Consider the following 72,089-nt stretch of genomic DNA (forward strand, 5'->3'; position numbering starts at 1 on the left):
AGGATACGCTTTATTATTTTCTGTCAACCCGTACACGTTGATGGAAAGCCTATTCAGCTTCTCGAATTTAGGCACAGCTTTTAATTTCACTATTCCTGTGAAGTTCAGATTAGAGATATAAGGCTCATATTTCTGACATCGCAAAGCATGCAGAAAACGATCTAGTACTAAGTGGAGAGCAGAGAGTACTGCCCACATAAAGCATCGGTTGTCGGTGTTATGCACGTTGATGATAGCGTGCTTTTGCTTTATTACTTACTGGTGGTAAATCAATGTAAGAAGAACCGCGAAAGGGATTGTACTTATTTAACCATACCTCTAAATTGATGATTTCCTCAAGGACCCATCCGGATTCTTTCCCTTGAAAATCATCAGCATCTGCCAGAATTTTATCCACCTTTGCTCCATAGACTTCATTTAGATCGGCGGAAGATGTAATGACTGCATTTCTGGTTTTAAAGTTCTCGACCTCGCTGACTATACCGTTAGGAGTCACTTTTTGGTAACGACACAAAAATTTCACTTTCAGTTTATAGTTCACCAGGTGAGAAGATACTATTCTTACAAAGTCTTCTCGTTTGAGTTCTAGAAATATCCGCCAGTCGTTGATGTGGTCATCATTAAGGAGACGAATATTTTTCACCCTCCCTTCGAAAGCTGAGAGGATCGGAGACCGAAGTGGCAGCAGCGTAAGAGGTAGATGAACCAGCATAGGGCCGGTATTCAAGCGAGAAGTAGATGCAGCAGCAAGGATGTCAAGCCGAGGTTGCTTGGAAGTAGGCCGTGAAGTAGCAGCAGCAGCTCGACGCTTATGGGCATTCATATGGCTTTTCCGGTGATCGGCTCTGGAAAAAGTTTTTGAAATCTGGGCGTTGGAGGTGTTTATCACCGTGCATGGAGCGTTGATGTCGTAGCATGCTAGGTCGGGTTGTAAAGCTCTTCATACAATTAGGACATGGAAACTTTCCTTGATCGACTTGATCTTCCTTCAGCATTGCAGCCAAATTTTTACCGGTAAGGAGTTTACATTTATTTAAACATTGAAGACAATTGATTTCAATAACAAACTTTTATTTCGATAAAACTTAACCACAACAACAACGACGACGCTCTAAAACACAAAACGAAACTTATAGGAACAAAAACAGCAGAATATACAAGAAAGAAAGTTGTAGTTTATAATTTCAACATACCTAACAAGATAGGTGGCGCTGCATTCAAATTGAAAATTCAGTTGGTACATAGAGGTCGCTACACCTTATAAAAGGCGGTGGAAAGTATATTTCCTACTAACAGCATTAATTTGTAAATATTGTCGCTAAGCTACTTCTTCTATTATTTCTGCTGCCATCTTCTAAAAATTTCAGAAATTAAAAAAAATACCAAGGAAGGGATTTTTTTTCATAAATGCTGGAAATAGTTAAGGGTAGTGGGGGTCAAGAAGGGAGGCCAGAACTCGAGAAATATTTTCTCCTGCAATAAATACACCTTCAATTCAGCACTTTTTATTGAGTTTATTTCTAGTTACAAAAATAATTTTTAAATTTGGTTATTTATAAGCACAAAATGATTAATTTTTTACTGTAAATGTGATTTTACAACCCATCAAAGGTCTTAATCAAATTAGTTTAAAGCAAACTATAAAAAATAAAAGGCTCCATGAACTTTTTTTAACAAAAAAAATCTCAATTTTAAGTATGGTTTAACATAAAGTTACTAAAAAATGGTCCTTTAAAGAGTTAATCATGCAAAAAGTTTTGCGAAACTAATTTTTTTACTATGCATAAAAAAACCGGATATAAAACCAAAATTAGATGCGGATTACAACTTCTGTATAATAAGATATACTCAATACCAGACTAATTTCTCTGATGGATTTTCCATCTTCATAAAGTGCCACATTTTTCCTTTTAGAATGTCGGAGCAGTGAGATATAATCTAACAATTAAAATTAATAGTATTAATTACTATTATATATAATAGTAATAACTAATCAGAGTTAATATTAAAATTAATATTAACTCTGATTAAATTCTGCTTATCTCAAAAATTCTATAACTTCAAATTTCAACGAAAAACTCAAAGTAAAATTTACTCTGCAAATTTACTTATGTTGTAATTAATAGCAAAATAAAGGCTATTGTTAAAACACGAAACTAGAACTGTAACACAACTCTATTATTGGAAAAAAAAACAGCGTTAAAAAACTTAACCATTTTTTTATTTTTAAACGTGACAAAGCAAAACAAAAAAGAACATTATACCAAAGAACAAAAAAACAGAAACATCAGTGGCGTAACTAGATCACCCATCGTAACTTACACACTTGCCAACTTTTGCGGATTATCCGTAAAATGTACGGATTTACGTCTAATTTTACGGGCCTACGGATTAACCTGAAATTTGTACGGATCCCCCGTTTTTAACGTTGCACGATTAGCGCATCGGCAGAATTCCGCGATTATCAGCTGCTACGGAGCTAAAGTAAAACCATTTGTTGTTGTTGCTAATTCCCACAATAAATCCGTTGGCATTAAGAAAATCCGAAACCAGAATGGGAGAGGAATGGATGTCGTTCCAGTCCAGCCCTAAACAGTTCAAGATGTGCTCAGGTGATGCCTGTTTTTGTTGGCATTTAGGGCAAAGAGGAAAAATCTTTTGATTAGCAGAAAATGTGAGACTTTTCAGGTGTCCACTGGCCTGTCGGGATAAGCAAGTGTTGGTTTGCCTGTCACCAGGAAGAGATAGAGAGAGTCCTGGTCTTTTAAAACCATTTGTAAAGGGGAAAACAGAAAAAATGACATGAGTTTTCCGGTCTATTCCTAAGCAACACGGCAACCACACACGCCGTATAAGTGGCTTATCCTCGTAACCATAGTAACGGCACGTTCACGTGTAAACCAATTGATTGGTTTTTCTTCCTTACCTTTCTCCCTCCTAACTGCTTCCAGTCTCCGCTAGTGAATGCGCTGTTTCCGTCATTATTGCCACTCCCCGTTTCAACTACGTCACTGAACTAGCCGATCGAAACGTCGTTCTTCTTCCCTCGGTACTGAACTGTCGACTACTACGTAGCTTGTAATCCCGTGGTGTGCGTTAATCCACATTATGGCATCAAGAACGTTTATGCATGAAGCAATTTCGTTTGCTGATTTGCATTCTTCAGCTCTGGCAATTACAGCTTGGAGGAGGAACTTTCTATAGTGTAACTTGAAAGCTTGAATTATTCCTTGATCAAGCGGCTGTAAATATGATGTGGTATTGGCAGGTAGAAACTGTACCTTCACATTTGAAAAGGTCAAATCACTTGTATGGGCTGGGCAGTTATTAATAAATAACAGAATCTTTTTCTTTGCTTCATCTGCTTGTTTAATTGCATATAAAATGGTCCTTTAAACAGTTAATCATGCAAAAAGTTTTGAGAAACTAATTTTATTACTATGCATAGAAAAACCGGTTATAAAACCAAAATTGGATGCGGATTACAACTTCTGTATAATAAGATATACTTAATACCAGACTAATTTCTCTGATGGATTTTCCCTCTTCATAAAGTGCCATATTTTTCCTTTTAGAATGTCGGAGCATTGAGACATAATCTAACAATTAAAATTAATAGTATTAACTCTGAATGTTATTAGTATTAATTACTATTATATATAATAGTAATAACTAATCAGAGTTAATATTAAAATTATTAATATTAACTCTGATTAAATTCTGCTTATCTCAAAAATTCTATAACTTCAAATTTCAACGAAAAACTCAAAGTAAAATTTACTCTGCAATTTACTAATGTTGTAATTAATAGCAAAATAAAGGCTATTGTTAAAACACGAAACTAGAACTGTAACACAACTCTATTATTAGAAAAGAAAAAAAAACTTAACAATTTTTTTTTTACTTTTAAACATGACAAAGCAAGACAACAAAGAACATTATACCAAAGAAAAGATTAGTGCCTGGCGCAGCATAGCCATTTCTGGCTCTTGTGCCAATAAAACCCAACCAACCAACCAACCAAAGAAAAGATAAAACGAAACATCAGTGGCGTAACTAGATCACCCATCGTATATCGTATGTGACTATATTTGAACTCTTTATGGATAGACTGTGTTTTCCTTCCGGCTCCCTTCTTTAATTATAGTACTTGTTGTTACACTAAAAGGGCTGATTTACTTTAACCCACTACCACCGGACACACTTTCATTAATAGGATAACAATAACTATTTAATGCCTCTAGTGGGTATCAGTAATGAAATTACGCTATCCTATAAGTCGTAAAATTATTAAAATAGTAACAGAGGGTGGTAATTTGCTTATTCAACTGGCCTTTAGCCAGAGTGATCGAGTTTTTTCTTGGAAGAGATGGCCGAGTAAGACTGGTTAAGTTGAAAACGTGCAAAGGGACTTTACTCAGACCTATTCAAAGACTGTAACCCTTAAGAGGTCACCGAAAATGCCAGTGCTGTGAACATTAAATGGACATTTTTTAATGAAGGCACCGTGTCCGGTGTAATTGATGTTCGTGAGGTTCAATTAGAAATATTTGTAGTACACTGCTATGAAAAACGAACACAATCTGAGTATTTTAAGCAGCCGAATCCCATTAATTGTGTTTTACAAGTAAACTTTAGCGAGAACTTAATCGTTCTAACTCAAAATGAGGTACAGTCAGCCCATTGGACCCACGGGCATAGCTCTTCATACACTGTTGTTGCTTGGCATCCTCAAATAGATTGTGTGGAAGAAAAAAAGAGAAATTGTCACAGCTAGTGACTATATGTAACATTACAAATATGCAATCCATACTTTCAGTGAAAGTCTATTTGATAAACTTAAATGGTCTTGGAAGAAATTCACATTTTTAGTGATGGGTAATCATCCCAATTCAAACAGAAATATACACCTTGCAACATTATTTTTTCATCCATTAAAATCAATTGGCCTTTTTTCTGCCAAAAGTCTCTGAAAAGTATCTAAAATAAATAAGATTTTCTACTTAATTATTTTTTAAAAAATACTCGTTATTATTGTGCCGACATAATCGTTTGACTCTTAACTATATTGTGATTGTATTCGTATTTTTAAAAGGTCGTAATAAAACTAAGATAAAAATTATATTTTATTACCTCCATAACCACTACAATATTTTTACAACTTTCTTTAAATGTAGTGAATTTTTAGCAATTAGATGACACCATAATAATGTAAATAACTTCATAAAAATAACTCCGTTTATTTTCTTCATAAACAAATAAAATTCTAAAAGTATTAACAAAGTAAAATCAACCATCTAAGTAAGTAGAAACGGCATCAATACTTCCGGACTCGGCTGGTTAGGTCAGACACACATCTCCAGATGAGGACTGAAATCGAAGTGGAATGCCGACCAACGGCGAGCTGCTTTTATACTCGTTGAGGAGTGTAGGCGCGCCGTTCCGGAGAACTGATTTGCATTTAGCCGATAGGCTTCTTCCAGCCGCGTTGCATTTTAATGAAGGGAATGACACTACAGGACACCCCCACCAGTCCAGAACATTAAGGCACGGGAATCCGGAAACGGACATGTCAACCGGACCGAGTTGTTGTGGACGTCTTAAGTGCAGACTTCACGGGATGTATCGGCGGCGGGATGACTGGAGCCACTTGAATCTGTGAAAAAAATGGGCAGGCTTAAGTCTATCAATGGAGATCCATCTCTTTTGAGTTCCGATCTGGACTTGAAAAAACTTCGGCTTGCGTTCGATCACCGGATAAGGACCAGAGTAAGGAGACTACTACGGACGACGGACAGCATCAAGGATGAAGACATGCGAAGAGTCTTTCAGGGAAGCATGGACAAACATCTTCGTTGATAGATGACGTGAGGTAGGTATTAGTCGAATCTGCAGAAAGTGCTCCCTCAAAGATGGTAGCAGTTGCTTCGTACCTGAAATAGAAGGGAAAAAAATTGGCCAGGGAGGCGAAGATTACAGCCGTATACCAGCTCTGCTGTTCAGGTGATAAAATCTTCCGATTCCCTGGCAGTTCGGATTCCCAGAAGGACGATCGGAAATTTCTCTATCCATCTTTCAGAGTCGGCGAGACTACACCTGAGAGCTCCCTTCAATTGCCGGTGAAAACGCTCGATCAAGCCATTTGCGGAAGGGTGGTAGGCTGTGGTTCTATTACGTTTGGTACCCAGAGACTTCGAAAGCGCTGAAAATAAATAACTTTCAAAGTTACGACCCTGGTCAGTCGAGATAATCTCTGGGACACCGAACCGAGCGACCCATCCTGAAAAGAAAGCGTTAGCAACACTTTCGGCAGACTGATCTTTCAGGGGAATAGCTTCAGGCCATCGAGTGAAGCGATCGGTACATTTAAGGATGTAAGTGTATCCTTGCGACGGGGGAAGGGATCCAACAATGTCCAAGTGAGCGTGTCGAAATCTGTCGACCACAGTTGGAAATTCACCAAGAGGGATTTTGGTGTGCCGTGATATTTTTGATCTCTGGCAGTCCAAACATTTCTTGCACCATTCCGCACAGTCTTTCTTCTGTGACCGCCAAATGTATCGTTGTTTAACGGCATGAGTGGTCGGTCTGGGGCCTGAATGAGACAAGCTATGTATTATCTTGAACACAAGCTCTCCGGAACATACGGGCGTATGTTCCCCGTAGAGGTATCACAAAATAGTGGTAGATAATTTGAGCTAAAAACGATCGGCTTGATCGTAAAGGAAGGGTTAGATTGTAATTCCTTCAGCTCAGTGTCTTTTGATTGCTCCTCCGCCATTGCCGCGTAATCTATCGTACTAGGTAAATCTTATTCCTACTCGCTTGTCTCTTTAAATAATTCAAATAAAATAAATTCCACAATAACTTTTAATTTTTAAGAATTAAGCGATTATTACATTTAAGTTAAAAATTGTTTACTTAACAGATTCAAACATTTTATTATTGTACAGCAGAACTTTGTTTTCAATTCGAATCTGTAAGAACACCATTTGTAATTTTTTTTTAATATTTTATTTATTTTCAGTTATTTCAACAAAGAAGATTTTAGCAAAAATGCGAAAAGTTAATTACTATTAATGTCTAAGAGAATTATTTTTAGCAGCTGTTTTGTACTAATTATTTTAGTTGTATGAATTCATTATACACAGTTTTCTAATGTTCATGAAATTCATTGGCCAATTGAATTGTCCCTTATTTAAATGCAAGTGGGATTTAATAATTATTTCATTTTATAATGGCAAAACGGTAGATAAATAACTTCGCTATAAAGTTTTGCGTGATACAGGCCGGAATATTATGCGACCTGTCATTGGTGTTAGCGATTGGAGAATCGTGTAATTATTAAGTCAATATAAAATAAATAGAAATCTATTTTTCTCCGTAAAAAATGACTTGAATTTTGTCCCAAAGTTTAACAGTTTATTCAAACTTTCTTTCAGTTTGCCAGAAGAATGGAATTATATTCCTGGATCTCTTAATCCAGCTTTTCTTCCCTCACGAGGATACTCTGCAGAGCATTTTAAGCGATCTAAATGGTGGGAGGGCCCAATTTGGTTGAAAGATCCACCACAGCTCTGGCCAAAAGATATTGTCCATCCAGATTTGGACATTATCAACGCCGAAAGAAGAAAAACAGTGACTTCAACAAATCTATTCAGAGGTCAAATTCCGTTGTATGAGACTTTCACATCATGTCAAAAAATGATAAGAGTAATTGCTTGGATTTACAGATTTTATAGAAACATCAAGAAAGAGTGCTACGGATGAACAAAAACAGCTGACTATTGTAGAAGTGAAAGGCGCTGAATTTATGAAATACGCGGCAGAACAGATGCCTAACAGAAGAAACCAAGCCTTGCTATACTTCATTACGAACTATTAGCGAATGATGAAAGCATTATACAGGTCAGAACAAGAATAGCTATGAGGAACATTTAAGTACCCTATTGTTCTACTGTTATATCTTATTTTTGAATAGAGAAAAATATATTTAAGGAATCAAAAATGATTTTCTAAAATATTGCGTTGTGAGAATTTCCAACTTCAACTAACATAATTTACTAGATATAACATGTAGAAGTGACTTAAGTTAATTTTTAAATTACTAGCACGTTTACTATTACTGCAATAATAATCTTGATTAGCTGAAAGATAAAAGTAAATTAAACTTAAAGGATTCACATCCAACAACATAACTAATCTAGACTAAATGTTTCTTTAAGGATCAGGCATATGCGTAAATCCTAGCGGAATTTCGAAGTCTTCGTCAGCGTGATAACGATGCAATACGTGCCCATGATTGTCGAATCGATGCCCCTCGTTTGACCGCTGTCTAGTTGTAACACCATACCCTTGGTCTCCCGTTGTACGTGCAGGGTGATTTTCACTGCATTTTAACGAACAATCACCTTCGCTTATGATACCCGCATCTTGTAACACATTTAACGGCGGAACGAATTCTACAGCATCGACGTTTAAATTCGTTCGATTATAATTTCTTTCTGTCTGCGCTGCACCTGCTTCCTCCTCGACCAATATACCTGCCTCACTCTCTTCGCTACCTAGTGACAACCAAGTCACGTTCTCAGCGCATTCCTCGAAGCTGGATGACTGTCCTTCGTACGTTTGAGCGCTTTCAGAGTATAACACGGTGAACATATAACATGGTGGTTGCTTTATTATGGCATTGCATAATTAAATATTATCTATTTTATTTAACCATTTATATATAATACTTAATGATTAAATTTAAATATTAAAATTTAAGATCAAGACTGACTGGCCGAAAAATTAATCAGTAATCAGCACGTGTATAAAATTGAGAATAAAAGATAAATTTAAAACTCAAGCATAGAAACTGTAAAATGAGAATAAAGCTGCAATCAAAAACTACTCTTAAATTTTATGCTATAAAATCATTTATAGTGATGGTAACACGTGCTGCGAAATAAATTAAGATCATAGGGTTAGTACAAAACATTTGAAACGCTCAATTCTCTAGAATAAAAAAAAGATTTTTAGAATAAGATCAAATCAAATAACTAATCAGAACAGAAACATCAAGGAGAATAGAATCAGAATATACTTACAAAACATTTTTATTTTCTTGGCTATAATAGACAAGTACTTAAAGTACTGAAATTTTACATCAATTTTATGATTTCAAAACACGAAAATAATTTGCCATCGTAAATCCATTCTGGCAATGAAATATTAGATTGCTAAAACAGCAAAGAATTTAGAAAAAAATTTTGAGATGAGAAGAGATTCTTCCCATTCTCTAAAAAAAATTCACTCCCTAATACTGGAGCTGCACACTCTCACACTTTTCTTTTGCTAAGGGGCCGAAGCCCCCTCGCCTCACGAAGACCAACCACCAACTCTTTTTTTGTTTCAAAGCCCGCGGCAAGGATGAAAATCAGACTGATGCCAACATAAACGAAAAGTTTTTATATTTTGTCTTCGGCTTATCAGCCTTACACTTAATCGCCTCATCTTTAGCGGAATTCCAAGAGTCTCATTCCTTCATCTGATTGGCTCCGCTGCCGTTCCATTGCCCAATAAGAGATGAGTGCATCCCGAAAGATTTGCTTTCTTCAGACACTGCTTTCCATGTTGTTTTGTTTACAAACTGAAACTAGAATGTCTTTGAAAATGTGAGAAAAGATTTGTGAGTTCTTGTGCAAAAGTGTGATAATATTATTAGCAAGAGTTATTACACTAAATGTTAAATTCCTATTTAACATTATCTGTGAGAAAAGATTTGTGAGTTCTTGTGCAAAAGTGTGATAATATTATTAGCAAGAGTTATTACACTAAATGTTAAATTCCTATTTAACATTATCTCCTCTTTTTGAGAAAAAAAAATGTAAAAAAAAAATTGTTGTGCCAAGAATGTAATACTACTGGAAATAATTCACTTATAACATATATCATAATCATAACAATATAGTATTTCTGTTTATTTTCCTTGAGAATATTTGCTCACTCTCTCTCTCCCAAGTCATACAAATATTTTAATGATGTGGAGCAAAAAAAAATTATATATACACATTTGATCCACATAGCTCACTCAAAGATTTGATTTGCATAAAAACCATTTCTAATATATTTTGTTACTCGTACTTTCAATTTGTGATAATACCTTCAATATTATGTTTATTTTTAACATTGTTGTTATTTCAAATTATCATACCTTTATATTATCAATTTTCTCATACTTATTACTTTCATTCACATTTATTATTCTTATTACCATATCAAATCTTTCTATTCATTATCACTATCTAAAATAAAAGTGATTGAAATGACAATATAACCAAAATTTGCATCACAAGGATTGTAAAAATTCCTTAGTAGCTAAAAAAAATAAAATGGTTATCAGAAAGAGAAAACCAAGAAAAAAAATCTAGCTTAATTTTTGAATGGGATGTTTCCATATGTAATGATGATTGGGCCAGCCATTTATCATCAAATATAAAATTTTGAGCTCGAAGGAGAAAGATGCAATTCAAAAATCTAACCAAGAAAAAAAAAATATTGCTAACTAAATTTTTACATTAAATAAATTTCAAGCCAACATTGTCAATATCAATACCTTATACAATACGTGATAAATAATTTACACTATCTCAGCTTATTATTCAAAACTCTCATCAAGATCATTTATATTAGACATGTCATTACTCAATTTTTCTTTTAGCAACCTTTTTTTGAAAAGTTTACTTACATGATATTTTTTATAAATATCTCTTTTATCATCTTTAATGTGAATGAGGTAATTATTTCCTCTGAATTTTTTAGTGACCTTAAATGGTCCTTCATATTTAGGTTGAAAGGTATTTACATCAGTGTTAATTTTTAAATATATCAAATCATTATTTTCAAAATTTGGGATTGCTCTCCCTTTTATTTGTTTACTGTGCTGCTCAAAGTATTTACTCTCATTTTTGGAAACTATATCTCTCGTCTCTGCAATATGTTATTTTAAATTCTTGAGAAAATTAGTTGGTGTCTCTCCTTTCCTAGCCGAAGCATGTATATTTAAAGGTATAGTTAAATTTCTGCCAAAAAATAATTCAGCTGGTGTATATCCAGTCACTGCATGAATAGAAGCATTATAATGAAGTTTAAAAAAAAGTAATTTCTTAGTCCAATCCCAGCTGTTGTTACACATAGATGCTAAAGATTCTTTGAGAACTCTATGTGACCTTTCTATTAGTCCATTAGCCATAGGATAGTAAAATGAGGTTTTACGATGTTCAATACTCAGTGCCCTAATAAAATTTTCAAACTCCTCCGAAGTAAAGTTAGTACCATTATCAGAAATAATGGATTGAGGCAAACCAAATTTGGAAAAATATTCATTTAAGTTATTGATAATTGTAGAAGATTTAATGTTAGTTAAGGGTATTGCCTCTAAATAACGTGAGTAGTTGTCAATTATGGTTAAAATAAAGAATTTATTATCAATTGATCTGGGTAATTTCCCTACAATATCTATTGATAGAATTTGTCCTACACTTAAATCACCTTTTTCAATTAATTTTGTCTCAGTTAATTTAGCCTTAGGCTTATTTGCCAAACATGCATCACAAGATTCTACAAAATTTTTAGTATCTGCTAACATTCCATACCAAGCATAATTTTTTTTAATAAATTATAAGTTTTAAATACACCAAAATGTGCTGCATGAGCTGCCTTTAAAATTTCCCCTCTTAATGAGATGGGTATAAAAATTCTATTCAAAGTCTTATAAGGGTGTTTAGGTGGTCTCACCTTCATCATCAAAATACCATCATTATTAAAAAAAAATTTCTTAGAAGTTAGTTTGTCGTTATCATTTAGTTTTTTAAAGATTTCCTGAGTTTGTTTACAATTTTGTTGAGAATTTTTTATATTCTCTATTTTAAGATTATCATTAACTTCAAAAATGTTTGCATTATTTACTACAGCATTATCATTAGTTACTCTAGATAGATAATCAGCAGGATTTTTAAAACCAGGATTATGTTGAATTGTGTAACTGAATTCCTGCATATACATTAACCATCGACTTACTATTTCAGGTTGTTTTTGTAAATTTATATGAAAAGTTAGAGCTTTAGCATCAGTAAAAATAACAAAATTTTTGCCATAAAGAAACTTATCAAAATACTTAATAGAATCTACAATGGCTAAGAGTTCCCTCCTGATAGATGGGTATTTAGATTCAGAATGGGTTAACTGCCTAGAATAAAACTCTATTGGGTCAAAATTGTCATTATTTTTTTGCATTAGAATTCCACACAGAGCATTGCTAGAAGCATCAGTTACCAAGTAAAATTTTTCTTCATCATTTATATTCTTTAAAGTAGGTTTAAGCAATAATTGTTCAGATATATTTTTAAAAGCATCCTGACAGTCTTTATTCCAATTAAAAGTAACATTCTTTTTCGTTAAATTTACAATAGGTTTAACAATCTCTGCGAAGTTATAAATTAAATGTCTGAAATAACCAATCATACCTAAAAAAGTTTGAACTTGTTTCACATCTTTTGGAATAGGAAATTTTAAAATCTTATTTACATTTTCAGATGCAGGTGAAAAACCATTTGAATTAACATCAAAACCTAAATATTTAATTTCAGACTTGCAAATTTGTATTTTAGCTGGATCAAGAGTTAAATTAAATTTCTTTAATCTGTCAAAAACCTTAACAAGTAACTGTGACATTTCTTCCATAGAATTTGCAGCAAGAACAATGTCGTCAAGGAAATATTGCAAATTAGGTCCCTTAATATCGTCTAAACATTTAGAAATTAAATTATGGAAAAAAGATGTACTGTTGCGAGAACCAAAAGGAAGGCGAGTAGGTTGAAAGTTGCCTATCTCACAACAAAATGCTAATTTGGATTTATCCTGTTCTTTTAATTTTATCTGGAAAAATGCACTCTTGAGATCTAATACACTATATAATGATTTTCCAGAAATGTTATGTAAGATATCATTGATTTTTGGAAGACAAATTTTAAAAGTCTCAGTAACTGAGTTAAGTAATCTATAATCTATTACCATCCTGAATTTTTGTAAGTTAGGATCATTTACATAAGGCTTTTTCTTGACAAAAATCACAGGAAAACAATAATTGGAAGAAGATGGTTCAATAATTCCTGCATTTAATAGATCATTAATCTCTTTTTTGGCAAAATTTTTTGCAATATTAGGAATCGGATATGGTTTTGTTTGTATAGAAAAATTATGCAATAAGTTAAATTCAGGTATTACTGCATCCGTAGATCCTAAAGTTGTATAAGATTGAGAGAAAACTTGATAATTGTTTAACAAAACTTGAAGTATCTTATCCGCATCTACCTTATTTAAATGACTCAAATCAAAATCAGAGGCATTAAGTTTTTTTTTTCTCAGTTGATGAATTTCATTTAGATTTAAATTGTTAATTTGGTAATTAGTATTTTCTTTAGGTTTAATTATATCATCATCTTTAATACTAATAACATTTCCTAATTTTGTACCTTTATTAATCACAATCTTATTATCTGTGTTATTTTCAATTAAAGTACTAAATTTTTGATCCTTAAATTCATTAACAGATTCATAGATAGTATAATTTAGTTTGTTCTTGCTTGGAGAAAAAAGCATTTGATTACTATCTTTCATATCTCTAGACATACATAATTGAATTAAAAATTGAGAATGGGGTTCTATCACAATCTTTTTTGGTGCAAAAGCAAAATTATTTACAATCTTTACATCACTTAAAACATTATTTACAATACGAGGAGTATCTTCGAGAAAATCAAAAGAATCATGGTTCACTATAAGTTTTTTGTTGGGTATATCTAAAACAATTTTATTCTGTTGAATGAAATCATACCCTAAAATTATTTTATATTTATAAGCCCAAGAATTCTTAGTTACAAAAAATATCCCTTGAAACCATTTAGTGTCAATTTTGAATTTAGAAGAAATTGCAGACATATAAGGAACAGTATTGTTGTCGATAGTATGAATTCTTACAGATCTAGATAAATAACTTATTTTAGTGTTTTCTTTAATTTCATTAAGAGTGATAGGATCAATTAAACTAAGATTTGCACCAGTATCTAGTAAAGCCGGAATGGTTAAGTTACCAAATCTTAACAAAATAATAGGTAGAGATTCTGAATCGTTACTGTTATTACAGGTCATTACATGTTTATTTACTTTTTCTACTCCTTCATTTGTATCTTTTATTTTACTATTTTTTTTAGTTATATCCTCTTCAGTTACCCAATTACTATTCTTATTGTTATTAGAAATTTTTGAATTATATTCCTTAACCTTATCATAATCTGAATTAAAATTTTTATCTTTAAGATTACTATTGACATAAATTTTAGTTTTATATATTTTGTTCTTATCATTCGGAAATCTATCTTTTTTGCCAATATTTCTCTTTTTTAACCTTAAGTTACCAGTTAATTTTTGATCATTAGAATTTCTACTGGTTCTTGTAAGCTTAGTATTTTTCCACTTGTCACAAGAACCATTAACTAGTTTAAATTATTTTGTCTTCTGTCCGTACTGTTGTTACCCCTATTTCTAAAATTTCTATTGAATCCTCTTCTGAAAGAGCTGCGGCTTCTTTCATAAGGCTTAAATTTGTTGTTTACATTGTAGTTTTTAGGATAATACCAACATTCTGTGGTGATATGATTTCTACTACATATATGACAAGTTATTTTTGGTTGATTCAATTTGTTCGATTGTGAGATGTTGTTGACCGATTTAGTTTTAGTTAAATCATTTATTTTTTGAGTCAATTCCTCAATTTTTTTGTTGCTTTCTATCTGGCTTCTTAATAAGATCTCAATTTCTGATGATTTTGTTACATTATTCAGATGGGCTTCATTCATTGAAATCGCATTTTCAATATCTATAGCAATTTTGCCTATTTCATTGAAATTTGATGCTCCCCTTTTCATAACCTCGATTCTAATATCCGGACGCATGCTGTCAAGCCCCCTGAGGGGGTTTACCTTCTTTAGGTAAGCACAGGGAGTCACGCCCCGGGGTACCCTAGTGATCTGTTCTCCCTTCGTTTTCCTCTCCCTCTACTCCTACTTTCCTCTTTCCCTTCCCCCTTGTCGTGGTTGCCAAATTTACTGGTGAGGGCTTGTCCTCTGTGTTTGATTACCACTCTGTTGTGTTGGACATAGATGGGAAGAGACCACCCGCGTGTTTGCCGTGCGTGGAGACCCGTGTCCCTGGAAAACGGGATCCTGGCAGTTGAGGGGCATCCTGGTACCCCAATACACTGCTTTGGCCCGTGCTTCAGATAAACGGGAGGTGCATATTGGCCTGTATGCATCAACCGGCTGGTCAAGAACGTCATCTGTTGGCTAGGGTCAAGTCCGGGGTCACTTACTGGGCACCTCGTTAAGGGTGGAGGCTGCTTCAGGAGTGACTCTCGGACGTATAGCTGTTAGTTAACATCGTTGTTAAATAGCGGATTGGTGGCAACACCAGTTTGATATTTACATCCCCTTAGTTGGACTCCGTGGTGGGTGGTGTCGCTAATAGTGGAAATGTTTTAAATTTTCTATGGCTGAAGATGGAAAGGTGTTGAGTTCCGCACACCACTGCAAAAACAGCGGAACAACTCTTACACCGTACGTATACGCTCGCTATTTCATTATAACATTGACAAATCCTATCATACCAAACACATCATTTTCTAAGGTTTCACCATTCTTAATACACAAGGCTCTTCTCTCCGTACTGGGAGAAGTAGCCTCTGTGAGAAAACTTCGTTCCGGCGACCTTTTAGTGCAAACGACATCCGAAAAACAGGCCACTGCTCTATCTAATTCTACAACTATATGTTCCTTTAATGTAACTGTCACTCCTCACAAATCTCTGAATACTTGTCGTGGAGTAATATCTCAAGCTGAATTCATAGATGACGAAGAAAGTATGATCTTGGAAAACCTGCAAGACCAGCATGTTGTCGAGGTTCGTAGGATTAAGATTCGAAGGAATGGACAACTCATTCCAACGAAACATCTCATCCTTACGTTCGCCTCTCCAACAGTACCATCTGCTGTTAAACTTGCATGGTATAATTGTCCAGTCAGACCTTATGTCCCAAACCCTTTGAGGTGCTTTCAGTGCCAAAGGTTTGGGCATTCAAAAGCATCTTGCCGTGGTACACCTGTTTGTGCTCGATGCTCTACTCCTGGCCATTCAGACACTTCTTGTGAGTTGCAACCCCTTTGTGTTAACTGCAAGGGAGCTCATGAAGCTTACTCAAGGAGTTGTCCCAGATGGTCTGAGGAGAAAGAAATTCAATCAGTGAAAGTATTGCAAAACTTAACCTTTAATGAAGCCCGTCGAATCGTTACCGCCCGTACACCCCGTCCGGGCGTTTCGTATTCTACGGTTGCTAAGACTTCATATTATACTATAGGTACTCAAACTGATTCCACGGCACAAACATCTACTAAAAATAAACAGATTAAACCACCAACTCCAAAACCTAACTTTAACTTTACCGCAGCATCTACATCTAATAGAACCACCTCACCTCCACCTAGCAAAACATCTAAAATAGACAATTCCGAAAAGGCCCGACCTTTTCCAAAACAAATCCCTTTAAAAAAATTACCCCCAAGTCAAAAGCCTGGCTATTCCAGGAAGAAAAAAGATGCAAAGTACATTCAACTTGCCAATCAATCCACTTCTTCTGCTTTACAGAAGATGGATTGTGAGGTAGAATTGTCTTTGCATCCTTCTGACGACGAATGCCTACTCGATTGACCTCTGGATAATGACGTTAACTTTCAATAATCTTTTCTTATTTCATAATGTCCATATGTTTCATATCGTGGAACTGTCGCGGTTTGCGAAATAAGGTCTCTGATGTCAAGGACATTATTTCAAAATATCAACCTGCATGCATTGCCTTGCAGGAGACACATTTAACGTCATCCAATACTTTTAAACTGCGCAACTATTCTTGCTATCGGCAGGATTTTAATGATGGAAATCAACCTCATGGCGGCGTAGCAATTTTAACTTCATCAGCTTTTCCATCAACTCACCTTTCATTATCAACCTCATTACAGGCTACCATAGTTCAAATTCACATCAATGTTCTCATTACAGTCTGCTCTGTCTATCTACCTCCTCATGCATCCATCTCTCAAACAGATTTGAACTCACTGATAGTTCAGTTACCTTCGCCTTTTATTTTGCTCGGAGATTTTAATGGTCATAGTGAATTGTGGGGTAGTTCCGTTTCCAATGACCGGGGGCGTAAAATTGAACAACTCATCCACGACCATAATCTCTGTTTGCTTAATAAAGACGAAGAAACTTATTTTCATTCACCTACTCGAACCTTTCACTCCATTGATCTAGCATTATGTTCACCCGATATCTTACCTTTTATAAACTTTTCTGTGAGTGATAATCTTTACAATAGTGATCATTTTCCTCTCATTGTTTCATATTTTACTTCTGTTCCCATGAGTTCACGACCATCAACTTTCATATTTCATCGCGCTAACTGGCCTCTATTTACAATGCTTGCTCAGATTACGGAGGATATGATAACTCGCAATACTATAGGTGCCGCTATTAATAATATAACATCTGTAATTCTCCAAGCGGCAGAAGAAAGTATTCCTAAGTCGTCAAGTTCGCTTCCTCGCCACCGCAAGCCATGGTGGAATGAGGAGTGCGCAGCTGCCTACAAAGAGCAGAGACGCTTGTGGAACATCTTCCGCCGTTATCCTAATACTGTTAACCTTTTGGCCTTTAAACGGGCAAAAGCTATAGCACGAAAGATCAGACGCAAAAGTCAAAGAGAATCTTGGTCCCGTTATGTCTCGTCCATAACATCTTCGACATCTCCCAGACAAGTCTGGTCGAGAGTTAAGAGAGCTAATGGCATATATCGCGAATTCCGACTTCCGATATTTAAGAAAAACGATACCATGTATTCTTCTCCTACAGACGTTTGTAATATGCTTGGTGATGCATTTGCTGCTGTCTCTTGTCCAGAGAGTTACAGCCCAGCATTTCAACACCATAAGCAGACCGTCGAAAGGAATAATATAAACTTTGCATCGCGTCGTCTCTGCCAATATAACAGTGATTTTAGTTTTGCCGAATTACAGAGAGCTCTATATCGAAGTTAAAACACAAGCCCTGGTTTTGATGGTATTACATATCATATGCTCCGCCACTTAGATCGGACGTCTTTGTCAAATGTCCTTGTTCTATTCAACAGAATATGGACGGAACAAACGTACCCATCTGTCTGGCGTGAAGCAATTGTAATACCTATTCTAAAACCAGGTAAAGACGCTAACGATCCAGTCAACTATCGCCTGATAGCCTTGACCAGCTGCCTTGGTAAAACATTTGAGCGGATGGTTAACTCTCGACTTGTGTATTACATTGAAAAAAAGCGTGTCATACCAGATTTTCAAAGTGGCTTCCGTAAGGGCCGGTCAACTTTAGACAATATTATTGAACTGGAATCCAGAATTCGTAACGCCTTTGTCCGGCGGAATCATCTTGTCTCTGTCTTTTTTGATATTGAGAAAGCATACGATCGGACTTGGCGTTATGGAATTCTCCAGACACTGTTTGACATTGGACTCCGGGGTCATTTGCCAATATTCATCAAAAATTTCTTGCTGAGGCGCTATTTTCGTGTTCAACTTGGATCAACATTTTCTGATCTTTACGTTCAAGCGGAAGGCGTCCCACAAGGCAGCGTTTTAAGTGTCACATTATTCATCATGCATATTTCACCAGTTTTAAACTTCTTGCCCCCTACTGTCTCTGGCTCTCTCTATGTCGATGATCTACACATCTCGTGTGCAGGATCCGACATGAGAGTCATCGAGCGACAATTGCAATTAGCTGTGAACAAGATGTTAGACTGGTGTGATCAGAATGGTCACACGCTTTCACCATCCAAAAGTTGCTGTATCCATTTCTGTCGTAAACGCTCGCTTCATAATGACCCTGACATCTCCATTCGAAACATTAAAATACCAGTCGTGCCACACACGAAATTTTTAGGAGTTATTTTCGACAGTAAGCTAACTTTTATACCTCACATCAGGCTATTACGTAAACAATGCGAACAGAAACTGAACATTTTGCGTGTACTGTGTAACACATTTTGGGGAGCTGATCGCCTAGCCCTGCTACGCATATATCAAGCGCTGATACTTTCACGGCTTGACTATGCATGTGCAGTTTATGGCTCTGCAACCGCCTCCAATCTACGTATCTTAGATACCGTACACCATGCAGCTCTTCGCATTTGTTCGGGAGCTTTTCGTACATCCCCCGTTGAAAGTTTATACGTTGTCTGCAATCAAATACCATTAGATTTACATCGCATGAAGCTATCTCTCAGTTATTACTTTCGTATCATGTCCTCTAGATATCATCCACTAAAGCATTATGTAATTTCATCAAGCTTGGAGAGATTATATGCAGCTAGATCTTCTCACATCCGTCCATTTCATGCTCGCATGCGTTTACTCATTCAAACTTTTGACATTTGCAAATCACCATCGCAATCAGTGGATCATCTTCTCATACCTCCATGGAACATTATACCTTATCAATTTTATTCCCCCTTTATGATGTATAATAAATCTAATGTTGCACCCACTATCTACCAGCAACTATTCATTTCTCATCGTGACCAATATTCAGATTATGTACCTGTGTTTACTGACGGATCAAAATCTGCGGGTTATGTGGGCTGTGGCGTCATTATAGCTGGTGATACCTATAGCTACAGAATCCCAAATATTTGCTCCGTCTTTACTGCCGAAGCTGCTGCCATCCTCTTGGCACTGCGGCTGATTTCCACTCGCTCAACAAGGAAGTATTGCATATACTCCGACAGTATGAGTGTTTTGAGGCAGTTGGAAAATTTTAACAGTGACTCTCACCCGATTTTATGTTTTATTAATCACTTGTTGATAACCCTTCACAAAAATAGATTTCATATTTTATTCTGTTGGGTACCGAGTCACGTCGGTATCCCAGGGAACGACTTGGCTGATTCGGCTGCACGATCTGCTACCTCTGTTTTAGCTCTATCTGTACCTTTCTCGGACACAAAAACTTATATTCGACAGTTCATCACATCTATTTGGCAACAACAATGGGATCTAAAAATTTATAACAAGTTGCACTCAATAAAAACAGATTTTATCCCTTATCCTGTATTGAGTCTGCGGCATGCAGATGTAAAATTAAATCGTCTCCGAATCGGCCATACTCGGCTGACACACTTACATTTGTTATTTGGGGAACCTCCTCCCCAATGCAACACCTGTGAAGTTTTACTCACTATTCATCATATTTTAATCATCTGCCCTTGTTTCAACCGTCATCGTCTAACCTTTTTTGGTAGTTCTATTTTAACTCTGCAGGATTTGTTAGGTGACTCTCATCATCCTAACATTTTTGCGTTTCTGCGCGCGATTGGTGTTTTATACTGTATATAACTGTCTTATCCTATTCACAATTTTACCTGATTTTATTCAGCTTTGAATGCAACTGTTTTGTAATGTTTTACTACATTTACATTTTATCAGATTTTACTCACTTTTGAATACCTCTGTTACGTTGTATCTAGTTTTATAAATTCCGTGTGACTTTTAACGAGGAAACTTTTTATTATACATTTACCTCATTTTAAAACCGTTTGTTTGGCGCAGCATGTCCTTCTTTGGACTTTGTGCCATTAAACCCTACATTCAACCAACCAACCAGCATGCTGTCAAGCAGCTTTTGTGATTTCATTTTCCTAGCTAGACTTAAAGTTTGCTCATTACTATCTCCATTGATTTCTAGATACTCATCAGTAGCCTTTTCTACCTCTTCAATTAAATTTCTTATGCTTTGATTTGGTTTTTGAATCAATGAGTTAAATTTACTTTGTAACTCTGCATAACTTAATTTCCTGGAAAATTTATCTTTTAATAATTTAACTATGCATTCGTATTCCATGTCAACATTTGTTTTGGCCTCACTAACTACTTTCAATGCTTCTCCTGCAAGATTTAACTTTAATATCAGACTTTTTTTTTGTTGTCCCATTTTTCTAACTGAGCGATTTGCTCTAAATTATTCAGAAAAAAATTTAAATTTGCATCTTTGCTGCCATTGAAAGCTTGTTGCGAACTCGCTAAAGAATGTGAAGATTTAGCCATAATGTTTCAATTTAGATTTAAATCACAGAAATATTTACAGAAGTAATAGCTACCATTAAAATATCAATGAAAAAATATATCAACAATTAATAAATAGCATCAATTTTTGAGAATTCTACTGTTACACTGAGATATATATATATATCATAATCATCATTTCAAATATACACATAAAATACACCACTGTTTACTATATTCCCAAAAATTTTCAGTTTTCTATTCAATGAATTATTAATTTCATTCTAAATTTTGCAAACAAGAATGTTATTACTCAAAAAATATATATACAGATTAATAGGTATCACATGAAATACTTTGTCATAATACTGATATTTAGAAATATCAAAACATATGTTCAAGTTAAATTATATTTTCAAATATTAAAAACAATATTCCTTACAAGGAAATAAAGTATAAATTCACAGTAAATTTATCAATGATGTAATATGCAAAATATTTATCTGAGAGAGAGTGAGAAAATAAAACATTAAAATATCCTAGTGTAATCATCACTAGAGTAATAATATATATAAAAATTATTTTCACACATTGATTACGTTTAAATTTAGAGCCAAATATCTAGAGAATTGAAAAAAAATTAAACTAATACCAGGTTCTGACCATAAACGGCACCACATATAATACGGTGAACATATAACATGGTGGTTGCTTTATTATGGCATTGCATAATTAAATATTATCTATTTTATTTAACCATTTATATATAATACTTAATGATTAAATTTAAATATTAAAATTTAAGATCAAGACTGACTGGCCGAAAAATTAATCAGTAATCAGCACGTGTATAAAATTGAGAATAAAAGATAAATTTAAAACTCAAGCATAGAAACTGTAAAATGAGAATAAAGCTGCAATCAAAAACTACTCTTAAATTTTATGCTATAAAATCATTTATAGTGATGGTAACACGTGCTGCGAAATAAATTAAGATCATAGGGTTAGTACAAAACATTTGAAACGCTCAATTCTCTAGAATAAAAAAAAGATTTTTAGAATAAGATCAAATCAAATAACTAATCAGAACAGAAACATCAAGGAGAATAGAATCAGAATATACTTACAAAACATTTTTATTTTCTTGGCTATAATAGACAAGTACTTAAAGTACTGAAATTTTACATCAATTTTATGATTTCAAAACACGAAAATAATTTGCCATCGTAAATCCATTCTGGCAATGAAATATTAGATTGCTAAAACAGCAAAGAATTTAGAAAAAAATTTTGAGATGAGAAGAGATTCTTCCCATTCTCTAAAAAAAATTCACTCCCTAATACTGGAGCTGCACACTCTCACACTTTTCTTTTGCTAAGGGGCCGAAGCCCCCTCGCCTCACGAAGACCAACCACCAACTCTTTTTTTGTTTCAAAGCCCGCGGCAAGGATGAAAATCAGACTGATGCCAACATAAACGAAAAGTTTTTATATTTTGTCTTCGGCTTATCAGCCTTACACTTAATCGCCTCATCTTTAGCGGAATTCCAAGAGTCTCATTCCTTCATCTGATTGGCTCCGCTGCCGTTCCATTGCCCAATAAGAGATGAGTGCATCCCGAAAGATTTGCTTTCTTCAGACACTGCTTTCCATGTTGTTTTGTTTACAAACTGAAACTAGAATGTCTTTGAAAATGTGAGAAAAGATTTGTGAGTTCTTGTGCAAAAGTGTGATAATATTATTAGCAAGAGTTATTACACTAAATGTTAAATTCCTATTTAACACAGAGTATTGACGTAGAATGTCAGCAACCTTCGCTGAGTCAAAGGAAAGTGATGGCTGTAGTAACTTTGTCTCCAGTTCATCAAAACGTCGCGCTGCTAGTTTTGCGGTATCTGTCAATTCTTCTAGCAAAACCGCGAACTCATGTTGGTGCCTACTTTCGAATTCGGATAATTGACGCGTCATATGTTTCTCCCTCTTCGAGTCCCGCTTTGTCGCATTTTGTTCCATACGATGGAGCAACTTAGTCTGTTCTGCGACAGCCTCATTCCCACGCTCTTTTAATTCGTAAACGGCAGCTTCGATCCTGACGCCACTTGCCATCAATTCAGTTAGTTGGTTTTTCAAGGCTGTAAACGTCCCTAACCGCTTGTCCATTAGCTTTGTTAACTCTGAGACGACTAGTTATTGCCTAACTTCGGGGACATCATCAATTGCTTGGAGCATCTGCAACATCGACTCATCACTGCCACCCTCGACCATCTGTAAAACCATTCTCTCCTGCACTGCGGTGACACTGTCTGTCATTAGCTCCCTAAAAGTGCACACCGTCTCGCTAACATTTAGAAACAATTATCCAATGAATGTCCGCTACGGTTACAAAAATTACAAAATGGAATTCGGCAATATTTAGCTATGTGGCCTAACTTGTTACACTTAAAGCATTTTTTCTTTGAGTCTAAAGATGATTATTAACATTTCGGGTCCTGTGTGAATTTTCTTTATTTGAATGAAAGCCCTGTGCATTTAGTTGAACTTGCATATCATTTAATTTTACAATAAGCTGTTCAATTTTATCAGTGAGGCTATCTATTTTGTTATCTGGTCGTTCTCCTGCTTTAGCATGTATAGTAGCTGCTAGCTCTAGCGGTTCAATAACCTTAAAATTTTCTTCGAATGTTTGTGCATGCTTCTTAAATTCATTATAGCTGTTTAAAGCCGTTGAGGCAATTCCTCTCAGTAACTCCACCCTCAGACCCTGTTTAGCAGCTGACAACAAGAGTCGTTGTCGATAATCCTCAAATTCAGTACTATTATTATTCGGTACACAGTTGTATGATATACCTTCTAAGTGGCTGAAAAATTGCCTGGCATTTTCGCACGGCAGTTGATATGTGTGTGTAAGTTTAGTGATATTTAAAGCCATGTTTGACTTCGTCTCAAACCTATGATCCCTTAAAGAATTAACTGTTAAATCAAATTATTTCGCTTGTTTTAAATTTCGTTGTGTGTTTATAAATTCTTGTGCTTCGCCAGTGAGGCGTAAAGATAGCGCAAAAATTTTATCATTTACATCCCAGTTGCAGTATTCTGCAATGGAATTGAATTTGTCGAAAAATCTGGAAAAACTCGAATTCCCATCAAAATTAGGGATAACGGGTAAAAATTCTGAGATCGTGTGGCTTTTGACCACAGGAATAATATCAATTCTGTTTGCTGCAGTAGGATCCGAAGACGAAGTGTCTGACCGAGGTTCTGCCATTTTCGATATAAGGCTTAAGTAATAAAATTTACAAGAAATTTCCTACACCTGGAACGCGCCAAAAATTACAAAAAATTAAAATAAAATCAAAGGCTTTAATATTTGTGACTATATAAAACATAAAATAATATCCTGATTGATATTACAGGTGACGTTTATGTATTCCATTCAATAATTAACCCTATCAATTTACAACACGTGCAATCCATGTTTTCTTGTTAAAACTCAAATATCTCATGAAAATCTTAAAACATTCCTAAAACACAAAATATATAAAACAAGTTGGGATATTGTTTTTAACCCTAAACTTAAAAGTTCACGTGATTGACTAAGATTATGAGGAGTTAAGATTCTTTTCAATTCTCATAAAATGAACACAATTATACAATTAAATACAATAATCCTTAACAAGAGAGTAAAAATGAAGCATACGCAGATGTAGTGCTTCGACAATAATAACGCGCTCATATAGCAGTAATAAAAATTAATTTAATCAAGATTTAAGCAATCATTCATATATATATATATATATGAAAATATTTACCCCGACCTGCCCCAATTGAGGGCATACGGGTAAATGTTTATTAAAAACCAAGTAAAAAAACATTAAAGAACATAAAATACAAAAAATGCATAAAATACATAAGATACAAAAGTCAAATGGCAACAGCTTGTAAACTTTGCGGGCGAACAATACTCTTGAGCAAAATTAGTTATCTCAATTAGTCAGAATATTAAAGGCACAAAATTTAAAAACTAATCATAGGGCAAATTGCCTATTAAGGAAACAATCGAGTTACAAATAGTAAAATCATCAAATTAGTGTTTAAATAGTAAAAGTGGATTAAAATGGTGTGAATGACGAGGACAGTTCAAATCCTACCTAAGAAACACCATGAGATTTTTTAAAAAAAAAAAAAAAAAATTTTCTTAAAGTCACTAAAAGTCCAGTTTTAAGGATAGTCATCCCGGCTAAAATAAATAGCTTTTAATAATATATATATATATATTATTAAAAGTTATTAACAAAGTAATCACAATTAAATTTAGCATTAATAATTTTACATTACTTAAAGTTAACAACCAGCAAGTTAATTTTTTAACCGTAAGCATTAACACGTGGCCGCTGGTCAACGGCACCAATTTGATATATCTTATTTTTGAATAGAGAAAAAATATATTTAAGGAATCAAAAATGATTTTCTAAAATATTGCTTTGTGAGAATTTTCAACTTTAACTATCATAATTTACTAGATATAACATGTAGAAGTGACTTAAGTTAATTTTAAAATTACTAGCACGTTTACTATTACTGCAATAATAATCTTGATTAGCTGAAAGATAAAAGTAAATGAGACTTAAAGGATTCACATCCAACAGCATAACATAACTAATCTAGACTAAATGTTTTTATTTAAAGAACTTAATCATAAGTCAAGTTAGTTTACAATTTAACCCGCCAGGACGCGCGCCTCCCTTACGTACACAAAAGCGCGCGTGGGGTCCTTATGGACCCCACTAGCCTAAATTATAGTTAATACTTTTTTCACTGTAATATTTGAAAACAAAATGATTATAATAATAAAATTTAAGTTTTTAAAAAATTAGTAACACACGAAATCTTTAAAATACTCACAATAATCAAAGAAAATAGCATATTTATTATACGCAATACTCTATACTGTCTTTTTTCTTTTATCTTTTCTTTATTCATGAAGTTTTGACATATACTAAGTGTGGTTTCTTTGCACAAAATTTTTTCATATATTACGCATGTAGTTGATCATTTTTAACTGCTTAAAATTAAACAATTCAATACAGTGTACGCAATAAGCTAAAATATTCAAAATACACATAAATTGAAATTTTCACACTTATTGATCATTTGAGAAGGGTAATATACAAAGTTTAGCAATTGGACGTTTAAAAATTCCATTTTTAGTTTTCACTAATACTTCTCTAATTTTATTATCTTTACCAGAATACACTTCAAGAACTCGACCACGAGGCCAGTTACATACAGCCAAATTATCTTCTTTCAAAATTACCATATCATTAATTTTTACATTGTTTTTCTCAAAATACCAGTTTGTTAGATTTTGAAGTGTACTCGGATAGTTATTTGACCAAAGCTTCCAAATTTGTTGTATAACTTTTGCCATACTTTCAACCTGTTTTCAGGTACTTCAGTTAAACTTGGCTCGGCTATCGCTGTGAGGGACGACCTACTAGAAAATAGCAAGGAGTTAAAGCTTCAAAATCCTCATGGTCACATGATAAAGGGTAGAGAGGACGCGAATTGAGTATGCCCTCAATTTGGTTAAGAATGGTTAAAAATTGTTCATAAGTAAATCTAGAATTACTCCAGCCTCCCTAAGGCCCCTTTGATGTGGCGCTCTTGGTGGAATGAAACTCCACTCAACGCGTTCCTCGCACAAAAAATTACTCAAATTATTATCACCTTACTCAAAATTTCTCTAGGTCTTTTTAGCTCTAATTGCGTACCAACAAAATTGGAAGCATTGTCTGAAAAAATGCGTTCAGATTTACCTCGTCTACTAAAGAATCGCTTTAGAGCCGCGATCAAGGCTTCACTAGTTAGATCTGTAACTATTTCGATATAACATGCTTTACTTTAGTGACCATGCACACAAATACACACCTTGTTTAAAACTCATTTTCTTTGATTTGGATATTTAATCCAGAAATGTCCACAAAAATCCAATCCTACATAGTTAAAGGGAAAACTTTGAGAAACTGTCTGGGTTGGCAGTTGACCCATAATTTGTGAACAAGTAACAGGGTTAGCCTTAAAGCAATCTACACAATTATGAACTAATTTTCTACACATATTGCAACTGTTTAACGGCCAGTATTTTTGTCTAACAATAGATAACAAAGTTTGCGGACCAACATGCAATTGTCTTTTGTGGATCATTTCAAGAATTAAATTGGTCAGTCTATGATTGTTATGAAGGATAATCTGGTGTTTTTTGTCGAAACTCAAATTTCTGTGTACCAATCTGCCACCTACACGCAAGACACCTTCAGTATCTAAGAATGGTGACACACCCTTACTGGACAAGTCCTTCACTTCAAATTCCTTCACTAAAAATTTATAACAAGTTGCACTCAATAAAAACAGATTTTAACCCTTATCCTGTATTGAGTCTGCGGCATGCAGATGTAGAGTTAAATCGTCTCCGAATCGGCCACACTCGGCTGACACACTTACATTTGTTATTTGGGGAACCTCCACCCCAATGCAACACCTGTAAAGTTTTACTAACTATTCATCATATTTTAATCATCTGCCCATGTTTTAACCGTCATCGTCTAACCTTTTTTGGTGGTTCTATTTTAACTCTGCAGGATTTGTTAGGTGACTCCCATCATCCTAACATTTTTGCGTTTCTACGCGCGATTGGTCTTTTATACTGTATATAACTGTTTTATCCTTTTTATCTACTTTTACTCACTTTTGAATACCTCTGTCACGTTGTACCTAGTTTTATAAATTCCGTGTGACTTTTAATGAAGAAAATTTGTATTATACATTTACCTCATTTTAAAACCGTTTGTTTGGCGCAGCATGTCCTTCTTTGGACTTTGTGCTATTAAACCCTACATTCAATCAATCAATCCCAGTAAAATTCCACTTGTTGTACCAGCCTTAAAAGTATTGTTTGGATTGGATTTCACAGATCTTGAGGGGTCCAACTTGTTTGTATAATGGATTCCTACAATTTTCGATGAACCTGTAAAGATAATTTAAAACACATACAATTTTATGAAAATTATTATGTAAAGAAAGGATCTTGTTCAAAAGGTTATGGTCCAAAGTCAGAGTTTTTCTTTCGGAATTAAATTCTTCCGAAGAGTAGTCGTATTCATTCGTCAGCGGGGAGTTTGTTTGCTCATTGGATAACTCACCTTGTTCCAGGAATGCTGGGCCATTCCACCAAATTTTTTAATTGTGAATGTCACGAGGGCTTAACTCACGGGTAACAAGGTCGGCAGGATTAAGAGATTACGGCACTTGGGCCCAGTGACAGTTTTCTGTCAAGGTTTGAACCTTGGAAACACGATTGGCGATAAATGTCTTCTGGTGGTTCGCAGGTGTATTCAACCACGCTAAAGCAATCGTAGAATCGGTATGAAGTACAGTTTCACTAATTTCTAATCGTAAAGATGCACGCAATTTTTGCACAAGCTGGGCTAAAAGAACACAGGCACACAGTTCAAGGCGGGGAATTGAAATCACTCGAATTGGTGATATACGTGATTTGCTTGCGAGAATATTTACTTTAGCACTATGTGAAGTGAAACATTGAAGATAGACTACAGCTCCATAGGCTGCTTCAGACGCATCTGCGAATCCCTGAAGGACAATTCGTTGAAATTCGTCCGAAAGAATAAATCTATCAATTTTCACATCCTCGATGCACTTTAAAGTTGTCACAAAATCATTCCAATCCTCGCTGATTGGATCTGGCAGAACCTCATCCCAATCTAGTTTTTGCTGCCACAATCGCTGTAATAGGATTTTAGCTCTTGTCAAGACTGGTGCTAAAAAACCAAGAGGTTCGTATTATTTAGCTACCACGCTGAGAACTTCACGTTTAGTGTACGATGATTTTACTGTGGTTGACGCCTTGTAAATAAACTTATCTTCGAATGGCTTCCAGCCGATGCTCAGAGCTTTGACCGATAAGTCATTATCGATAGAAAATGAGTGTTCGACATCAGATGAAGATGAACTATTCCACAATTGATCAGAATTCAAAGACCGTTTGTGAAGTTTCATTCCGCATGACTGCAGAGAATCTCGCAATTGGAGTTGTAATTGACAGGCAGTTTCTAGATTCTGGGCTCATATAGGTACAACATCATCCATATAGGTGTAATGCAGAAGAGCTTCCGAAGAAAAAAGATATCGATATTTTTCATCTTCGGCCAGTTGTCTCAGAATTCTTATTGCAAAGAAGGGGGCATTGGACATTCCGTAAGTTACTGTTTTCAACCTGTAAACTGAAACTTCAGCATCAAGTAAAGGTTTCCACTCTGAAGGTCTCTTTGATCTGGATTTATCAAGATTTGTCTGTACATCTTTTTTATGTCCGTAGTAAAGGCATATTTGTGCCTTCTAAAACGAGAAATTGCTTCAAACACATCTTCCTTTACTTCACCCTTCATTAAAATGTCATTCAAACTCAGGCCTGTTGTAGTGGGAGATGAAGCATTGAAGACGACTCTCATCCTTGTAGTTAATTTATCAGGGCGTAATATTCCATGGTGTGGTATGTAGTAATGTGTGGGCAGCTCACTTACTTCAATCACCTTTTCCAAATGGCCCAGTTTCTCATACTCACGCAAGAAATCCAGATATAACAAAAAATACTCTGAGTCCCTAGACAAACGCTTCCACAAACAATTAAGTTGCCTCAAAGCTATGTTCTTAGACTGTCCAAGACACGACGGATCCTTACTCAAGGGCATTGCAACTACATATCTACCATTTGCATTTCTTCTATGGGTGCTTACAAAATGATCCTCACACAAAGACGCGTCTGTGTCCTTTGCAAATTCTACTTCGACATTTTCAATTTCCCAAAATCGTTTTGAAGTTTTATTCAAGTCATCGTCAAGAATCAGCCCACAATGAACATGACCAAAATCTACCTGATCAACGCCGCCACTCACGACAAAACCAAACACAGTATTTTGCAACAATTTGGAATTTTGAGCATAAAATCGTCCTGGCCTTAACAATTCGTAAAACACCTCCGCACCTAATAACATATTAATTTTCTCAGGTTTGTTGAAATTATTATCAGCTAATGACACGAACTCTGAAACACTAACATCCACATCAATTATTCTGTTTGGAATGAGATCAGTAATTTTGTCAACCACTAGCATCGTTAATTCTCTAACAAAACTCTTATCCTTATTTGCCACTAAAGTTCTAACACATTTGTTTACTACCATAGTTGCCTCATTAACACACGAAACCACGATATTTATGTTCTCCAATCTTAATTGCAACCTCTGCGCGCATGCCTTAGCACACAAACATGATTGAGACCCAACATCCAGCAAACATCTAACTTCAATCCACTCAGAAAATTTATTTTTAACATGTGCGCGAACTGTACTCAGAAGTACGTTTTTAGGTTTGTTTTTCTCAAGGCTAGTCGCTACAATTTGCGGTGTCACTTCCGAAGTTTCCTCTTTCTTCCCTGGAACGAAAGCTGGGGCATCAAATTTGAATTGAGAAGTGGAATGATTAAAATATTCACGCGGGAAATGAATCATAGTATCATGAGTTTTATAGCAAAAACAGTTTTTCTTTGGACGGCATTCACTTAACCAGTGGGGTGCGAAACAACAAAAACAAATATTATTCCCATTTAATACCTCAATTCTCTCATATACTGACATACTCTTAAATTGGGGGCAGGTAGCGAGGGGATGTATATTTCTGCACAGAACACACTTCGAATTATTAGTCTCCGCGACAAACACTTCAGATATATTTTTGTCTGTTCGCAAAGGAGAATACTTCTGAAATTTATTTTCTCCCACGCGTTAACCCGTTAAGTAAGCTTTTGGAAAGACTCTCCCTGCTAAAAACACCATCGAGTATATCGCATGTATACTTCGAGAAATCATTCACCCTGTATATGGCAAGCCTATGTTTATCTACGATGAGAGATTCCCCGATTTTGACTACGTTTTGCTCCAACTCAGCCTCTGTCTTGTGTTCTTTTCGCTGCCTATATTTTGATTTAAGTTATTTATATTTTATCCGGATATTCTCGATAGCTTCCTATTTGGCTTTCATGTCGCCAGCGAGATCCATAACCTGTCTCTTTAATAATGAATTCTCTGTATTTAGAGATTCACACTTTAAGCATTCCTTTTCAATACATCTGGGTATACTTGTGATTTTGGAAATAATATCTTTTTCACGCTTGCTCTTATTTTGGGATACCATCAACTTCAGCCTGAAAAGGAACAATAGATATTAAGTAAAAGAAAATTTAATATTAAAAAAATGATCTTAGCTAATTTAAACACTGTAACTACAAACTAAACAGGACTGTGGCAAATATGATAATTTTTATATAAACGTTAATGTTCTAGGACAATGTCTTATGTATATAGGTTTATTTACAACTGTAAGAATCAAATTAAGAGAAGTGGAAATCTTATATCCTGCGAGGTAAGTGAAGGAGAATTAAAGTTATGTTCATATCTGCAGCAGGAATCTTTAGCAGAAGAATTTAAATTATTGAAATCATGCAAACCAGTGCATGTTACTAGCAAACTGAAATTTTTGTTTCCATTTTTTGATAATTCAGCAAACGTTATCAGAGTTGGAGGGCGTCTAACAAATTCTGATTTGCCCTATGAAAGCAAACATCCCATAGTTTTGCCTGAAAATCATAAAATGTCTGAGCATATTTTATTAAATTTACATAAATCAAATTGTCACATAGGTGCACAGGCACTATTAAATTTGTCAAGACTAACAGTTTGGATAATACGTGGTAGGAATTCGGCTCAAAAAATTGTTCATGATTGTGTCATTTGCCCTGAATTTAATCCTAGATTTTTAGTTCAAAAAATGGGAGATTTGCCTAGTGTTCGATGTAAACCGACTTTTCCTTTCTTAAATACTAGTACTGATTTCGCAGGACCTTTTTCGTACAAAACAAAAATCAACGTAAAGGTCCGTTTCAAAAAATATTTATTGCTATTTTCGTATGTCTTGTAACTAAAGCTATTCACATTGAAATTGCTTCTAATCTAACTCCGACTCTTTTATTGCAACCCTAAAAAGATTCATTGCCCGTAGAGACAAATGTTCCATATTACATAGTGACAATGCCAAAACCTACTTAGGAGCAAATAGAGAAATTAAACGTTTGCATAATCTAGTTAGTAAACCAGATGAAACTCTATCAAAATTTCTTGTTTCTGAGAGAATTAATTGGAAGTTTATTCCCCCTAGAAGTGCAAATTTTTGTGGAATATGGGAAAGTGGTGTAAAATCATTTAAATTTCACTTGAAACTAACAATAGGTACTTTAACATACGAAGAATTTCTTACTATCATTAATCAAATCGAAGGTATTTTAAATTGAAGGCCTTTAATGCCACTTTCCAGTGATGCTGATGATCTGGATGTTTTAACACCAGCTCATTTTTTAATAGGAAGATATACACTACCGGTCAGAAGTTTAGACTCATATTGAATTTTTAAAAATAGACAAATAACAATTAAAAATGGCTTCTTTTAAACTGAAAATTACATTAAATTAACTTTATTTTGAGAAATGTAGGTACGCATATATCGCTGGTTCAAAATTAAAACGGCACTTCTGAAAACATAATTAGTGTTGTTTGAATGAGAAGTGAGTGCAGAAGTGTCGTTTTAATTTTGAACCAGCGATATGGTAAGAACTATAATTTTATGCATATCTTATGAATTTCGTCCAATCTTGGATTCATCGAAATATCCTCCTTTAGCCTTTATCACAGCAGCACATTTTTTTGGCTTTCTTTCTGTTAGCTTTTGTAATGTTCTAGTTCATAGGTGGGGAACCTGCGGCCTCCAAGAGGTTTTTGTGCGGCTCTTTGCCACCTAGTACGAAATGGTAGAGTTCGTTTCAAAAAACAACTATTGTTCATCAACGCCATGACAGTTGCGCCAAAAATCCAGCCAAAGACTGAAAATTCCACAATGTTTATCTAATTTACATATCTAAAAGAAACGAATAATGTTCTATGTAATATTTATTTGAAAATAAATTAAAATTACAAAATACTATTTACAAAATTTGTTGGTTTCAGATCTCCCATTTGAGTGTCACACCTTGCTTTGGCTTCTCTGACTCGCATCTCTAAACGCTTCCCTGTGGCGATCTTCAGCAAACTGTAGTTAACAGTGCGTGCTTATAACAGTTACACGGCTTATAACAGTTGTTAAAGATATTATTTGATATTCGTTTTTTTATCCATCATGTCAAATAGTAAGTGAAGAAAATTAGGTGATGAAAACAGAAAATTTAATGTAGAATGGGAGTTAGATTTTTTCTTTACTGTTGAGAAAGATAAAATGATGTGTTTGTTGTGCAATACAGTTTTAAATACTTTAAAAAAAGCGAATGCAAATAAACACTATTTGACTCATAAAGAACATAAATATTTCGCTTTAGAAGGTGAATCACGAAAAGCTGCACTTCAAAAGTTGAAAAGTGAGAAGCATCATCAGCAGGCATCTTTTAGTGTCTTTGTAAATCAAAATTCCGCTGCAGTTGCTGTTACGTATAAAATAGCACATATACTTGGAAAAGGGGGCAAACCATTTAGTGACATTGAAATAATAAAAGAATGTATTGTTGAGGCAGTGAATATGTTAGATCCAAGAAATGTCGACAAATACAAACAATTACCCCTTCCCGGTAACAACCCCGGAATTTCCGGAGCATCTCCGGAAATTCCAGTGTACTCCGGGCACTCCGCAAAGATATACATTTTACCCGGAAAATAAACCCAGTAGCTAATTTTCACATTTTTCTTAAGATGACATCACGTAATCATATTCCCCGCCCCTTTCACGTCAGCTCCTTCTCCCAATCGAGAACGGTGTTTCTTTTCCCCGCGCTCTTGTGGTATAGTGCTGACGTCACCGAACCTGCAGAGCTAGAACTGGTCGAATGACGTCACCATTACATTAAAACTGTGGTGCGAGCCTGTCGTGCTTACTTTTTTCTGCTGCCGACGCTAGGCTTAGTTGAAGTTAGTTGCTGTTTGAAGATAAGATCATGGCTTCCAAAAAACATTCACAGATGTATAGAAAAGAATATTCTGTCGAATGGCCAGTTTTTTCTCGCTCGACTAAATCTATGAATCATGTATACTGTAATATTTGCAAATGCGATTTTTCTATCGCTCATGGAGGTCGGAATGACTGTTTACGGCATGTGGAGGGATCGCGCCATCGAGCGAATGGTGCCGCTTCTTCCTCCAGTAAAAGTATTAGAGATATGTTCTCTAGTTCCTCAAAAGAGAGCCAAAGTGTCATTAAAGCAGAAACTCTCTTCACCAATTTCATAGTTCAGCATAATTTACCTCTATCTGTTGCGGACCACGTAGGCCAGTTATTCAAAAGAATGTTCCCGGACTCTAACATAGCGGCCAAATTCAAATGCGCTAGGAAAAAAACGACAGAAATCTGCAAAAGTCTTGCAGAAACTACTCAAAATAATTTGTGCTCCATAATGAGGAATGGAAAGTTTTCTCTAGCGACAGACGGGAGCAATTCGTCTGGCGATAAGCTTTTTCCTCTGGTGGTAACATTCTTTGATGATACCAACGGTAGAATTAAGACTACCCTTTTCTCTCTTCCAAAATTGGATACGGATGGTACCGGGGAAAACATTTTCATGCTCCTTGATAGTGTGTTGTCAAAAAATAGTGTTCCCTGGGAACACTGCATCGCCTTTTGTGCAGACAATGCTTCAGTTATGCTTGGACAACATAAAGGAGTGGGGTCATTTATAAAGAAAAAGAATCCTAATGTCATCATTCATGGTTGTGCTTGCCACTTAATCCATTTAGCTGCTAAACATGCTACAAAATATAGATACAATAATAGAAGAGTATACTAAAAAAATTTTCTGATTTTGACGAGCACACTCCTGCTATGAAACTGGCATTTGAACCACATTTAATAGATATATCCGAGCCTCCTGCAGAACTACAAATGGAGTTAATTGATTTAGGGGAAGATAGTATTATCAAATCTCTTTTTAACGCTAAAAAGGATCCCATAGAAATCTGGAAAAATGCTGTTGAATATCCATGCCTTCGAGAACATGCTCGCCGTTTACTTTCCTGCTTCGAAAGTACATACTGTTGCGAGACAACATTTTCTCTCATGTCAAAAATAAAAACAAATTTAAGAACGCAAATTACAGATGCACATTTAGAGGATCAATTAAAGCTGTGTGTTACGAAGCTTGATCCAAATATACAATTACTGTCAAACAAAAAACAAAGCCAAATAAATCACTAACTTAGTGAATGAAAAAATATTTTTTATTGTATTTTTTTATAATATTTTTATATTATTTTATATGTATATTATATTTAAAATTTTGTAGTATTATATTTTATTTTTTCTACATAATGCAATAAATTGTTAAATCTATAGAAAAACTATAATAATTTCACAAAAGTCACGTTCTTAGGTCGCCTCTCTTATTGCTGCCTAATTTAAATGTGGCCTCTAATGGTAAAAAGGTTCCCCACCTCTGTTCTAGTTGATATCTGGGTCCAGCAACTAAGTAAAGATTCCCAAAGCTTGTTTTGATTGGTACGTGTCATTTTTGAAACATTTCTATCGAGTTCATCCCACAATAGCTCAATAGGATTAATATCAGGGGATTGAGGGGGCCAATCCAGGTATTTCAGTACTTTTTTCTTTTCTTTTGATGCAATGTAGTTTCTACACAATTTCGATGAATGTTTTGGTTCGTTATCTTGCTGAAAAACAAATCGTTGACCAACGATTCTCTGTCCACATGGAAAAGCGTAACGCTGCAAATGTTCTGTTATAATATTTTTTCATCCATAATACCCTCTATTCTTTCAAGATCTCCAACTTTATCACCGGCAAAACATTCCCAAATCATGACTGAACTTCCACCATGATTCACAGTTGGTAGTAAACATTGATTTGTCATACGTTCACCAACTAAACGACGAACATACTGCCTGTTAAAAAGGATAACAATTTTCTTTTTCTACTTCAATGGAACAGGTATCAAATAAAAAGTTTCTTACCTTGTTCTTCTACCCGGGTCGGCACGTACCTAAATAAACTCAAAAGAGTGACCACAAACTCAATAAGAGACTCCTTCGAATGGTTAACATGTGTATATTAACAGCACTAAGCACTACAAAACCAACATGATGTCTCCAACGACAATAACATAATCAAACTAACTAAAAAATTGTTGTTCTTAGAGAGTTCTAAATCTTGTGGTGCCATCTATTGGTTCGTTTTCTAGCAAAGGAAAATGATATTCTGTTTTTAACACTCCCCTTTTTGCGTTTATTTAGGTACGTGCCGACCCGGGTAGAAGAACAAGGTAAGAAACTTTTTATTTGATACTTGTTCCATTGAAGTAGATAAAGAAAATTGTTATCCTTTTTAACATGGCATCCCAGCCGGCACTATCGGTTCGTATTTTAATAAAATAAGAACTATTATTATAAATTTGATTTATAGTGTTATAAAAATAAATGGACACTGGAACTGAAAATACTGGGAATAATAATAGCTCTAAAATGGCCACAAACATTGAGCTCCTTAAAAAGAAACGCACTACGTTAAGAACATCAGTTACTAAGCTAATTTCAAAGATAGAATCAGAAATTCAAAAAAACGAAATAACTGATGAAGAAATCGAAATTGATCTAATTATTGAACAATTAAACGATAGATTCGAGTCTCTCAAAACAGTTGATCCTGAATTAGAAAATCTGTTTAAACCAGCGGATATAGATAAAGAATTAGAAACTGCAGAAGAATACCGTGAAAAGATAGTAACGTGGAGATTTAAAGCTAATAAATATTTGCGTAATTTGAATCAAAAGAAAAAGATTCGGGAACCTCTCAATTTTCCCCAACTTATAGCTCCTAATACTAATCGCGAAGTGGAAGTAGAAACGAAACCAGAAATGCTGAATATAAAATTACCGAAGATATATTTCCCGAAAATTTCGGGAAATATAAGTGATTGGCTCACTTTCTGGAACTCTTTCGAAACATCGATACATAAGAACAAATCATTAGATGATGTCCGTAAATTTAACTATTTAAAAGCTCATCTATATGGAACAGCTTTAGAAACGATAGGAGGTTTTGCTATTTCCTCAGAAAATTATGTTAAAGCTATTGATTTGCTAGAACAGCGCTTCGGAAGAAAAGAAACATTGATAAACAATCACGTGAGTCTATTAGAAATTACCTCTTTAAAGCTTTCTGGTGATGTAAAAAATTTTCGGCAATTATTTGATAAAATACAAATCCATATAAGAAGTTTAGAATCGTTGGGTATTTCATCAGATACTTTTAGTACTTTATTATCCCCCGTAATACTTTAGTCAATCCCAAACGATTTAATATTTGAATTTAATAAAGAATTCGGAGAAAAATATTCTTTAACTGATTTGATTAATTTTTTGAATAAGCAGTTGATAGCTAAAGAAAAGACTGATTTAATGAGAGTGAAAGAAAAACAAAATTCGCCGCCGTATCCGAATATTAATCAAGTTAATTGGCGCCACCACAAAAGGGGGAAGCGGGAAGTGAAATATGATCGCGAAAGAAATCCTACTGCCAATGAATTATTTGTTTATGATTCTACTACTAAAGCAAGGTCGTGTCGTTTTGCGATGAGTTAAATTGTTCTGGTTTAAATTGCGAATATGGAAAAAGTTTATCTTTAGATAAAAGAAAATCGATTTTATTAAAAAAGGGCATTTGTTTTAGATGTCTTGGGAAAAATCATATGAGCTCAAAGTGCAGGGCAAAGGTTAAATGCTCTCATTGCAATAAAAGACGCGTTGAAATTATGTGTTTTCAGGATAATAAATATTCAAAAAATGAAAAACCAGAAATAATAGAAAATACTACACTTTCGAATAATAACTGTTCGCGGGAAGTTTATCTTCAAACTTTAATAGTATGCATTAAAGAAAATAATTTGAAACAGTTAATAAGGGTAATTATTGATCAAGGTAGTCAGAGATCGTATGTCACAAAATTTGTTGCGGGAAAAATGGATTTAAAAGGGTTCGGGAAAGAATCCGTGAATCATGGATTATTCGGTGGAATTGAACATACTGAAATGCATCAAAAATATTGTCTAAACTTATCAAATGTTGATGGAAGCTATAATTGTGAGTTAGAGGTTTTAGATGAGAAAAAGATTTGTGCTTCCTTACCCAAAATGAATGATGCATATTGTTTAAACGAATTAAAAGATCTGGGTATTTATATTAGTGATACGATTATTAATGATAGGTCCTGTTTATATGAAAGAGATTCTGGCGAGATTCATTTGCTCATTGGAGCTGACTACGCTGGAAAGATATTGACGGGAAAAGTAAAACACCTTAAGGGAGGTTTGGTTGCTGTACACACTTTGTTAGGGTGGACAGTAATGGGTAAATCTGAGGTAGAGGGAACATCTACAACTAGCTCAATGTTAGTATTGTCATTGCATGTAAATAATGCTAAAATTGAAGATCTCTGGAATTTAGATACCTTGGGTATTAAAGATAGTAGTGAAAAACGCTCTAAAACACAGACCCAAGAACTTGCTTTGAAACATTTCAGAGAAACGGTTAGTAGAGACAGTACGGGCAGATATACGGTTAATTTACCCTGGTTAGATGGTCATCCTCCTTTACCCAATAATAAAGAGTTGACTTATAAAAGACTAAAATACACAGTTAAATCAGCGAATCGGTTAAATGATTATCAAGATGTTTTTAACCAATGGGAAAAAGAAGGTATAATAGAGCAAGTTAATGAGGGTAATGATTATTCTAAAAGCTTTGGAATACATTAATTGCCACATAGGGCAATTTTTAAAGATAATTCAACCACTAAAGTACGTCCTGTTTTTGACGGATCAGCTAAAACCAAAAACTCCGTATTGATAAGTGAATGCATAGAAAAGGCCCCAAATCTCATAGAAATTATCCCAGCTGTATTAAATAGGTTTAGATGGGGAAAGATCGGAGTAATATCCGATGTCAAACAGGCATTTTTACAAATATCTCCTAACGAATCTGATAGGAATTGTTTACGATTCATGTGGTTGAAAGACGGAGATCCTCAAAAGATAATTACATATAGACATTGTAGAGTAGTATTCGGAATATCATGTAGCCCCTTCTTACTTGCGGCTGTTCTGAATCATGTATTAGATCAGGTTGAAGAGCCATTGAAAAGTCTTGCAGTGAAGATCAATGTATGTTGATAATTGCATTGTATGTATGTTGATAATTGCATTGCAAGTGTAGACTCAGTTTCAGAATTGGAACATTTTAGATTTGAATCTCAGAGAATTCTGAAAGCTGCTAAATTTGATTTACGTGGCTGGGAAAATAACTACCTACTTGAGATGAACGAAATAGTGCAATATAATTCCAACTGTGAAAAGGAAGTGTCAGTATTAGGCCTAAAATGGGACAAACAAAATGACACTTTATCCTGTGAGCTGGTTAAAGAAGAAAACAATAGTGAACCAGTTACCAAGAGAAAAATCCTATCTATGGCACACCAGCTGTTCGATCCTATAGGGTTCACTTGTCCTATAACGTTGATCCCGAAACTTCTTCTACAAGAATGCTGGAAGATTGGAATTTCTTGGGAATCAAAATTGCCCGACGAAATAATTAAAAGATTCGAAAAATGGAAAGAAGAATTAAAAGAATTGAGCAACTTCAAAATTCCTCGTAAACTTTCAAGCTTAAATCTTTCTAAATCAAGCTTAACACTTCACACCTTTTGTGACGCTTCCATGGTGGCACATGCGACTTGCATCTTTTTGAGGGCAGAAAGGGATGGAAAAGTTACTTGCCAACTTATTCAAGCAAGATCTAGAGTAGCCCCATTGAAAAAAGTGTCGATACCAAGATTAGAATTACTTGCATGTAACATTGGAGCTAGATTGGCTGATACAGTAAAAAAGGATTTAAGATTGGAAGATATTGAAACATTTTTTTGGAGCGACTCCATGGACGCTCTTTATTGGATAAGGAAAGAAGGCCCTTGGACGATTTTCGTATCCAATCGAGTTGACGAAATTAGAAGACTTTCAAAAGCTAGTGACTGGAAGTTTGTTCCGGGAACCCAAAATCCAGCGGATTTGCCTTCAAGAGGTTGCACAGTTAAAACCCTATTAAAGAGACAATGGCACGAAGAAACATCTTGGTTTAAAGAATCAAGAGAAAACTGGCCTAATTTTGATCTAGTTCCTGATGAAAAAATAGTGTATGCCGAGAAGAAGAAAATCATTGTATCATCTTTAAATATGAAAGATGACGAATTTTACAACAACATATCATCCTACAAGAAAATGATCAGAATTACAGGCTGGATATATAGATTTTTTGAAAATTCTAGAGCAAGCAGTAAGAAAACAGGAAAATTATCTGTAGAAGAGCTTATTAAAGCTGAACTCAAAATCTTGAAAAAGGTTCAAGAAGGCTCATTCCAAGGCGAAAAATTGAAGAGTCTGAAACTCCTGTCGATATTTACAGACGCTGATGGACTTGTGAGAATTAAAACAAAAATCATAATGCGAGAAGACAATGAAAACTTTAAAGTTTCAATTATTTTACCATCTGATCATCATGTTGTTAAGAGCCTTATTTTACACAAACACCAAGAACTTGGACATCCTGGAGTACAATCTTTAATGGTAGCTCTAAGAGAAGATTATTGGATATTAAAAGCTAGAAGAACTGTAAAAAGGATAACAATTTTCTTTATCTACTTCAATGGAACAGTTATCAAATAAAAAGTTTCTTACCTTGTTCTTCTACCCGGGTCGGCACGTACCTAAATAAACTCAAAAGAGTGACCACAAACGCAATAAGAGACTCCTTCGAATGGTTAACATGTGTATATTAACAGCACTAAGCACTACAAAACCAACATGATGTCTCCAACGACAATAACATAATCAAACTAACTAAAAAATTGTTGTTCTTAGAGAGTTCTAAATGTCGTGGCGCCATCTATTGGTTCGTTTTCTAGCAAAGGAAAATGATATTCTGTTTTTAACACTGCCTTCGTTTGCTTCCAAACAATTCAAATTTTGATTCCTCCGTAAACAAAACCTTTGACCACTGTTCTAAAGACCAGGTAACATGTTTTTTAGCCCATTGCAGTCGCTTTACTTTATTTTGTTTTTTCAATTTCAGAATTTTTGTTCACTATTCAAAAGAATGTCCGATTCGCCAAAACCCTCAATTTCCCAAAATTTTTGCAAAGTTTCTTCCAATTGTTTGTTTTGAGTCATTAAACCACAGTACTGTAACTCAGAAGAGTTGCCAACACCACTAGCCACGTAACCAAACTGCGTTTCCTGTAACAGTAAATTATGCTAAGCGCTTCGAATTTTGTTTTCTTTTAATAAATCTAAGAAACATTCAGCTCTTAATAACAAATCAATTTCCCCTGGGACATTAAAGTTAGTGTCAGCTAAAGAAATATTTATAGGTAAATCAGCTTCCTCGATGCAAATTGGCATAGCTGGAGTTATTTCCGTCTTTTTTTTTTTTTTTTTTTTGGAACAATTAAAAAGTCAAGTTCCCTAATAAAATCACTTTCCTTATTTGTAATTGTTGACCTAATTTTATATTCCAGAGTAGTAGTGATTCCATTAAGTCCGGAAATAGGAGCACAAACTTTTGTTTTCTTTAAAGCCAGTTGTTGTGAAAATTTATTAGATACGGCATTATTTTGACTACAACTATCGAGTAATGCCCGTCCTTCAATTAATTCACCATTTCTTGCTTTTATTTTAATCATAGCAGTAGCCAAAACCACAGATTTATTAGAGGTCATAAAGCAATTCGAAAGATGTTTAGATATATGAAGAGAGGTCTCCCTTCCCCCCTCAACAGTTTCAGTTTGCGGTTTTTCATTCAAGCGCGTGGGAAAAGGCGCCGATAATTCATTATTAATTGGAGTAAATAATTCCCCTCGATGAAGCAAGCTATGATGCGATTTCGATTTGTATATATTACAAACATATTGCGACTTACAATGTGATGTAAAATGTTTACCAGAAAAACACCTTAAACATAGTCTATTACGTTTAACAACAGAAAGTCTTTCACTAAAATTCATATCAATAAATTTGGTACATTTAAAAAGTGGGTGCAGCTAATTACAAACAACGCACTTTTTATCATTATTATTATTCAAGTTAAGGAGAAATGATTTTGGTTTTGCTTCGCTTTACTGTTTTGATTTATAGAACACATTTTTAACTATACTTTCTAATGCCTGGCTTCTTTTTTCAAGAAATGCCATTAAATTATCGAAATTTGGAATTTCAGCCGTTGTACCGTGAGTAAAAATTTTGGTACAATTAGTTAGAGATTAGGCCGAAAACAACTAAAAAACATAAAGATCGTATAGTTTTAACAAAATTAACATTAGTACACAAAAGAAAAGAAAAAAAAATAATAATAAATTTACCTAAATTTGCCAAAAGGTTCGAGCCAAAAAAAAAGATTTATTTATAAAAAAAAATCACTTACCTAAAGCTTTAGAATACACATGCTGAAAAGAAAATACTACCCCCCCCCTCTTCATTACCTAAAACATGTTTAAATACAATGGAAAAAAGGAAAACCAATATTTTATCAAAAAGTGACTCAAAGCATTAAGAAAGAATAAAGACATTTATTGTTGATTGAAATTGCATGGTAAATAAAATTTAGGCTGACATATTATAAGTATAAATTTCTTTTAGAGATGATTAAATGCAAATGGTTGGCCATTGGTAATTACACAATAAGGTGACTTTATAATTTAGTTAAATATGAGATGGAAATTAATTGTTCATAGTTCATGTTAACTGAATTTCCATGGAATATTAAAAGCGAAATCAATCATACCACGTGCCTCCTGGCACGGACAGGATGGTATTTCAGGTTGGTTACACGGTCTTGGGCGACGTTATTCCCACACATGGCGAATTACACATACTGTGCCCACATGGCACGCTATCAATCGGCTTCCACATAGCTTTTCTATCCACACGTGAAGACCCGACAACGAAGAGAGCTCCGACGTACAGTTGTTTAGCAATCAGGCAAGGGGAATTTTTAGCCCCCATTCCTTTTTATACATATTTCAACAAAAACACCAATGCCAACACTTCGTAACTATCAAAGAGAAATAATTTTCGAAAAATAATATCATTGTTATAACCATAATCAAAAAATAAAAATAGCTTGCATATTGGTGAAAAATCTCATTAATTTAACAAAGCTTAAAAAAAATTAATAGAAATAAATTAAATCAGCAGAAAAAAAAAACTTAAACTGAATAAACTGAAAGTAATTCATTATTGATGCTGCCACCTGTCTGCTCAAAAAGAAACTAACCGAACAAATGTTTTTTAAAAAAAAAAAAAACTTGTTCACTATTATTCAAAGAAACAGTTTAATAACTTTTTCTTTTTAAAAATTTATTTGTCTAAAATTTAAATTAAATTAAATACCTAAAATAAAACTGAACTCTTACAAGTAAAAATAATAAAGTTTACCAAAAATAAAAGAAATTTAAAAAGTTGAAGGTAAATAAAACATGTAGAATTTTTGAATTCTACACTGTATTTTTAGAAAGTTCGAACTGCTTTCTCGATTCTCTATCAAGTTTTTCAAATATTACTGTTATTCTATATTCTCTGCTTTAAAATAATGCAGTAGTTTGACCTAGAGACCGACTTTTAACATAGTGCCTGGCGCAGTATAGCCATTTCTGACTCTTGTGCCAATAAAATCCAACTAAACAGCTGTATCATCAGTTATGGCAGTTTCTTGATGAGTCAGATGCGCATTAAGCGAACCTCTTTTTCGATTTAACGCTATTAGTGTAGCCATTTTAAACTATTATTTTGCTGATTCAACGAACGAAATTTCGAAATTCCGGCTCAAGGGCCGAAATGTACTGTTCATAAACTAATAGGTCGCTGGTTTTTGTAAACAAATAACAAGTTTATTATTACGAAACAATTAAAAAAATCCAAAATGAAACATTGAACACACGAGAGGTTCGAATGCTTCGAAAGACAAACTACTACTACATTTACAATTTCCTTTTAACTAGAAGACGTTGCTCGCTACAACATAAGAAGCTCAAACAACATCATTAATTGACAGTTTTGTACACTCATGTCCATAAATTAAGAATAATGAAGTTCAGGCACAAAAAGAGACAGAAGCCTAACAAATTTGACTCTTTTGTAAAATCTACGTATTAAACAAAAGGTAAAGAGCAAAAAAGATGCTATATGTTTGACATAATTAATGAAAATTGCGATTTTTACTCACTGGAGCAAATTTCAAAAAAGAACCTATTTACAAAAAACAGTATAACATGGTTAGTATGATAGTTAATACGGAGTATGTCTCCCGGACGATGCAATACAGGCCGTACAACGCCTAGGCATGCTGAGTATCAAATTAGCAATCTCATCTTGGGGAATATTACACCACTCATCAAGTAATGCCATCCGGTAGACAGGTGGTAGGGGGTTGACGGGCTGCAATTCGTCGGCCAAGCATATCCCACACATGCTCTATTGGATTCAAGTCCGGTGAGTATGCTGGCCTATCCATACGGGTGATATCCTCCGATTGAAGGCATTCGTCTACAATGTTTGCACGGTGGGGACGGGCGTTGTCGTCCATAAACAGAAATTCAGCACCCATGGCGCCCCGAAACAAACGTACATGTTGTTCCAGAATGACATCCCTATAGATGTGGCCTGTCATCGTTACACTCTGAACATGCAGGTCAGTTCTGGAACAAAAAATAATTCCTCCCCAAACGAGTCATCCTGCACCACCGTAACGGTGTCGTTCAATGGTGTTGTCTTGGTGGTAACGGGTACCTGGCGCTCTCCATATGAAAGTCCGGCGAGAATCAGACTGCAAACTAAACCTGGACTCGTCGGAAAACATCACACAAGACCACTGTTGCATACAGCATATATTTAATATTGTATTAAAATATTTAGGTCAATTTTTTAGGAAATAGTTAAGAAACTTTTATGAATGAAATTAAGCAATATTAAAAATTTACAAAAAAAAGCACAGGTATCGTAGATCTAAATAGAAATTTTGAGTGAAAATAAGCACATAAAAAGGTAATTTTACAACATTTACATAGCTGAATTGTAATAAAAACTGGTGCAGAAAATAAATAGTAAATCATTTAAAAAAATTTTTAACAAAATTCAAAATTTGGTTTAATATATTTTAAATGAATAAATCATTAGCACAAGTCTCTTATTGATACATGTAAATTGCAACAAAAAAAAAAGTTATTTAAGACCACTGAATTTTGAGGAAAGGAATGTGTTTTAACGACAAAAATTAATAAGTAAAATCAATAAAATGATAGATCAATTTAGAATTGTTAAGTAAACAATGATTTCTGTTAAATAAAAAGAATTAAAAGTTGCTAATAGTTTGCTCCATGCTTTTTAGCATGTCTAATATTTTTTTGAATGCGCTCAGAAAGAGTATGTTGTCTTTTGATTCTAATGGGCCTGCCTTGCTGAATACGGCTGCTTGTTCTGGAGGCCCCAAAACGTCTTCTTGTAATTGAGGTTGGCTGCACTCTAATTTTTTTAACTCTGATGCTCTTATGCGCTTGCAAAGAACAGGCCATTCTTGTCAATGCCATACCAACATCAGACTTAGGAGTATCTCTGAAACATTTAGAAAATTTTTTTACCGTTGGCTTACTTATGTCCTGATCTAGCAATAATTTAAATTGTTCCAGTAATTCTTGTTTTTCTTCTACTGATGCAAAATGTTGAAATGTATCAGTAGAGGTAACTGCTGATGTTTGATGTTCACTTATGTCCTCTATTTGATTTGCAATAACTTTACAATCTTTTTCTTTTATATTGACATAGAAACTAGGAGGAGGACATCCCCCCTTCCAAAGCTAAACCATGCCTCTCCGATGAATTTAAAATCGGGGATGTAGGAATAGATGTCCCGAGGTTTTTCTGCAGGTAAAACTGATGCTTACAAAAAGAGCCAGTTCTACCACTAATGCAGCTACACATTCCTATTTCTGTGTTTACATCATATTTTTTATTATTATCTGTGGCACTTGGTACCACAAACACATTCTCACTTATTTGTTTGCACTGTTCAAAAGTAATGTCAATGTTTTTCACAAGTTTTGAATAGAGCATAATCCTTCTTCCATTGTCAAACTCTAAAAGCTTCAGCATTAGATAGTTTTCCCACACAGAAACAATGAAATCTATAAGAGCTACGCTGTTATAAGCTTTAGTGCGATTGAAGTATAACATCTTTTAAAATTCTAATTCATGCCTCCTCAAAGTTATTTGTGTGGTGCCCTCTGATTAAAAAATTTTGTCGATCCACTTTTGTCCACTCTGTTTTTCGTTGAAAAAAATTTTCAAAGCAAGCAAGTTGAAGATTTTCTTCAGAATTAGCGTACATGACCTGAGATTGTTATAAAAGAAAAATTTAAATTAAATTAGATTATATGAGTGGCAACAGATTAAGTATCTTGTAATATAAAACTTTTTTAAACAAAATGTTGCCAACAATGTATCAATTTCAACTAACAAAAATTAATTATGACCTTTGTGAAAATAGTATGGACATAGTATACATAAGAACCCCAATAAAGACACAAAGGATAAAAGTTAAGTCAGAAACTGTGTAAGAGTTGCAAATATATATAACTTATAAATCATAAAATAAATTAAAAATATAGATAAAACTGGGAAAAACATACAAAGATTTTCAAAAAAGAAAAGAAAAAATAATTAAGAAGCCTATATTAAAAATATGCTTTCAAATTAACTAAATCCTGAAAAATGATATCCGATTAATGTGAAAAGGGTTAATTATTTTTCAAATAAAATAATTTGTTCACTGCAAAAAATATCTAAAATGATTTATTTAATATTTTTTTAAAAATTTTTCATTCCTACCTCTTGAAATAACTTCATGAAGACAGGCTTCAATTTTAAATCGATAGTTTTGCAACAGTGCAACCATCTCCATTCTGCCTGGGCAACATGGAAATGACAAAGAAGTTGCACAGATTGTTTATAAAATTACTGACATATTTTAATCATCAATAACAAAAATAAGATTTGAGAAAATGATGATCCATTTGCTTCATTTATTGTAATTACAAAAGTGATTTTTTTTTCCCTCCCAAAATACATTGTGTTCAAACGATATAGTTTCAAATCTTGCCGCTAGATGACAACTGTAGTTGAAATATACATAACAAGACTTTAAATTTAACTTACTTTTATCTGTATTTAACTTACTTTTTTCTTATTAAACAAAGAAAATTCCTCGACTTTTCTGGACATATTTTTAAAATATTCTAGCCTAATATCGCAGTATGTATCGACAGTACCATAGTCAAAATATACAGTGAACCGCAGAAAATCAACGTTATACTTTATGTGGTAAATTTTATTTCAATAAAAAATTATGACAGCACAATACAAAAAAATAATAATGAAGACAGATGAAAGGAAATTTAGCTCCATGCCAAATTAGTTAAAAAAAAAAAACTCTTGTGTAGAAAACGTATTTTACAGAAAATTTTAGTCTAAAGATCGCATGTTTAGCACTTGTCAAATAATATACAGATTTGGTAACATATTAAATATGCATTGCTAATACACTTTTGTTTTATTTCTTACATAATGGCGTCGATGCTTGAAATGGTAAAATCAAATATTTTTAAACAGTAATTTAAATAATAATAAACAAAAAATAAAGAAATTATATTTTTTTAAACTTAAAAATTTAAATCTAGTTCTGAATTTCATAAAAAACAGTTATTATATCAAAATTTCACTTAGAGAATTTCATGACTTCTGTTTCTTTCCGAAGCAAAAAGGAAATGTTCTTTTCAGTAGCGAAAATGCCGTTGTATAACATTCTACTGTTTGACTCTCATGAATGAGTCCAGCGATTGGTAAAGCTCCAACTTTCATTGCAGCAACAATATAGTCAGAGTCGCGCTTGAACTGTCACAGCTGGCAGTCGAATCAACAAAAATGATTTCTGAAGAAGATTGCAAATCATGAACTCTTTTCATAATTGCGGTGACAACAAGTATAAGCCCGTGTTCCATTTGAAGTGTGAACCACAGTTGCCCCTAAAATATTATTAAACCAAGTTAAATGAGGAATCAAGGGGGGGGAATCCATATTTCAGTTTTTTTTTCCTAATTAATTATTTATTTATAAAACAATACCCATAAGAATAAATCTATTGTAATATTAAAAATTACCTTTTCCTTCATAAAGCTTGGATTTTTCCTGAATTTTTTCGAATGGGACAGCAACTGAACAACCCAAGTTTATTTTGCGCCAAATAGAGGTGGATTTTTGGCTGAGATGGCAAGATCTTCAATGTAACTTTCATTCATTAATAATAAATCTTCATGAAAACGCTTCGCTGCGATTAGAGTTAAACCATGCCAAAATAGTCAAAAAAACTGTTGTTAAATCTATAATAAAAGAATATTATAACATTTGAAAAATTTTATTTGCTTTCAAGAACAACTATCTTAAAATATATAAACAAAGTAAGTTACTTTTGAATTAACAAATCTTTCAAATGTGTAGATTTTAAAAACCAATATTGTGACAAAGTATTGCTGGATTTTAATTATATATTTAATAATGGAATACTAACTTCTTTAGAAATATAGACAACTTTACAAGTGAAAAAATTTTGGCTATTTTGCAGTTAGCATTTATTTACCATATGGTATAGTTATGTATTATAAAAACAAACAATATATATACAGGTTTTACTATGTATAGCAATTCAGAAGTCGAAGGTACTTGTGCAGATTTACCAAATTTTTGTTTCAACTGGAATCTACCACCCGTGGGAATTATTCGTTTCTCACTATCATCTGTACCTCTCACTAAGGATTAAGATACCACGTTCACTCTCTCTTCAGCCTCTACATCTCCCTCTAAGAACTCTAGCAAAGTATCCAACTCAGTCTTGGTAGTTGGTTCAGCTCATTCAGCATTTGGAACAACATGAATAATTGACTGTTTATTTATAGTCCGATATCTTTCCCACGCTTTGAGTGTTTCTTCTGGAATATCTGGAATAGACGACTCAACTAGAGGAAGCAACATAGCAGCATATTTTTCTTTGTTACTCCTAACACTTCTAATGATCGAAGTTTTGACTCAAGTTGATCATAAAGTTTCCGCAGAGATTTCTCAGATTTGCTTTGTTTCTATAAAACTAAAGTTAATAACTCTCTCACATACACTTGAATCAACAATTCTTCCTTTCCATACCGAGTTTTAAGTTGATTAATTGCAGTTTTATAACTCTCTCCACTCGGGGGAAAACTTCTTAAAAGTTCATCAGCAGGTGATCCTTTTAATATGGATTGCGATAAATAAAGGAATTTATTATGGTCGCCAATATTTGGATCTTTGTCAATTTTCTCAAATGGCACCAAAAACCGAGCCAGTTTCTCAAATTTCCATCAAGACTGGAAGCTTAATCTTTGGATACTGCAAATTTGTCGGACCAACAACTAAATGGCTAGTAACGGACATATTATGTTTTTCAGAAATAGAAGAAAGTAAATTTTCCAATTTAATGTCAAAAACTCTAATTCTATCAATATACGCTTCGAAATCATCTATTTCTTTATCAATTTCCTTTTCATCTCGAAACTCCGAAAACAACTCAGTTCTTACATTTTCGTCAGATACAAGTAATTGCTTACCTTTTTCTGATATGATTCTTAATTTCAACAATTTCTCTTCATCGTTCATATCAGTCTCAATTTTTGCAAAATCATTGCATGACTGAGTAAACAATCTACGAAGCTGTGTTCTCACTTGCTTCAATACTTCCATTTTCACTCAGATTCAGTAATAGTCGTTTTTTAAAATCTCAACAGAAATTCAAAGTCCTGTCGCGGACGCCATATGTCAAAAAATACAAACTGACCCCTCAAATAAAACTCAAAGGGCTTCGAATCAAATAATTAAAACTCTACTATTTCGTTTAATATAAAAGGAATATTTATTAACTAAACATCAAAATTACAGCATCGCAGTTACAAAAAAAAAAAAAACAAATCTCTTACTCAAAAACTATTTACATTCTAAACCATTACCATGGCAACCACAAAAACTCTTCTCGTTGCCATCTTCAAACTGATAGATAATAAATAAATTATTTAACAAAAAATACGATGCGCATAAGCACATAATATTTTACAGTCTGACAGCAGCGAGATCCGCATTAATTGTTGTGCCGGTAGGCAGGAATTCGCACAACCCTTTCCTGTCCCAAAAGACACTTGTCATCGCAGACAGAATTTGCTTTAACTTCTTCGGCTTCGGCGAGTCTGGATGTTTCCACTGACGGGATTGTTCTTTTGTTTCCGGTGTCATGTCCCCAGGTCTCATCCCCAGTGACGATAAAGTCCAAAAATTCCTCGCCATCGGTTTCGTAGGCACGAAGAAATTCGCGGGCTGCTTCCACACGTTGCCGTTTGTTGTCATCCGTCAGCATTTTTGGGACCCACCTTGCACAAACCTTGGCATATCGTAAGCGGTCTCTCAAAATGTTTTGAATGCAGGACTTGATGACATCAGGGATCATCTCGCTAACTTCCACTTTCGTAATCGCTTCGTCCGAAAACGATGGACGGCCAGAACGTTGTTCTTCATTGATGTCTGTACATCCGTCTTTGAATTCTCTGCACCATTTGCGCACATGTTGCACACTCATACACTTTTCCCCGTACACCTCACACAGTTGGGAATGAATGACCATCGGAGGAACGTTTTTCGTGCACAAAAAACGAATCACAGAGCGTAATTCGCACCTGGCGTGAGAAACAAATGGAAGCTCCATCTTTCACGGCTACCAAGACAAGAATGTTGTAGACAGCTCGCCGGGGCGGGAATTGGGAGAAATGGAACCAAGTTACACGCCAGTCTCGCCATATCCTAACAGCGTTCCTAGAGTCCGCAGCTCCTTAGGAACCTTATTTTATGGACAACCCTCGTACTTTAGTTATTTTGCAGTAATTGTGAGGTATTTTTTCAGTAATTTATTTCAAAAATGTTTTGAGCTATCAACCACAAAAATACTGTATTTCCAGTGAAGTCAATTTAAAATCATAAGCTCAGAAAATAACCAGATTTTAAATCTGCAGTAAAATTGAAGTAATTATATAGTTACTGTTTTAGAAGCATATCTTTCGATATATCTGCAAAAAAAAATTTTAAGTTATTATATGTATCTTCATAAGAATATTATTTGCACTTTAGTTAGAAATGAGAGTTAGTAACTTAAATTTTTTGTGATATATTGATGCCTACCTCACTGGTTATTCATATTTTTCATTTTAATTTTATAGACCTAATCACGAAAAATCATAAAAAGAACAATTATTTGAAAAATAATTTTAATTTTTGCTATTTTTTTGAATTTGAACTATTTATTAAAAAAACTAAGTTTTAAAATCAACAAAAGTTTTTGCTTTGTAAATCTTGGACCTAACGTATGGGATCAAAAAAAAAAAAAAAAAAGAAATTTACTTTGTATTGCTAATGAAATTGTTTAGATTTTTACGTTTTTAAAAATTTTTTTTTTTAATTTTTATATATTGCTTTGTCATATTAATATGTATATTTAAATAAAACACCTTCTCTTCAGTCCTGATATATTTTAAATGGTGAAAAAAAATTATTTTAAGGGTTTAATTATGCATTTGTAGACTTAAGAACATAATTAAATAAAAAAACCTAAATTTTAATAATTAGTTTTTGTTTACTGACCCGTACACATATGTGCACCTTCGGTACATATTAAAAGAATAATAAATATCCTAAGTAAAAGAGAGATACCATTTTTGCTCTTCTGATTTATTTATTGTGAAAATTGTACACATATTTAGACCAATAAATATTTTACATAATATTTAACATGAAATTTTTCAAAACAATTATTTTTTAGAACGCAGCGGTACATATTGCCCTTTGTACATATCACTCTCGATCTGATGGATTTGCAGCCTTCAAATATGCACTTTGAAGCAAACTTCTCATCCATAAAATGTGGCAGATGTCCAATCTTATCGTATCTCACGTTAGAAAGTGGGTGTTGATTGACGTTGCTTTCGGGGTGGTTTATTCTCGGTTTCACATCCGGAAGTAGAAATCAGTCGAGGTTGAACAATTACTTTGCCCTCATACTTCATTAGTGCCTGTGCAATTTCTATGCAATAGTGTAGAAGGGACAATCTATCTTTCTTTGAAATCTCATTTAGGTTGCATTTTCGGATGTACATAATCCAACAATTTCAAATGGTTAAATCTACAAAACGTGTGAATACTCTTGTTGGCCATTTCTTGGTTCGAATATAACAACGGTAATACGCTTGAAATCTGTCACACAAATCTGTTCCACCCATACATGTATTATATGCCGTAACAATGGCAGGTTGTGGAACAGTAATTTTGCATACCCGTCTGGTACACCGTTTCTTAATAAATAGTCAGCACATTTAATTCCTATGAAAATCCTAACAGTGTATATCACCCAATTTGAGTCTTTTGGGGGATACTCTCAGACAGCAACTTTACAATGCCACCGCCTAAACCAAGTTCCTTCAAATCCTCAGGCGGTACTGTGCCAAAGAGTCTCTTACAGTAAAACATTTTCTGACCCAGTGTATGAAATTTAAATCTAAAAGACGACAGTACTTTAACTGTGACTTTCCGACTTTATCATTTTTACTTGGAGACACACCTCATCCTAATTTAATTCTGTACATCAAACATATCGGATTTTACAATTTGATTTAGTTCTAGATATAACCTAGTTGGCAAATTTTAAATTAGTTTTAATTTTGAACACGTTGCTCATTTCAGCCTAATTGTTCTGATTTTAACAAAGCTACAGTAATTTTTACCGAGGTTTGGGCTAGCCAAACCATGGCTCTTGCGCCAAAAATTTACATCAATCAATCAATCCCTGATATATTTCTGGTTCTTGTTTCGTTACAGATTGTTTTGCTTGCATCTCATCGACAAATTTTAATATCTGATGATTTCTTATCTCTTGTTTAGACAAAGGGTATTCCAAGTAGTGATTTACTAATGTAAGCTGAAGCAATCTGCATTTAATATTATCTTCTAAAGTAAAACAAGCATTTGCCCATAAAGGACCCCAAGCCCTTACAGCATCAGGACAAGTGCAGCAAAAGATGTATGTTATATGATTGTTCTGCTATACCATAAATATTCTGAACATCTAACACAAACGTTTTTAAACAATCATCTGCTTTCTCAATATCATCTGCTGAGATGTTTGACCCCAAGAGTAAAGTTATACCATGTTCAAAGTGAAGCCGATGCTTATAAACAAGATGGTTCAATACATTCTTAAAAAGTACAAGTTATGATAATAAAAATATTTGCAATTCTGATGCTTTCCAGAAAGAAATATCTTTAGTTGTACGTAACTTGCGTGAAGCTTCATGAGGAAGTTTAAGATCTCTTATACGAGCATCCAGCATTCGAAGGTCCTTGGCAATAAACGAATAATTATGGCCCGAACTCTCGATAAAAAGACATACAAGTTGCCTTATCACACCAAGAAGCACGCAATGCATATAATCAGATATAAAACCATAAACCATGTTTGAAAGTTAGATAAAGATTCATCAATACAGATGCTCCTTTAACAGCACTACCGGTGGAGATTGCTTTTTCTGCACTCTCAATGCAGTTTACAAAGGTTCTCCTCTGAGCTAACTTTCCATTAAATGGATAGATACGACACTAGCCTTTTCCTTTCATTACTCTTTCTCCCTCCTCTTCATAACATCCGCAACCGAATTGTTCATTGAATTATTTAAAATTTTGCAACGAGCTGGTGCTACATAATAAAGTAAATACTTTAGTCCTTCTGAGCAGCTTTTCTCCGTTTCTTTTATCTATCCATTTTAGGCCTTCTTTTTGTAGCTTATAAAGTTCGTCGACAAATGGCACAAGATACACATTCATGATTGAGTTTTTTTCTGCTAAACCAAAAGCCACACATCATAATATTCCTTTTTCTTTCTAGTGGTTCAAGTTCGTTAATTTTCACCTGAATCGACCAAATATCGTATTTTCTTTTTCGATAAATTGGAATGCCATCAACATTAAATTGAATTGATACATTATTTGAATTTAGCAAACCATCAGTAGAGCGATATAAGCAACCATTAAGAATGTCTCTGTAAGTATCAAAATTGGATTTAAAAAAGTTAATACTACTATGAAGGCGATATTCAGTTTCAAATATTATTTGCAATTGATATGCAAGAGGCATTTTATAAAAAAAGGCCCATTTTTTATTGAATCATCACTATTGAAAGATTCTGAGGACGTTAGACATTCTAAATTTTTATTTTCACTACATAATTTACTAGTGTAACTATCACAATGGGGACAATAAAGATGTAGCTCACATGCATTGCTTATTGATGATGTGCCTTTATAGAATATAAATTTACTTTCTGGAAGATTACTTGTTGGCAATAGAGTTTTTATTAACTTTAACAATCCATCAACAAAAATTTTTGAAAGATTAAATTTAATAGAGTAGGCTAAAATGCTCACGAAAGCCTCTAAACTTGTTACATCTGCAGAATCACAGTGGTTTATTACCATTTTTAATAATATCTTCCAAATCATCTTCCATCGAAAAACTATCTTCCAATGAAATTTTATCATCAACATCTAATTTGTCAGATACAATGCTCGATTCGCTACTGATTGTTTCATCGATTTCTGGTTCTTGACTCGTACTTTGCGTGTTAAGATTTTTCTCGTGAGCCTCATTCAGACCAAACAGCATATTCGATCGGTAACGATATAATGTTCTTCTTGGTAAAGATTCATTAGTCCATAAGTATTGTTTATACTTTTTAGACATGATAAACAAATATTTTGTGAAATTTCTTTCTCGTAAAGGAAATTAACCTACTTGCTTTTCAAAAATCGACAGCTATCGTAACATATTTATAAAAAAAAAGAAAAATAAGATAATCAATTCAATCAAAATAGTAACTATCGGTTACGGTTGCAGCTATTGGATTCTCTCGTGAAAAAAGATATTCTGAAAATAATCGACGTTTAATTAACAAGCTATTCAAATTATAACAGTCAAATTCTTCATATTTAATGAGACTAGGCCATAGGTGCTCAAGATGTCTGGAAAAAAGTTCTTAAAACTGCCGAGGAAGCTGTAGAATATCTATTTTAGGAGGAATTATGAGTCCGAAATTATTGCTTTGCCACCTGAAGTAGATGAATTGACAGAGGAAGAAGGTTTTGATGACACTGAAACTCTTGACCCACCTGTAAGAAGCATTGCAGGTAGTATTGAAATTTTTGTACCTTATGAAAACCATGATGATCATAGGGAAAAAGATTTATCAAACAAAAGTAAAACGCGAAAGTAAGAAAGTAAAAAAGAGTTAATAGCAGATTGGAAAAAAGTTCCGCCAAATTATAATTTTTCTGATGAAAGTTATACCTCAAAAATAAACTATGAAAAAGCTGTAAGCACTTCAGAGGGTCTATCGCCCGTAGAAGTTTTTGAAGAATTTTTGTCTCCGACATATTTGGAGCATATTTTAACAGAAACAGAAAAATACGACAAACAATGGAAAAACAAACCAGATTTTTCCTTAACAACTGAAGAATTTAAAAAAAAAGTTAAAACAAGAGAATATGGAGACGAAAAAGAAAGAAAAAATACTTAAAAAAGAAAAAAACTAAGAAACAAGAAATAAGAGGAAACAAAAAGGTGATAAAATAATAATGATAATAAACAGCATCGGATGACACAATGATTTAGATTTGACTGTCAAATTATAAGAAAGAATGATTTTTTAAAATTTTATTTTGTATTTAACATCACTTTAATTTCTAGTTCATGATTACAGAAAAAAGTTAGCATTTTACAAGTACTTGTATGTAATAATTTCATAAATAGTCTTGTTTTTATATATTTGTATGGCTAATAAATCCATAAAGAGCATTAAAAAATAACCAAAATTAAGTGTTCCTTTAGTGGGCAATTTTGTGTTCCTTCACTGGTAAGAGCTGTTCCTTCACTTGGTTTTCTTACTACTTGTTATTGGAACCTCCAAAACTTTAAAACAATATTATGTAATTTCTCTAAAATTTTTTTACATAATTTGCAATTAGTAACAAATATGCTGACACTGTCATTTAACTAAAATTACGAATTTTGAAATTAATATGATATTTTAAAAGGCAAGCGAAGCTTAAGTGTTCCTTCACTGGTTAGTTTACCCTATTAAAAATAATTACAAAATTTTAAGCAAAAATTATTACATTTTATTAAACTAATTAAAATTACACATACAATTATGAAACAAAATTTAAACAAAGAAGTATCTTTCACTGAATGCAATGCAAAATAAAAATAATAAGACAAATTTCAAAAATTAAAAAGAAATGAAGTCGCATCCAAAGTTAAAAAATCTTCTGCCAACATTTTATTTGATTTTTCATTGAAAATAAAAAATTTACTGCTCTTAAAAAGACACAATATTTGAAATATGATTAAAAAGCATTTTTTATTTTGAACATATTTATTGCTAAAGCCAATTTGAAAAAGATGCTACAAAACTCCTAAGTAAACATATATTCGTCTTTAAAATCCAGAACATAAACTTTGCTAACGAAGAGAAAGCTGTACTAAAAAGAACTTTTACGTAATTATAAAAAAAAATTAATTACAGTAATCAAACTGAAATATTCTCAGACTTTACAATACAAGTTATTTAAATTAAAATTTGGAAAACTAATTAAAAAAAATATTTAATCAAAATCTGAATCTGATTCTATAGGGATTATAACTTTTCCATTCGAACAACTGTCACAGGTGCACTATTCAGAACAAGGTTGTCCTCGGCCTTGACAGGAACATCTATTTGTAAAACATGATAATTTTTTACATGAACAGCAATTCTTCTTTAACAGTGTTTCAAATGTTGATGGTTTAGTGTACCACTGTACTTTTAACTCATCACCACTCACTATCCAGCCATGTCCATATGGACTAGGAGCACACATAATTTTTTCGAAACAGTTTTTGTATATGCAAGCTTGGTAGTTAGCCCGTTTAAGGTGACAAGAAAATGCATCAGAATTGGGAGGTAGTGCAGAGTCAATTTCAAAATCTTAGTTTAAAAATAGCATGTCTTACATCATTCACGGTATCACACTTTTCTTGGCCATATAACGCGCAAACAAATTTTTCTAAAATTGGGTATAAATTTAAAGGTAATTCCCAATGGGCACCTAGATTCTTAAAAGCATCTCTAAAATTCTTAGAGCTTTGCATTAATTTTAATGCTCGGATTTTTCCTTTCTGTTTAAAAGCACTGACTGAATCACATCCTGTAAAACAATGGAGACCAATCAAGCTTTGACAAATATCCTCTCCAAGCTTTAGGCAAACATCTGAAACATCAATAATTTTTGGATATGTGCTTAAACTGGGTAAAATGAAGATATTTCCTGGAAAAGACTTGTGCATTGAAAAAATTAAAACTAAACTGTCTGTATCGCAACATTTTACAAGGATGCAATTATTTGGGGTTGATACAAAAGCAATATTTTTGTATCTGCTTTCTTCATGATCAGAGTACAATAAAGGAATTTCCTGGACAGAAACTTTTCCAATACTTGGTGTGAGCTCATGACAAAACATTCCATGGTAAACAACTAGTTTTACATCTTTCAAAACAGCTGATTGATAATTGATCCACTCCTTAAAAAGGAAATTTATCAGCTCCTCTTTGTTTTCACTAAGCAAAAGATATTTTTTAAATTGTGTTGGCGTTTTTTGATCAGCATTTTTTATTTTTATGCGTGAAATGTTTTCCATTGCTCTCCTTCGCCGTTCACAGGACTTTATACTGAAAGTCGGATAAGTATCAGTAACAAAATGCACACAATTAGCATTACACTTTATGGTTAAATCAGTTATATGTTTTAAAATTTGTAGAGCTAATTCTCCAAAAGTACTTGGAACAATACGAATTTGCTGTATAATCGACATTCCGTCAATAATCAAAATTTTATCAATATCTGGTAGAATAACACTGTTTCCCTTTGCACCAGTGCTATTAAATAAATGATGAACAAATGTGGCTTTATTGGTTTTTGCGAGAGTATTTTCATCAATTGCAAGAGATTCAGGATAAGTATAAAAATTACTGGATAAAATATCTTTAACATTACTTGTAGTTGATGGTCCAGATCTTATTAAATGAGCAAAAAACTTATTTGTATTGCAGATATTTATTTTCCCCTTTTTATCTTTAATTTATTTGGATGAAAATGTCAACAATTTATTTTGTTTGATTGTTTCAAAAATATTCCAACTATTTTCTTGTTTAGATTTACAATATTGATTGTAAGCAATTTTCCCAGTTACCTAAGCATTCTCCAAATCCTTTTGAACTTCTGTCGGAGCGATTACACCACTTGCAATGTTAATTAATACATCATCAGTTGAAGTAAAAGGATTAATCATGCTTGTCAAAGTTGATACAATACTGTCAATGGCTTCTTCATCTTTTGATATACGATGGTGACACAGATCCTTCTTGACTGACAAAACATCTTGTTGGCAAGCTGTTGCAATATCTGCTCTTAGATGGTGTGGCAGCATCCATCGGTGAACTGCACCACTATTTTTGGTTATGCCAACAAGTCCCCCTTTAGTTTTGGAATCCCTATTTGCAGTTTGCTCTATTGCTTGATCACAAGCAATACATGAAAACCCCCTTAATCATTTCTTCGTGTATTTTTGGATGCGTTACAGACAAGTTTAGCATTTCGAGCAAGTGCACAGACAAATATCTTGCATAATTAACACGATCATATGCAAAGAACCAAGGAATCATTTCTTCCAGGGCTTCCAAATGCAAATACCAATCACCTGTTCGTGTGGCGCGAATATATCTCAGAAGGCAACTCACAATGTCTATATATGAAATCCATAAAGCAAAAGTAGGACTTATTTTTATACAATTATTTATAAATTCATGGAAACGCAGCATTATGTCCTCTAATTCAATAGGTAAATCAGATTTACCTAAATTTCCACTAAAATAACTATTCACAATTTGTGTAGAAACTTCATGAACTTTATTGTTGAAATCATCAGGCAATGTCTCTAAGAATGTTAGCCACAACAATTTGCTCAAAGCTTCAAATAGTAATTTATGAATTCTTATGCTTTCTTTTTTTTTTCTTTCCTCCAAGCCCTGAGCATGTACCTAGGTTATGAAAACCCTTAATCATATAGCCCAGGACTTGGCCACTGGTCCAGCTCAACTCCAGCCTAAATAACATAATATTAAAAAAAAAAAAAAGATTTTACTAAAAGTGTGGAAATTAAGAAATAAGACAAAAAAAATATTATACATGTGAAATGGGAAGTTATTAAAATTTTAATAGATAGTCATTGTCCGCTAAGAAGTTCATTACTGTTATTAATCTCTTGTTTAAAGTATTGTTTGTAATAAAAGTTTTCTGCCAAATTTCTAAATTTGTTGGGCTAGGTTGACGACTATGCCAGGAGACAGTGTAGGAACAACTAGTGAGATAATGTTCAGGCGAACCTTGTTGGCCGCAGGTGCAAAGATCAGTATCTGTTATATGCAGGTAATTAAAGAAGGTTGGAAATGGTCCATGACCCGTCAAGAACCTGATGACTTGTTTTGGAGGAATTGTTTTGAAAAAAGTAACATTGTTAATAATTTTGAATAGACGTCTGCCTCTGTCTGAATTATTCCATTGAAATTGCCATTTTGTTAGAAGAGAATCTTTAATACGTCGTTTAAGATATGAAACTGGAAGTGGGTATACATAATTTTTCGGTTGTCTCGTAGATTGTTTAGCTAAATCATCTGCTTTTTCATTACCTACTCTATTGCTGTGTGCTTTAATCCAAGAAATTTGAATTGTGTGTGTTGAAGTTCTTGTTGAATATTAAAAGAAATTCTATTATTTGTGCCAAAATCAAGTATTGATGATTTTGAGTCTGACCAGATGACATAAATATCGTTATTATTGAAGTTTTCAGTGCTCTTAATATATTTAATGCATTCAAAGATTGCCAACTGTTCGGCTTGAAAGACTGAATTTTCCCTGTCTAATGTGTAGCTTTGTGAATGTGTAATATTGAGGAAAGCGAAAGCTGTGCCTGTGTTTGTCTTCGAGCCATCTGTAAAATAGTTTTTTTCTGTTAAAATCAAAATTATTCTGTTAATTGTGTGAAAAGAAGGATGGCGATGTGGTATTTTTAGCTTTTTCTCATAATCTAGTGTATTATACGTTATATTATTAAATTTGGCATCTTTTTTTAGGTGAGTTACGGTTGTTGAACAAGATATTGACATAATCTGTTCTGCGAGAGGAGGAATATTTGTTAGTACTTGAAGTGCTGCCGTTGGGGTAGAATAATATGCTCTACTCATGTTTAAAAGAAATTTTCTTTGAATAGATTGTAAAGTGCGATAAATACGTGGAGAGATATTCGTAGCCCATAGGCTGCAACCATGAGCTAATGCGGGAATTATTACTGTATTGTATATTAATTTTCTCGCTTTTTGGTTGATACCCCATGATTTTTGGTTGATTTTTTGAAGCGAATTTAATAATGTTTTAGATTTTTGTTTTAAAAGATTAATGTGAGAACCCCAGTTTAATTTTTTATCAATGACTACTCTCCTAGATATTTAAAATGATTAGAATGTTTAATTTTAATATTATTGATTTTAAATATTGCACTGCGATCTGTGTTATAAAAGTGGATGTAAACTGTTTTTTCTATAGAGAGATTCAGAGCATTTTGAATAAGCCATGTGTGAATTTCATTAAGGGAATTATTTGTAATCTCTTCCAAATTTCTCCTTGAGTTGGCAAAAGTCAGTATAATCAGATCGTCTGCAAAAGCTTGGATCATATAATTTTCAGAATGTATGTTAAGCAAACTATTGATAGTAAGATTCCATGCTGTAGGACCAATACATGACCCCTGGGGACAACCTTTTGAAATGTTTTTAGTTACGTAACCTTGATCTGTTGAAAGAATTGCTTGTCTATTTGTGTTTATACTTTCTATGAAAAGGCAAATATTAGAGGGAATATGATGTTTTGACAACTCATGATTAATTACACTATATTGAATGTTGTCAAAAGCACTTTTAATATCTAAAGATATAGCTGCAACGTGTTTGTAATTATTTTTTAGGTGTGTTAAGTTATCTTTAAAATTATCCAAAGCTAAATGGACTGACTTGCCGAATCTGAAACCGTATTGAAAATCTGAAAGGGCGTTTACATTTTCCAAATGAAAATTCAGTCTTTTAATAATGAGTTTTTCCAGAAATTTACCCAAGCAAGGTAGAAGGGTGATTGGGCGATAAGATGTTAAATGTTTAGGATCTTTGCCCTTTTTTAGAAAAAGTAAAACCTGACCTTTCTTAAAATGATCTGGAAAATAATTTAGAGCAAGACATTTGTTGAAAAATTTAAAATATTAAAGTACTGAAAAATGAGAATAAAATTTTACTACAATGTAATCTATACCATCGATGCCGGGTGCTTTTTTGCTGTTAAGAGTATTAATTAGGCGTTGTGACACATTGTGTGTGAATGGGGGATCCGGTGTGTTATTTCTGTAAATTAGTGGACGTGTAGGAATAATATTATCGTCAGGATAAAGATTTTTGAGAATGCTGTTTGCTTCGTCAAGTTGAGAATTGTTGTATATATTTGTGAGTATTGTTGGATATGAATTTGTTCTGAATGTAGATTTATAATGGGCACCGTAAATATTCTTAGTGTTTTCGCAAATAATCTGCCAACTTTTATATTTAGCTTGTATAATATGTTTTTTATACTCTGCTCTTTTTTTCTTATAAATGGTTTTATATTTATTAATAACCTCTATATCATTTGATCTTTGAAAGCGTCTTTTAATTGCTTGAAGTTCTTTTTTATAAATTGTTAACTGTGTTGTCCACCAAGTGGCATTTGTTGGACGATGAAAAAGTTTAGTTTTGTAAGTTTGTTGACAACTTATAAAAATTATACTAATTAAGTTATTCGTAAAATTGTTTAGGTCTGAATGATTTTGTATTGTATTTAAATCATCTATTAGGTCTAGGTTAAAAGTTGAAAAAACTTTTCTGAACTTATTGTGATTTCCGTATTTCGTTTTGAATCGCGTGAATGAGGAAAAAGAGTATGTGTTATTTACTTGGATTAATATGTACTTATGGTCAGAATTATTGTTTATATCCATTACATTCCATGTTGTGGATGTTAAAACATCTGGATTATTTGTTAAAGTAAGATCAGGAAATGAAGTTAAGGAGGTTACAAATGTCGGTGTCGCGGGCTGGGTATTAAGAATTTTCAAATCATTAGATGTTATGAAATCTAGTAAAGCATCGCCCCTGGCATCACTGTTGTTACATCCCCAAAAGTCATGATGAGCATTAAAATCCCCACAAATTAGAGTAGGTGAATTATAGAAATTTTTGTTGCTGTAATAGATTAAATCCTTCATTAAATTTATTTCGTTATCACTTGGAGAGTTATAAAAAGATATTAAAATTAATGGAGAATTATTTGATGAATTTATCGAAACTGAATTTCGTAGGATATCTAACTGTAGAGGAGTTATTGTTTTATTTGGTATGAATATACCACTTTTACCATCTGCCGACAGGAAAAGTTTCCAAAAGCTTGGGTATCCTATTATTCTTCCTTTAGGAGAATATGGTTCTTGAAAACAAACTATATCGATACCGTGCTCAACAACCGTTTTTTGCAATAAAAAGATAGCTGCTTTGCACCTTTGAAGATTAATTTGTAGAATGTTAAGTCCGTCAAAATTTGTTGACATAGTATACTGTTTTATATTATTATTAAATTGGTTAACCATGATTAAATGAAATTAAGTTGAGATGCTTTAAAAATTTAAAAATAAATAAAATGAGGAAAAGTAAGAAATGGAAAGAAAAAAATATGGAATATAAAAAGAAATGAATAAATTAATAGAAAAAAAATGGCGCTGAAAAAAAAAAAACTAATAGAGATAAAAGTATTACTAGATATAGAGAAATGTTAACAAACAAATATATATATATGTCTTTTTAGTAGGGATGTGTATAGACTTTATTGGATTGACGTAGCTCTTTTAGTTCGTGCAGGTAAGTTGGGCAGGAAGGTGAGGAGGCTCTGTGATTACAGTCCAGATTTAAATTGGAGTCTGTTGGATGAGTGACAGTTTATACAGTATTCTTCTTTTTCTGTGCAATGTTCAATACTATGACCTTGGTATCCACACTTCTCACAATAACAGTGTGACTCAGTACATGTGTTTTGGTGATGGCCTATTGTCTGGCATTTTCTGCACCTTAATAAGACCAGTCTTTTTTTAATTGTGCAACGTTGTAGACCAGCGTAGAAATAATTAAGATTCAAAAGCTTGATGGAGAGTTTGCTGTTGACTCTTATAATGATGTGTTTCTTAGAATTATCTCTTTTATGTGGGATTTCTTTGGTCAGTTTGATGATATCGTAGGCAGGGTCGAAATCGCCATTGATTTTTATCAAGTCAATAATCTCAGTTTCTGTGAATGTGATAGGTGTGTTAAGAAGAATTAAAGAGAACAACTTTACGTCTTTGTCGTGATATTGGATGCCTGTCTTTTGTAAGGTTGAGAGGACCGTTCATTTATGTTGATTGTTATGAAACTTTAGTTCTAGCATCTTGCTGTTTCTATAGACTTTTTTCACGGGCAGTTTAGGTTCTTCCTGAATCAGCCTCTTCAACAGCATTCAGGCAGATCCCAAATACCCATAGTTAAAGTATTTCACGGCATTCAATCTAACCAGTAAACAAAATAATTTGTTTACAAAAAACCACGTATAACACGTAGGGTTGCCGTAAGTAGGGTCGCCAAATTTGGCGATTTATGCGAATTTTGGCCTGGTTGCGTTAATACGTAAGTACCCGATGATGCTTTATTTCTGGCTTTTTCAATTTTTCGTTTTATCCGTAAAACGCATGTAGCACTGACGATGATAGCCACTATTTTAGGTGGATAAATCTTTTGAAATTATACTGTCAACTATTTCCCCTTCTTTCCCACCTATTGTAATCCATTCTTGAGCAGATTCTACTTTTATATACTTTACAGATATACTTTTTCCGAAAAGTTTACTAGTTTTTCATCATTTTTTGTATTAACTAGATGAATGCAACAATCGCTGGAAGCCATCTCGCTACGTTTGTTTACAAACAAATGATGCCAGATACGTATAACTAACTTTCAAAAAGTTTCAATAAGCAAAATTTTTAATTTGAATGTTTAATTTATTTCAAAGTATACAATTTTGAGACATAATTATTAAATAATATGCTTGAAATTGTTTTATTTCTTAAAATAAAAATAAATTTTGATGGCGCCATCTATGAGCATTATCTACTACTGCACGCTAAAGCCTGCAATGGGATCTATTTTTAATTAAGTTTTTACTAATTAATGTGCAAGTTCCCCTTGGGGAACATTTGAAATTTTTGCTATACATGTCAATTCATATACAAAAATTTGCGTAGTTACGTAATATAGCAAACGAACTAAAACAATATTGCATGATGCCCTATGGACTATATATATATATATATATAACAAAAACATGGTGGTGTAGATTCTCATGATTGGCTTTTAGAGAAAAATCCGTGGAAAAATGGTATTAGCCACTTTTTACCCGAATTGTAGACATGGCTGTTGTAAATATCAGCGTTATTTACAACGTGGTTCATGCAGAGAAAAAGAGTATCAAAGAAATAAGGAGACATATTGCAATAGCCTGTCTAAAAAAATGCAACACAGGACAAAAACAAAACGGTAGACCAAGTTATGCAATTTCATCTCGAGTGAAGGTAAGAGACACTGTCAGGCGAGATGGAGTTGGCCATATACTTCGTAAAAGAGAAAAACAAAGACGATGTCAAATGCAAAATTGTTCGGGAAAAACCTCTTACATTTTGCATGAAGTGTAATGTAACTATGTACAAAATGTTTTCCAAATTACCAAAAATAGTGTGAATATGTTTAAACTTAATAAAAAATGTCAAATTTATTTGTGTTTCATTTTATTTTGCATTAAATATTAAAGTTCAATTGTTTGGGAACAGAAACGTTATCAAGTAACTAGAAACAAAGGAGAGTACTAAGTGTTCAAAAACTTCCATATTTGTAGGACAGTAATTATCTCGGATCCTAAATTAATGGTGTGGAGTTTAATTGCACAGTGTACACTAACGGGTCAAAAACACAAGGCAGCACCGGAGCAGGAGTACACAGTAAGCTCTTTTCTCACAGGTCCCCTGTGGGATACTATATGTCAAATTTTGATGCAGAGATCTTTGCTATATCGCTAGCCCTGGAAAACCTTAAGAATAAGATCAATTACTTCACTAAAGCAGTAATCCTTGTTGACTCTAAGGCAGCTTTCCAGGCAGTTGCCATAAACCATGATTCAGATACTCAGACTGTTTCAGAGAAATTAGAGATAATTTGATTTTTCTTGAGAATGCCAACTAAATTATTATGTTCCAGTGGATCCCTTCGCATGTGGAAATCAATGGCAATGAAAATGCAAACCTTCTAGCCAAGAAACGGACACTCGAACCACAATGTAATAAACAGATTCCACCATTATCCCTTAAAAAACAATTTTTCGAGAAACTTATGACTGACCAAAAGCGCTACGAAACAGTAAAATCCACCGGAAAACCCTGGGCTAACAAGCAAAACAGTTGGAAGAAATTTTGTCACAGTCCTCGTAAGAAAGCTGTGGCAAACTTTTGACTCTCAACAGGCCATGACTGCTTGGCAGAGCACCTCAACAGAATAGGTATCCTTCCATCTAGTGAGTGCCAAATCTGCAATTCGGGAACCATGAACTCAGACCACTTGCTTGTATGCCCTTTACTAGAGAAACAATCTCAAGAGCGGGGTGATCTCTGTAAACTTTACTGGGATCTAAAAATCACATGAACTCTCTGTAAAGACTACTCCTCATTCTCCCCTGTATATTTTTTTACTTTTATTTTATCTTTGTGTTCTTTTTGTGTTAATATGCGTTTGTCATGTGTTTTCATTGTAATTTTGTTCCTTTTTACTCCTTGTTTATGTCCACTTAAAGCTGAACATTGTATATGGATTAATATTTCCAATAAAGCCATATGTAACAACATATTTAATTGTTTAGAACATAATTTTGAAAGTTTTTCAAAATTTCAATTTTAAATTAAGTTGGGCGTTAACGGGTTAATGGAAAGTAAAACATCACAAGTGTTGCATTGAGGAAGAGGTTCCCCAAACAACAAATGTAGATGTGTCAGTCTGGTATGTTCGATTCGAAGCCGGGTAATTTTAACATCTGTTCTACGGAGAGGCAACGCAGGCAAGGGTTCCAAATTCAATTTAGTAGCGTGCAATTTGTTATTCACTTGGTTATTCCACTGTTGCTGCCATAAAGATTTTATATACTGTTAAATATGTATTTTTATATCTGAGAGAAGTATAGATAAGTTTAAGGCAGTAGTAGCAGATAGCGCGGTGTTGAATCATTTACCAGGCTTCCAAATTGACTTGGAACCCAGCAAAACAAAATATCGAAACCATTCTTATAAAAATTAAATAGTTAATGCTGCATAAATCACAAAATAGGATGAGTTTCATTGTCAAAATGTTTCAGTTGGTGCAATACGCTCATACTATCTGAATAAATGCAGTATTTTATGATTCAAACTAGCTGAAGTTATTAATATTTATGTGCATTACGCAGGAAGACTTTTCTACTTCGAAAGAATTTTTGGAAATGTGTCCAATGACGGATATTACAAAAGGAAGAGAGATCTACGAAGCAGTTGGCGATGACAGGTCTTAGCAAATGTTCAGGAATTGTAACGGATGGTGCACTAGCGATGTTGGGGGGGGGGTGCTAACTGATTAAGGGGATTAAATCGTGTAATTTGTCCAACGATTAATTGCATTATTCATCGAGGAGCTTTATGTGGATCAGTGAAACAAAATCAAGTTTTCAAACTTGTGATACAAGTTATTAATATGATAAGGGGTGGAAATCGAGCACTTCTGCTTAAGCAATTAAACCAGTTTTTGGAGAAAATGGAAGCCGAATATGGAGATTTGCTGCTGTACAATCATGTAAGATGGTTGAGTGCAGGAAAGTGTGTTGAGAGATTCTTTGGAATACGAAAAGAAATTCCTGAGTTCCTGAAAAAATTTGTTTCAGCAGATACTACGCAACTAGAAGAAAAGATACAAAGTGTCGATTTTTGTAAAAGAATTGGCATTTCTCACTGGTATCACTAATCACCTTAATGATGACCTGAGCTACTAAAAACAGAAGAACCAGAGCTTATTAAAGCAATCTATTATATCATGGTTAAAATTTGGGATACGGAGAAATTGCCCATTGAGTGGGAAGAAAGGAGACCAACCCCATATTTAAGAAAGGAGACCAACTCGAATGTCGTAACTATTACATTACACTCCTCAATACGGCATATATAATATTCTCCAACTTGCTTTTTACAAGATTTCTCCCTTTTACCGACAAAATAACTGGAGACTACCAATGTGGTTTTAGATCACAAAGATCTACTATAGATCAAATTAACACCCTGAAACAAATTTTGTAAAAAACTAAGGAATATAATATCAAAACTTTTCATTTATTTATAGACTTTAAAGCTGCCTACGACAGCATAAAGAGAAATAAACTACTGGAAGCAATTGCCGAATTTGGGATCCCTACTAAACTCATTAACTTAACCAGAGCTTCACTAAGTAATATAAGATGCAGGGTTAAAATTCAAAATCAATTATCGAAACCATTTTCAACAGAGAGAGGCCTGCGTCAGGGGGACTCCCTCGCCTGTCTAGTCTTTAATCTAGCTCTGGAGAAATGTATCAGAGATATTGGATTAAACCGAAAAGGCACCCTTTGGAATAGGTCAGTTCAATTACTGGCATATGCCGATGTCATAGGAAGGTCAGAGAGAGCAGTAAGAGAGGCCTTTCTGGCTCTTGAAACTTCTGCCACAAATATGGGCCTTACCATCAACGAAGATAAAACTAAATTTATGGAATCTCCAGCCACAACTGTAAATCATGATCCTTTGTTCATAAATGATTACACCTTTGAAAAGGTTAATGAATTCAAATACCTTGGAACAATGATCAATGACCAAAACAGCATAAAAACAGAAGTAGACAACCGAATTAAAATGGCAAACAAGTGCTTCTTTGGACTAAGCAAGCAATTAACATCATGCCTAATCAGTCGGAAAATTAAAATTTATAAGACTCTTATTCTACCTGTATTGCTTTATGCAAGTGAAACATGGACACTAAACGCAGACACTCTGCGTACTCTTGGTGCTTTTGAAAGGAAAATCCTTAGAAATATTTTTGGCCCAGTACAGGAAAGAGGCTGTTGGCGAATCAAATACAACTTTGAATTATAAAGACTCTATGGACAGCCACAGATAGTGCAGGTCATCCGAAGCAATAGATTAAGATGGCTTGGCCATATCTGGAGAAGTCCAGAAAACAATGCAGTACGAATCGCCACCTTTAAAAATCCTTCTGGATCTCGGACCAGAGGAAGACCTCCAACTAGATGGCTGGATGACATTACTAAAGATCTCAAAGTAATTAAGATTAACAACTGGAAAAAAGTCGCAATGGAAAAGAGGCGTTGGACTCTACGCGTGGTTGAGGCAGCCAGGGGCTGTCGTGCTGAAGAAGATTTGAATTCAAAACTCCAGGGCAGAAATCAGCTGATGTCAAAGTTAATGGGAAATGTAAGTGGATTTCGAAACAAGTTAAAAGTTTTCAGTATTTCTTTAAATAAGAATGATTTGGCCCATTTTCCATGCTGTCGGAAATTAAATGAAGATTATGAAGATAAAGAGACTCTTGATTTTTCTGAGTTTACGTGCAAAATTCAGTAGCTAACAGAAGAGTTTAACACAAGATTTATGAATTTTGAACTTCAATTCTCTCTTGCGACGGTCCTGTTTTGAGTTCCTGACTTTCACTTTATCATTTTATTGACCTAGTGAGCGAATATTGTTTTATTTACTATCAAATTCTGGATATCATTTACAGAACATTGGTTTCTAAACTTTTGATTAGTTTTTTTCATTACGTTGATATATTTATTCCTTTTGTTGCAATTCATTATATGTTTATGAATTCTCATCCTTATCGTGGTTGCCAGATTAACTGGTAAGGACTTTTCGTCTTGGCTCGGTGTTATATTGAACCCTGAGGAGAAGAAACCACCCGCGTGTTCGCCGTGCGTGGAGACCCGTGTCCTTGGAAAAGGGGATCCTGGTAGTTGAGGGGCATCCTGGTACCCCAATACACTGCTTTGGCCCCTGCTTCAGGTAAACGGGAGGTGCATATTGGCCTGTATGCATCAATCGGCCAGTCACGAATGTCATCTGTTGGCTAGGGTCAAGCCCGGGGTCACTTACTGAGCACCTCGTTAAGGGTGGAGGCTGCTCCAGGGGTGACCTTCGGGCGTATAGCTATTGGCTAGCATTGTTGTTGAGTAACAGATTTCTATCTATTTCTCACATCCCCTAAGTTGGACTCCGTGGTGGGTGGTGCCGCCGATAGTGGAACTTGATTTATTTTTTTGTATGGCAGAAAATGAACAGATGGTGTTGAGTTCCGCACACCGAAACAAAAGCGGAACAACCCCTTTACCTAGTTTTAACCTATCTAAATGTCCAATTTACGACCCAGCGAAAGCCAGGTTCCTAATATTGAGCTCAACCGAAAAAAAAACTATCTACTATATCCCCATTTCTTGTCCAAAAGTCTCTTGAATCATCAATAGGCAATCCCAAACATGTTAAACAGCTACCCTCAGGTGATTTACTAGTGGAAACTATCTCTGAAAAACAGACTACTTCACTCTTAAAAACACAAACTATAGGCAACATACCCATAACAGTCACACCTCATAATACATTGAATATTTCTAAAGGTGTAATTTCTGATAAAGCTCTCCAGTCCCTTCCAATCGAAGAAATCCTAGAAGGACTATCAAACCAAGGTGTTATTGACGCGCGCCATATTACAATTAAAAAAGGTACAGAGATAATAAATACTCAACATCTAATATTAACATTCAATACTGCTCAATTACCTACTGATTTCAAAGCCGGTTATCGCAACTGTAAAATCCGTCCTTATATTCCTAATCCAATACGCTGCTTTAAATGTCAAAAATTCGGTCATTCAACTAGTAACTGCCGAGGAAAAGAAACTTGCTCACGCTGTAGCCTACCTGACCACACTTTTAGAACATGTAACCTTCCCGAAAAATGCATAAATTGTTCAGAACCCCATTCTGCAAACTCTCGAATTTGCCCAAAATGGAAACAAGAGAAACAAATCCTAAATATAAAAGTTACACAAAATCTGACCTATTTCGAAGCTAAAGCAAAACTCCTAGGCTCCCAACCAATACCTAACGTTTCATATGCAGCAGTTGTTGCCAAAAAATCAACAAAATCAATAGGAACACAATATGACATAGCTGAATTAGATGCGCAAAACATGAAATTAAAAATTCTGAACTAGCTGATTCATTAACTAGCTGTCTTTGCAAACTACTTGAGAGAATAATTAATAATAGACTCGTACAATTCTTGGAAATCCAAAATATTTATCATAATAAACAGAGTGGCTTTAGAAAATGCCGATCAACTATCGACAATATACAAAATCTCGAAACTGAAATACGATTAGCTTTCCTCAAAAAACAACATCTCATAACAGTGGTGTTTGACCTTGAGAAAGCATATGACAGAACTTGGCGACATGGTATTCTAATGGACTTGATCAAATATAATATTTCAGGAAACATGTTTCATTTCATCAAGAACTTTTTAGCTGACAGGACTTTTCAGGTACGTATCAATTTAATTTTATCCGATGATTTTAACCAGCTTGAAGGAGTTCCACAAGGAAGCGTTATTAGCGTAATGCTGTTCCTCATCAAAATAAACGAGCTTTTATCTATTCTACCAAATACAGTCAATGGAGAGTTATTTGTAGATGACTTCCGTTTGACTTGTAGAGCTTCATGCATGCGCACAATTGAGAGGCAACTACAACTTTCGATAAACAAAATTATACAATGGGCTGAACTCAATGGTTTTACCTTTTCATCTTCTAAAACATCATGCATTCATTTTTGCCGAAAGAGAGGAATTCACCCTGATCCAGAGTTATACATTAATCATGCACAAATTCCTATTGTTCAAGAAACGAGATTTTTGGGTGTAACACTAGATTCTAAATTAACATTTTCAGCTCACATACAAAACATACGAAAATCCTGTTATGCAAAATTAAACATCTTAAAAGTACTTGCAAATACATCATGGAGGGCAGATACTCAATCCATGCTTAGAATACATAACGCTTTAATCCGTTCTAAACTTGATTATGCGGCTACTGTTTATGGATCAGCTAGAAAGTCTGTTTTAAAGTATTTGGACACCATCCATCATCAGGGACTCAG

The 72,089-nt window shown here is 34.0% G+C and overlaps 3 protein-coding genes and 1 long non-coding RNA gene across 4 annotated transcripts; 1 reads left to right on the plus strand and 3 right to left on the minus strand.

The window, feature by feature from the left end:
* Positions 1-9,086: 9,086 nt before the first annotated feature.
* Positions 9,087-9,837, minus strand: LOC147804009 (uncharacterized). Its single transcript, XR_015429179.1, has 2 exons — positions 9,723-9,837; positions 9,087-9,640 (listed from the first exon to the last, which is right to left on the minus strand). It is a non-coding gene; the product is annotated as an uncharacterized LOC147804009 (long non-coding RNA).
* An 18,658-nt stretch (positions 9,838-28,495) lies between these two features.
* LOC107453089 (uncharacterized) lies at positions 28,496-29,272 on the minus strand. The gene is made up of 2 exons (XM_087151374.1): positions 29,108-29,272; positions 28,496-28,999 (listed from the first exon to the last, which is right to left on the minus strand). The coding sequence occupies exons 1-2, from the start codon at positions 29,270-29,272 to the stop codon at positions 28,496-28,498; spliced, it is 669 nt and encodes a 222-aa protein (XP_087007500.1).
* A 212-nt stretch (positions 29,273-29,484) lies between these two features.
* On the minus strand, positions 29,485-30,783 carry LOC107453090 (uncharacterized). Its single transcript, XM_016069772.3, has one exon. It carries the CDS (start codon positions 30,781-30,783, stop codon positions 29,485-29,487), a length of 1,299 nt encoding a protein of 432 aa, XP_015925258.3.
* Positions 30,784-40,079: 9,296 nt separating this feature from the next.
* Positions 40,080-41,081, plus strand: LOC147804010 (uncharacterized). The gene has a single exon (XM_087151375.1). It carries the CDS (start codon positions 40,080-40,082, stop codon positions 41,079-41,081), a length of 1,002 nt encoding a protein of 333 aa, XP_087007501.1.
* Positions 41,082-72,089: the final 31,008 nt, after the last annotated feature.

The sequence above is a fragment of the Parasteatoda tepidariorum genome, chromosome 9 (assembly GCF_982258835.1).
Source record: "Parasteatoda tepidariorum strain Cologne lab strain chromosome 9, Ptep-v5.0, whole genome shotgun sequence".
NCBI classification, from domain to species: Eukaryota; Metazoa; Arthropoda; class Arachnida; order Araneae; family Theridiidae; genus Parasteatoda; species Parasteatoda tepidariorum.

Excerpts from the sequence above, each read along its gene's own strand:
- LOC107453089 (XM_087151374.1), bottom strand. The coding sequence starts at position 29,272 with ATGAAACTTCACAAACGGTCTTTGAATTCTGATCAATTGTGGAATAGT. Across the intron at positions 29,000-29,107 it reads TTTACAAGGCGTCAACCACA|CGATTGTGGCAGCAAAAACT; the intron begins GTAAAATCATCG and ends ATCCTATTACAG.
- LOC107453090 (XM_016069772.3), bottom strand. The coding sequence starts at position 30,783 with ATGATTCATTTCCCGCGTGAATATTTTAATCATTCCACTTCTCAATTC.
- LOC147804010 (XM_087151375.1), top strand. The coding sequence starts at position 40,080 with ATGGTGGCACATGCGACTTGCATCTTTTTGAGGGCAGAAAGGGATGGA.